Below are 71,656 nucleotides of genomic sequence, written 5' to 3' on the forward strand. Positions count from 1 at the left end.
CATCTGCGCCTCTCCTCCTGCAAAATCCCCTCATCACATGGTTTTGTTTACGCATAGCTGCTTTCAATATCCCAGCGATGTGAACAAAAGAAGAAAAAAAAAAACAAGGGGAACACACAAACTCTGTCCAAATGACACAAGGAAATACAGTCACAGGAAATGCATTCGCCACCAACTCTGCCCCAAGCCCACAGTGGCTTGTGCTGCATGCAAACCAGGATGGATGAGCCTGTTGCTCTGTCATATCACCAATTATGGCAGCGGCACGGAATCCTCACGGTATCTCATTGCTTCCCATTTTCCTCACATTGTCTGTGTCGAAGCAGTCACTGCGGTGTACCCAAACAGTATCTGGAATGTCTGCGGTAACAGAACTGGGAAGCACCGTCTCCTTTTTTTATTATTAACCTTTATTTAACCAGGAAAAGTCCCATTGAGATTAAAAACCTCTTTTGCAAGGGAGTCCTGGCCAAGAGGCGACAACACGTTGAAATTACAAAGTTACATACATATTATAAATAACAATTACATTTTAAAAACATTTTTCTCTGGCTCTCTCAATCTGGACTTAAAAGCATTTAATGAAATAAGATCTGCTATCTTCCAGTCTTTTTGCATCATGTTCCATGTGAAAGGGGCAGCATAAGTAAAAGCCCTCTTTCCCAGTTCAGTTCTGGCAAATGGAACATTGAGCAATAAAAGATCGCTTGAACGCAGGCTGTAAGAAACAGTACTTCTCCGTGTGAGCAGATCGCAAATGTAGGTGGGCATTTGTCCAAGCAGGTCTTTAGCAGGGAGGTAGATGCTAAGTCATGTGTGAGGCAGCAGGTCTGGTAAGAGTTTGGCTGTGAGCTAGTTGGCAACGTTTCTGGTTTGCGGGCTAGCGATCCAGGCTGGCCCCAGACATTTGTTGGCAGACCCGAGGCTGTAATGAAACCACCCAGAGTGTTTTGGCTCTCGCAGCCAGACTTCTGCTCTCAGTGTTCCTGCGACACTAGAGTCTCATCTTCAAACGTGTAGAGACCCTGTAATGCTCCACAGAGCTGTAACAGCCCACGACAAGTAACAATAATGTTTACCGTGTTTTATTTTTGATGTCCTGTATGCATCTGTTTTACAGATTTTCAGACGATTACACATTATGTTTAATTCTGTTTAAACTGATTACTTTTAATAATAAGTACACAATCCATATAATGACATCATTAAGTTAGAAACACATGTTTTAAAGAAGAATTGTCTTTACACAGCGATGCATGTACAAATTTTTCTAATTAAAACACTAGAAACAAGTGAGGCTTGGTTCAGGATAAATCTACTCTGGTCACTAAACTGTATCACCGGTGCTAAACAGTATTGACAAAGGCAAACCCCTGTAGTTTCAGTAATCCCCTGAATCTGGTGACCTATCATCTAATCTGAGACTTTATGTAAGGGATAATCTCAACTTTACTTTTGTTTGACTATGGCGTTACTTTATAGTTGCCAATATCTTAAATGTAGAATGTATAGAGTAAAAACAGGGATATTCTGCAGAATTCATTTACCCCTTTAAAGGCTTATACAAGTACCCGCCCTCCCAGTACGGTATCTTTGTGATCCATCACTCCAACTCCTTGTGAAGACACCACACCAGTGTCTGTCCCACACCTGTCATGGACACCACACGGAAGCCAATCTTCTCCAGCTTGTCCAGCACCAGGCGAGGCGGGTCATCCACGTGATACTCGGAACTGAAACAAGCATAAACAAAGCAATTCTGCTTTCCACAGATGTGGGGATTTCTGCATCTCTCAGTAAACTCCTCTTGGAAAATAGAGTGCTGTTAATTGTTCTAGTGCTTGTTCACTTCCTTCCACACCTTGTTTCATTTGAATCAGATTGCCAGTGGCAACACCTCCCTGATCTGTATTCCATCACCTTGAACGGTTTACTCCAAATCTGCAAGGCAGCAGCTTTCCTCCCCCCTCCCCAACCACACTGAAGCCTTTTCTTCTATACGACCCGATTTCAGCTCTGCTGTCAACATGTACATGTTAACTGCCAAAATGTACAAAGCATCAGTTTTAAGTGCCTAAATATGGATATGCTGCCCACTGTGAGCAAATTTACAGTAGACTTGGAAATAAAGTCTGCACGTCTGTGTGCAGCTAAAGATCAGAATGGAGGCAATGGTTAAATCTTACCCATTTACAATCACTGATAAAAATTGTTTCACAAAAATTATTGAATCAGGAGCAAAATCCTGTCAATCTTTGTAAGAGACATCAGCCTCATGGTGCTTAAAAGCTTGAGCTGAGATAGGCTTACAAAACTTAACCATTTATCCTTGGGTGTTTCACATGGTAGCTCTGAGGTCAAACAGTGCAATTTAAGAAAAATGAAAACAGAAAAACGCTGCAAAGACCCTCAACTAAAGTGTTTTTTGGGAGACAATAAGGTGAAGGATCAGCTACAGTAAATGGCTAATAGCAAACATCTATGGTTTATATAAATCATGTGATTAAATCACACAGTGCCTTGCGTCTTCCTCCTGCTATTCCATGGTGTTACCGTCACCCCAAAAACACTTCCGTTCTGATTTATTCAACTTCCGTTGTGTTTTAGCTGCAAAAGATTTCACCTCTCAGGGCCATCATAACACGCTTCCCACATTTGACCTATATAGCTCCCATGATTACTGACTTAGGTACTCACAAATTGTTCCCCAGCATAGTCGTTTTCGTCGCTCCCAGGTAATTCATGACCACTGGATCCGAAAATTCATCCCCCACATTTGTCGGACCGTTCTCCTGCAAGGCAGCATTAAGTGTATTACCCACAAAGCTTAGAACTTACTCTAGAAATATTGGGGGGAGACAGCATCCCTAAAAAAATGGTCTGTACAGCTCTCACTGATTGCACCTGCAGCCCTCTGGCAGGTGCACATGATAATCTCCAATATCTGAACATGCTAAAAATAGATGATCCAATATACTTAAAGGGTACTGGAGGAATTAGGCTGCTGGAGTCGTGGAGACATCAAAATGAACATGCGCAAACAAGAGGCCGACAACTGAGCAACATGTGTTTTTAATTGACGTGGCACACACAAAGGTCCCACGCACGCTTCTCGCGTCTTTTGTAACCATAACTTTCCCCCCCCCCAGCGTGCCGAATATTACCGGCCACTGCATAACCAACCTTGGCTGATCAGTAGGCTAGTGTGCGCGCTGTTTGCAGTCAAATAAACACATCTGCGAGTCAAACGCGCCTCCCCCGACAGGATGATGGGAGTCGTTTACGTATGCAAGATACACACCAGTCGAATCTGTGTGCTGACGAACATGTACGGCATCCCGCTCGCTAGCTTTGCTCCGGTATTCCCCCAGGAGTGACTGAAAGAGGTGTCCTCACAGATAAACGGTGCCCTCTTCAACTCGAGCTCCAGCTGACTGCGCTTAGCGGAATGCGGAAACACCCACCGCGACGAGCCAATCACAGAACCCCTCTCAGCATCTGTCAACAGCCCGCTCTGCACAGGGTCTTGTTCAACTGGGATCGCTGGTTTGTTGATATGAGAAACGCGGGGCAATGTGCATGTACGAGAAGGAAATGTAAATTTATAGTTTCATTTAACTAAGTCATTTTTTATTCTTCCAGTGCGAAAGTTGACTTTAAAATCTCATCATTCTTTGGATGGGAATTTATTTAATAAGCTACACATTTATTAAATTACATTTCAGCCACAACCAATTGTGCTACACATTTTCTTTCATTTTCAGGCAACTTACTGCAAGTGGAAAGAAATGCAATTTCAGTTTCCGTGGTCGCTGTCGTACAGTCTGCTCTATGTATTTGCATGTATTTGTTTAATGCATGTATTATATTAAACCTGCACTGTCTAGAATTCTCTCCTTCCCAGAGATTTATTAATTTCCTCCTGAGTTCGGTAATAATAACTCTGGATCACTCTTGTGACTGGGAGGGAAATGAAAGGCACAGACCAAAGGAAAGCAACAATGGTGGGAACTCCGATAAGATCAGTAATATGAATGTAATGTCCTGTGGATGCCAGAAAAGCCTGGTGGACTCTCAGTTAGGCTTTGCATGTCATGGTCAGTGGGAACAGTAATTTAAAGCCTGATCGTTGCTTAATAATATTGTGATGGTAGGCAGACGTGCATCCAGGCAAACCAGATTCAGAAATGTCCTGTGGTGCAATCAGTTTTGAAGGCATAAATCGAACCAAAGTGGTTTACCATCAAATCAAATATGTTTTTAAGATTGGGTCGTGTATTTGTCTTAAATTTAATACGTCGTTAGCAGTCTGAATTGACAGTGTTAAATGGCTTCTGACATTATACAGAGCCTTTAATGTGCATCTGCTTGATTCAGACTGGCATCTGTGAGTGGTGGGGACTGCTGAGAAGAGCTGACCTCTACTGGCTTCTGAGATCAGTGAAATTCATTTCCTATTTGTTTTATTTTCATTTTTTTTCATTAACAAGTTAATTGTTTTGTATTCAGTAAAATCAGCTTCAGTTTGGATCATCTGCACTACTCCTAGACATCAAAAAGAAACCAGCTGAGGTGGTTCAGCCCAGGGGACTCAGGGATCCCTCTTGGGTGTCTTCTGGGTGAGGTGTTCCAGGGATGTCCTACCGGGAGAAGGCCACTCTAAACAGATTATATCGCTCAGCCTGGCCTGGCAACACCTCAGCGTTCCCCTGGATTACCCAGAGGAGGTAGCTGGGAAGAGAGAGGTCTGAGATTCTCTGATTAGGCTGCTGCCCCAAAGCCTGACCTGAGATAAGTGCAAAAAGATGGATGGACGGATGTGATACAAAATGAAAGAAACAAGTCTTCACCATTAAACCAATGAGATCTGCTGCAGGAGAGAAAACAGGAAGGCAGCAGAGTTATTGCAGAGGCTCCAAAAACAAAGCAGAGACCCCCTTCTTGCCAAGAAGAACCCTCTCTCTGCAAGCATGTTCCTATGCACTGAGACACTTCCTGTGCTCCTGCAGCGTCTTCCTGCACTCGCTCATCTGCTGCTGGTTAATAGAGTCCAGGGTCAACTCCTCTCTGACCCTGTGGTGACAGTGGAGCACATCCCTGGTGGGTCCACGGGAAGCAGCGTGATCTTTTGATGAGGTCTCTGCCTTAGCCTCTCTCAGCTGAAGTGTGACTGCCTGCTGCCGGAACGCTTCCATCAAAGCTCCTTTTCTCTACACAACAGTCATAAAAATACAACCAAGAAACACAACTGTGCTCAAGTTGAGTCTCGGCCTGTTTACAACATATGATATTGAAAACAGAAACAGACATCAATTAAATTCAAATAAATAAGCTTCATGTCTTGTACGTCCAATCCGGCCGTTGTGTCGGACATCCCACTCGCAATATCAAGCTTCACATGATCAATGCGTTTGATGGATTTACTTGCTGTGAATAGGCGTGGGCGAGAAATTTGCCCTGAAAGGGTTGCGCTGCTAAAGCGATCGCTCTAAATCACTGAGTGGGAACTGAATAGGAATGAATTATACAGCAGACAGTGTATGCATTTCACCATTTACTGTAGGTGTGTGGTGCTGGGGTTATTATTCCACTATTCAGCTGAGAGATTTAAACTGTGGGAGATTGCAGACAACAGGCACCTCTGACAGACTGGGTGCTAGGCTTGAGCACAGCGTAGGTTTACATTTGTTTAATTGTGATGAATCACTGCATTGTGAGGCCATATACTTTTTTTCTTTAGAGCTTCATAATCGAGTGCCTGCAACTGCCTTGTGTAGCCTGTTTCTCCTCCAAGGAGCCTCGCGGTCCCTCTTTTGCAAGGAGATACATCACTGACCTCCTTTTTCTTTGCTTTTTTCCAGATTTCACCGTGCAGCTTACATAAAGCATCTCCGTGCTGCAGCGATATTACCCGACAGCAAGGTTCAGCTCTTTCCTCCTCCTCCTCTTCCACCACCTCCTCCTCTCTGTTTTCACCTCACCTCACCTCCTACTTTGAAATGCTGCGCTCACTGATAGATGACACAGCCGGCATAGCGTTATGAAACATGTGCGAGCGTGGTCACCGGGTTAACATTTTGCTGAGAAACACCAGGATGCGGTTTAGGCGGTTCTGCGTACTGAAAAGGAGGTTTTGTTTAGGGAGACTTTCTCCCAGTGATGAAGAAAAATGTCATCAAATATTTGGAGCAGCGTTTTCTCACACACTGTCTTTTCTCTCGTCACCTCAATTTAGGGCTTGATTTTGTGCGAGAGGCACGTCCCTTTGGGTTACCACAAATGGGATTGATTGGGCTACTAGTAACAGGAAACAACACGATGTGCAATAAACAGAGGGGAACAGAGAAGAACTTTACGAGGTCTTGAATGCATCTATCAAGCTATCAAGACTTTTTCTCTGGTCTATTCTGTGTTTCATTCTGAGGATTTGTAACCCCGACAGCCATCATTTAGCTGGAATATTTGTCTCTTTTTAATTTAGATTGTTGATGCTGTGAAAAAAGACAGAACAGTGATTTGCTTAAAATGACCTGGGACATGTCTCAGTTTATCTTAAATGTTCCAAGAACAGCAGTCTGAGATTGAAATCCTTTGGGATTTATAAGTAACTGAGCGGCTGCGCACCATTTACTGTTTGACAACATGATTAAAACACTTCCAAGCATGCCTCAGTCCTTAGTAAACCTCAGAGTTAAAGACTTACTGCAAATAAAGTCATAGTCGAGGGTTAAAGATGATTTCTCGGTCTCAAAATACTACTTTGACTACTCAGCCGGAATGTTGATGACATGTCTCCTTCTAAAGTCTGAAACTTAACAGGATTTATTGTTACAAGATGTTAATCTGTTTGGAAAGTGCCATATAAAGACAGGGTGAATGAAATGGTAAGTGTGATGGCTAATTGAACAGGGAGAGGAATGACAGCATGGATGTGTAGCAATAGGACTGATTCAAATCTCGATTCTCATCAGGCCTGTGGTCATTGGAATGTTTTGTATTATATGCCGCAGCATGTGGTTGCTGTTTATGCACAAGTCCGGCAGAAGTAATCTGCTCTGTGTATCTTACAGCTTCGGTACACAAGGGATGGCTTCTCTTAGAATAACTACCATGACAACAAGTTGGGCAAAAGCAAAGGGACAGCTTGGCTTTGTTTAATCCATAACGACGACAGAAAGACAGGATATTGTACCCTTCATTGTGCAAAGATTGCTGGTTTCCATTAAAATATGGTCGTAACAGCTGTGTAGTGTGATGTGTTATTATAATGACATGCCATGCTGGGCAGCAGCGACTACAGCTTTAGATCACATCAGTGATCAGAAGGCGATATGACGAGTTTATGACTTTTAAACATTTTTTAGTGACGCTTAACTTGTGCTTGTAATTTGTTAAAACTGTTGCACACAGTACCAGTGAATCTCAGCAGGATTTTCCTGTAATAAATCAGCAGGTCCTTACGATGAAGAGCACACACGTCTGTTATATATCACATTTGGTGATAGCTGTATGGATAAACACTTTGTATCTACAACCCCAATGCCACAAAAGTTAGGATGCTCTGTAAAATGTAAGTGCAAGGATTTGGAAATCTCATAAACCTATTTTGTTTTATTCGCAATGGAGCATAGAAACCATATCAAGTGTTTACACAAAATGAGGTCATTTTGGATTGGGTGGTAGCAAGATGTCTCAAAGAGGTTTAGACAGGGTTCATGTTTACCATTGTGCAGCATCCCCTCTTTTAACAACAGTCTATAAATGTCTGTGAAGTGAGGAGACCAGCTGCTGGACTTTTGGGAGACGAATGCCGTGTGATTCTTGTCTGATAAAGGATTCTAGATGTTCAGCTGTCCTGGTCTTCCTTGTTGCATTTTTTATGTAATGAAAAGTTAACTTGACTTCTTTAAGTTTGTGAAGATGTTTCACCTCTCATCCATGAGGCCTCTTAGACGTGAGCTCGATGCTCTCAGCAGGTGAAAGATCTGGACTACAGAAAGGCCGGTTAAGTACCCAGACTCTTGTAATAAATGCATGGTTAAGCATTATCTTGCTGAAATAAAGCCTGGCCTGAAAAGTATATCAACTGGATGGGAGCACATGTTGCTCTAAAACCTGTTTATACCGTTCACTTGCCTTTTCAGATATGTAAGTTGCCAGTTCCATAGGCACTAATGCGCCCCTATGCTATCAGGATCCTGTCATGTTTCGGCTGTGTGGCAGGCAGGGACTGGACCCAAACGCAAACTCACTGGAGACAGGATTGAACTCAAAAGGGCAGCTTTTATTGCTGAACACAAAAACGCTACAAAATCTAAACTGGGAAGACTAACAAAACACACAGCATGAGGGAGACTACAACACTGACAAAGCGCAACACAGGGCTTAAATACACAGAGGGATAACGAGGGAACGAGACACAGAAGGAGAGCACAGCTGGGAGTAATCAGGCTGGACGAGACAAGGGAAGCAAAACTAGAAACACTGACATGAGACACGGACCTTCAAAGTAAAACAGGAAACACACTGACTGAATTCTAAACATGCAAACTTAACAGCAACTGGGGAGACAGAACATAGGAACCTGAAACATGGTACAAAAACGTCACAGTGGACATAACATGGAACACAGGGAAGCCATATGACAAAGCCAAAGAACTAAACCTATGATAAGCATAACTGAGACCTAGGGAAACAAGAAACAGTACAACAAAGGACTCAAAACATAATCCATAATATAAAAACGAGATCTCTTCAAAATAAAATAGGAAACATAATGAGACGCAGACATGACAACCAGAACTTGACAACGTAAGACACAGACATGAAACACATGAAGAGCAGGGGAGACTTAACATGGGTTGGAAACACAAGGGGGAACTAATAAGCAAATGAACATAGGAGGCCTAATGAGCTTAAACATACTATAAACATCAAAATGAACTAAAACTCAAAACACTGTGTAACAGTAGCTATTGTAATGCAGTGTATCACCACATGGCGGCGCCTCCTGTCTCACGACTGGTGTCACCCCCTTTTTGTTCTTCTTCGCACTCCTCCTGTAATGGATGCTCCCGTGTGTACGCGGACTAGTGTGCTCTTCAGTAATGTGTGGTAGAGGTAGCACTTTTATTTTTGATATTGTAAATAAATGAGTACTTTTTGGAAAGTCAGAAGCTGTTGCTCATTCGCTATCCACCTGCACACCTCCGCGGCTGGCTTCATCTCCACCGCACGTTACAACTGGGTCATAAGACCCAGGATCGTGACAGATCCAAGCTTTTGAACTGCAACTTCTGACCACAGAACAGTTTTCTACTTTGCGTCAGCACATTTTAAATGAGCTTTGGCCCAGAGAAGACAGAAAGGCCTCTGGATTCAAATGTGGCTTTCTCTTTGCAATGATAAAACTTGCATTTGTGCATGGCATGGCAAATTGTGTTTACCATGCCATCGGAGCTCATACAGTAATTTCTGTGACAGACTCTTATCTGTTTTTAATGGAGTACCCCCTGAGGGCCCAAAGATCACGGGTATGCAATATTGATTTTTGGCCCATGCTCACAGACATTTCTCCAGGTTCTCCAAATATTTTGATCATATTATGTCCTTAAGAAACTTTTCTATTCTACAATGCTCTTTAGATACTTAATCGTCAATGTACTGACCTGTTACCATTTAACCAAAGTAGCTGAAAAATGTTTCTGCAACTGTTTCTTTTTGCTTCTTTTTGCTTATCCTACCTTTTGTTTTTCACCCTGCCCCAACTTTGCTAAGATGCGTTGGTGCAATTAATTTCAAAACAGGCAAAAACTTTCATGAAATGGTAAAATGTCTCTCTTTAAACATTTGATTGGTTTTCTTTGCTCTGCTGTGGTAGATACTAAAGTAGTCTTTAATATTATAGTCTGCGATCAACATTACAATAAGAGAACAACTTAAATAGATGTGTCCTCTACTTGCCCTGGCTACACAGGAAGAAAGACAACGCCAGACAATGAGAGAAGATGATGTGACAATGATGTCATGGTATTTCTCATTCTGATCAAGGCCAAACGTCTTAAGGGATTTTCTTGCTGTACGTGATGTCCATCATCCTTCACATGAGAAACAAAATTTTCAGATGTGGAGCTGCAGGTGTGGAATTCAAATCATGTAAAAAATAAAAACAAAAAACCCCACAAACGCAAACTCCACCAGCAACTAGCTATTACCAGGATCATTGCAAAACACCACTTTGCCACACAATGACAATAAATTACCATCTGGCACCATGATTTTATTGTCTTGTTTTGACAGATTACAAGTAAATTACCATCTCGGGTCTGAATCCATTGATAGATCACATCCTGGGTCCCATCATTTAACACGTTTACTGGGTTTGGGGTACTTTAAAGCTGATCTGACTATCGTGAGTAAGTCAGTGGGATTTCTTGGAAACAGACAGAATGTAGACACACACATACAGGCACACACACAGACTGTCATGGTTTTACAAGATGATAGATGAAGCTGAAGGCAGAAAGTCACATTCTTAAATGTAGTGTGGTTGTGATGGTTGCTGTGGTCCCAGACCAATAGCTCACTGACACTTATCTAATTCATAATTTGCTGCTTTATTGCAACCTTCAGCTGAAGCACAAAGTCACAAGGGAAACAGGGACAGCAAAAACACACACACACACTCACATGAAAAAATATACTGTGTGGCTCGTATGTTCTGTCTCCGTCTCTCACTTGATTAAACTGAGTGGGAGGTTGAGTAATGAGGCTTGACATGTAATCCAGGCCTCTTTTTCTTATCTTTGGTTGTTCCCTCATACTCCTTCATCCCACCTCTAACCACTTCAGGGAAAAGTCTGGTTTGTCTTCAGCACTCCTTTGTGCACTTTAAACCACACACTGCATTCCACAACAGTCAGCTCTTCCTCAAGTCTGACCAGCAGTGTCTGTCATTTTATCTTAGTGCTGAGATTGAGATTGAGAGAAAGCGTCTGCTACACAATGAAATTCCACAGTGGAACGGGAAATATAGTGCACATGGCAAAGGCAGTTTTTAAATACCTATTAAAATGGGAGCAGTGAGTGAACAAGAGGGGATTTGGCAAAACCACTGGTGTCGTAAACGTCTGATAGCTTCTATGCTGAGGAGCAAGTGAACATTTTGTACTTGAAGTTGATGTGTTAGAAGCAGAAAAAATGGGCACGCATGAGGATTTGAGCAAGTTTGACAAGGGCCAAACTGTGATGGCTAGATGACTGAGTCAGTGCACCTCCAAAACTGCAGCTCTTGTGGAGTGTTCCTGATCTGCAGTGGTCGAGATCTTTCAAAAGTGGTCCAAAGAAGGAACAGCCCATATAGCAACTGACTTCTGGCATGGTAAGTGGGATATCATCCAGATATGGCCCAGATCTGGCCCACACAATGTGCTTACACATGGTCCACATACCGCAAAGAATGACGGCCCTTTGGTGGCCCAGATCTGGTTTGCCAGAGGTGGCCCACACATGGGCCAGCACAAGGCCAGTTGCAGACACACTGCTGGCCCAGAACAGTTTCAGGTCTGGCCTCAGATGCCAGCCTAATGTGTACCTTAATCAAGCCATGTAACAACATTCTTTGTGCTCCGCGCGGACAGAACGGCAGAGTCGAACAAAACCAAAGGTGGGGGAGTGTGTTTCATGATAAACAGAAAGTGGTGTGATGCCAGGAGCATTTCTACTCTCTCCAGCGGCTGCTCGCCACATCTGGAGTTCCTGAGCATTAAGTGCCGCCCTTTCTATCTGCCCCGTGAGTTCACCTCAGTCATCGCCACGGCGGTCTACATCCCACCCCAAGCGGACACAGGTATGGCTTTGTCCGAATTACATGATGTGCTGAGCTCGCTTCAAAACAAGGACCCGGGCGCAGCCCTCATTGTAGCAGGAGACTTTAACAAAGCGAACCTCAGACAAGTCATGCCAAACTTTTACCAGCATGTCTCGTGTCCAACGAGAGGGGATCGGATTTTGGATCACTGCTACACGCCATACAAGCAGGGCTACAAAGCTGTCTCACACCCGGCTTTTGGGAAGTCTGACCACAACGCCATCTTCCTCATCCCCCAGTATAAACAAAGCATACGGAGGGAAGACGTGACCACGAGGGAAGTAAAACGGTGGACTGCCCAATCAGAAGCTACGCTACAGGACGCACTCAACGACGTAGACTGGGACATGTTCAGAGCATGCGCAGTCGACATCAACGAGTTTACGGAAGTAGCAGTATGCTTCGTCAACATGCTAGAGGAGGAGATTATCCCCACTGCGAGAGTCACCACATTCCCAAACCAGAAACCGTGGATGGACAGATCGATCCGCACTGCAGTAAACGCCAGGACCGCCTCCTACAACGCGGGTCTCGCCACTGGCGATATGAGCGCCTACAAAGTGGCCTCATACGGCGTGCGGCGCGCGGTGAGAGATGCCAAACGCAGGTACCGGGAACGTGTGGAGTCCCGCTTCCACCAGGGCGACACACGGAGTATGTGGCACGGACTACGCACCATTACGGACTACAAAGCCAGGGACACTGCGCCGATCAACGCCAACTCTGCATTCACCAACGAGCTGAATCGGTTCTACGCCCGTTTCGAGGTTAGCCAGGCGGCTAATGCTATCTACCGCCTGACTACCGAGGACAGTGACGTCATCAGCGAGAGACCGGTGACCAGCATCGCGGAGCGTGACGTCCGAGCGGCACTGAGGAGAGTGAACACAAGGAAAGCGGCGGGGCCAGACGGCATCACCGGCCGTCTGCTGCGCTGCTGTGCTGACCAGCTAGCAGGTGTGTTCACTTACATCTTCAACGAGTCCCTGGCGAAGTCTGTGGTCCCCACATGCTTCAAAAGATCCACCATCATCCCTGTGCCCAAGAACAGCAAACCCTCATCCCTGAACGATTACCGGCCAGTTGCACTGACCTCGGTAGTAATGAAGGTGTTTGAGAGGCTGCTGAAGAACATCATCTCCTCCTCCATCCCAGACACCACAGATCCACTGCAGTTCGCCTACAGATCCAACAGATCCACAGAGGATGCCATCGCCCACGTCCTACACACCACTCTCAGCCACGTGGACAAGAAACAGGGTAACTATGTGCGAATGCTGTTTGTTGATTACAGTTCAGCGTTTAACACAATAGTGCCCTGCAGACTGTTCACAAAGCTGAGGGATCTGGGACTTAACAGCCATCTGTGTGCATGGGTGTTGGACTTCCTCACTGGCAGAACTCAGGTGGTGAGGGTGGGCAGGTGCTTCTCCAACAGCATCACCATCAACACAGGAGCACCTCAGGGATGTGTCCTCTCGCCACTGCTCTACTCCCTCTACACTTCAGACTGTGTGGCCACCCATGGCTCCAACACCATTGTGAAGTTTGCTGACGACACAGTGGTGTTGGGTGCCATCTCCAACAACGATGAGGCGGCCTACATGGATGAAGTGAAGAATCTGGCATCGTGGTGCCAGGACAACCACCTCCAGCTGAACGTCAGCAAGACCAAGGAGCTGGTGGTGGACTTCAGAAGGGGTCAGCACAGAGACTACAAGCCCATCATCATCAATGGAGCTCCAGTGGAGAGGGTGCAGTCCTTCAAGTATCTTGGTGTCCACATCTCCTCAGACCTGACATGGGCTGCCCACATTCAGGTCCAGACCAAAAAGGCTAGGCAGCGCCTGTATCACCTACGACAACTGAGGAAGTTCAGGGTCTCTCCAAAGATCCTCAGGATTTTCTATACAGGCGCTGTGGAGAGCATCCTCACACAGAACATGACATCGTGGTTTGGGAACAGCTGTGTGAAGGACCAAAAAGCTCTCCAGAGAGTGATCCGTACAGCAGAACGCTGCTGCAGGATTGCTCTCCCCCCGCTTCAGGACACCTACACCAGGAGATGCCGGACTAGAGCAGCGCAGATACTGAAGGACCCGTCCCATCCTGGCAACAAACTGTTCCAACTTCTGCAATCTGGTAGAAGGTTCCGCATCTTCCGGGCAAGGACAGAGAGACTCAAGAGGAGCTTCTATCCCCAAGCCATCCGGGCCCTAAACACACACACCCGCCCTCTCACATCATCTATAATTGACTGAGACAGGACTCTTCCAGACACTAAACCAAGGCACAATGTACATTTCAATTCCTTTAATTTTAAATATGTTTATATTGTCTATCCTGTAAAATAGTCAGATGTCTATTCATATTAATGTACAGAATTCACCTGCTTGCTGCTACTACTGCACATTCACCCAGTGTATATACTACATATATATATATATATATAATGTTCTTCCTCTACCCCCCCAATTTTTGCACATGTCGAGGAGCGTGTCAGGCTACATTTCACTGTATGTTATACTTGTATAACTATGCATGTGACAAATAAAGAACCTTGAACATGTGCCGGAACAGGACGAAACTCTGTTGAGCCAGTGAAGGGACTGATTCTTATGCAGCACTTTTCTGCTCTCCCAAATCACTCTATACAACATTCGCCCAATCGCACAGTTTCTCTAAACTCAGCGCTTCCTAACTACATTCATACACTCTTGCAGACTGGAGGAGCCAGGGATCGAACCATTAACCGTCCGATCAGTAGGCGACCTGCTCTACCTCCTGTGCTACAGCCACCTGGTGGTAAATATGAGTAAACCCTCAAAAGGTTTTGGATAAAGTGTACACTCACAAACCTGTCAAGCCTGCATTTGAAACGTTGGCTACCATAGCAGTATAACTAAACTAAAGTAGAAAAATAGGAACATAAATAGTGCCATCACTGCCAGACCTGACATCGGGTTGACACACACCCTGTCATGACACCAGTCGGTCAGAAGTGCCAGCTTGATGCCGGATCTGGGCCAGACCTGTTTTCTGTGAGCTTGGGCCACATAAACCAAACCAAAACCGAGCCAGATATGGCATGCCATCACATAAACTGTACCATCCTTCAACAGGCCTGGCCCATATCTGGATGACATACCACTTAGCATGCCAGAAGTCAGCCAGCAGTGCCGGCTTGACAGCAGATCAGGGCAAGACCCGTCTGCTATGTGGGAGTGATGAACCATTGACAGAGTCATGGGCTGCCATTGTCACTGATGCCTCCTGTCCACTGTCGAAAGGACCAACAATGGGTGCGTGAGCATCAGAACTGGAACATGGAGCATTGTAGGCAATGGAAGAAGAACCTGCATGGATAGCCGGATGATTTGCCGAAAAGCAGAAATGGTTCAGGAACGGTTTGAGGAACTCCACAACGAGTTTGAGGTGGCCCAGCTCTCAATCCAATTAAGCATCTAAGAAAAGCTCTGGACAAACAAGATCAATCCATGGAGGACCTACCTTGCAACTTACAGGACTTTAAGGATCTATTGCTAACGTGCCAGATACCACAGGACATCTTCAGGGGTGTACGGGGGTCCATGCCTCGATGGGTTAGGGATGTTCTGGCAGCAGAAAGGGGACCAGCAAAAAATAAGGAGGGGCTCATAATGTGTAAATTAGCATATTTGATCCCAAACCAGATCGTCACCTTAAAGAAATACTTTTAAGTGCATAAAACTAATCAGTGGGATAAAGTGAAAGTAACAAAAACAAGTGCCACAGTTGGACGCTTGTGTGTATCTCTATGACAACAGAAACAGCATCTGATGGATAATCGGTATTTGACACCATGGGAGGACAGATTAAAGAATCATAGCGAGTCACTTGAGGTGGTTCATTGCTTTATTCATTTTTCCTATAATCAGAGAGTCATTTATTACACTTAGACAGCAACTTTGTTAGCACTCACAGCTGTGGACATCACATGGGTGTTCCTTCTACGCTGGGACACAGGGGATGACAGAGGTAGGAGGATAGAAAATCCGCCTAATTATTTCCAGTATCAGACTTTAAATGAGGCACATTGTGGTATCTGAGTTTCTGTTTAGCAACTCTAGTCATCTGGCCAAGATATAGACTTTTTGCAGTTTGCCAAGCTGAACATGTCATGCACTGTAAAGTAAAACCAGTCAAATTGTCCCGTTTAATCAGAGAAATTGGGAAAAATAATTCAACATATACCTGCTCTGTCATCTAACCACAGTCTGGGGATGTCTTTCTGCTTAGTCGAACCATGATTAACTCATCTGTATATATTGCTTTGGCATTGATTTCCCCAGTGCCTCAGTGCCAAGACAGGATACTAAAACAGTTGACAAAGATGTGTTCAAGATGACCTCAGAAAGATTAGTACACTGTGTTATTCTCTTTCGTGCTGAGTTTTCCTGTGGAGTTCCAGGAAAGAGGAGCTTGTCTGGGAGCAGTTGTACCGCTGACTCAAAGCCACAGAGGCTCCCCTTTCCCCTCTCTGCGTCCCTCCATCCCATTGCCTCCCTGCCTTCATTCAATCCTTCCTCTCCTTCTAACCCGACTCTCCATTTCTCTGCCTGCATCCATTCTTGCCATTTTTAATCCCCCTCCCTCACATCACTGCTTTCATGGGCTGCTTCCCATCTCCCCCCTTTTGTCTCAGTGCGCACTCCAAATGCACCAGCCTGGGGTGAGGAGCTGTTTCTTATTCCATGTCAGAGTGATTCCAACTGGGCCACAGCCTAATGAATCATTTCCTGAAAGATACAGTGAGAAAATCACTTTCAGAGTTTGGAGAGAGAGCAATCGATGCAACATGAATCTCATATGCCCCGCTCCTTTCTTTATCCCCATGACTCTGTGGTGGAACCAGGCACAGTCTGCACACACGTGTGCGCACAATGGGTCACACACGCACACAGCACACGCAGGGCCGCTGTGCGCCTCTTGCTTTATTCTTTATTTTACAGGCCGCTACTTAGGCTCCATGAAGCCACAAGCTTGATTAAAATGGTTTTAGCCAAATGAACATATGGATATCAGATGCTCTGCCCTCTGCGTCTCACTGCATCGTCTTTCCCATCCTTCCCCTGTTCCACAGGAACAAACTCATTCGCATAATTAATTCTCAATCCGCACTGCCACTCATCATATATTTGTATACCTTTATGCAAGCTTGCAGACCTTTTCAAGAGTGTTCACACGCACACACACTACGCATAAAATCTACTTTGGCTGCTCCAGTCTGATACACATTCGTACATAGCCTGCTCTCTGTCACGTACCATCTCCCTGTGGGTTTCTGGACCTCCTTGCTGCTCAAGCTGTGCGACTTGGCAGCAAATACCGCTGCACAGAAAATGGCACCCAGGAGGCTGAGTGTGTGTCTATAAGCGAGAAAGAGGAGAAAGGCAGCAACAGATGTAACGCATGCACTGCCGGACGCCGTGTATACAGTATGTTTTCACACAAGGGTGAATGCGGGAGCATGTTTTCTTCTTTCAAGAAGATGGTAAGCACCATTAAACAGGATGCTTAATATCCCTGTGCAACCAGACTCTGATCCCCTGCTCAAAGGAAACACTCCTACAACTCAAATGTTCCCTCTTGGCTTTTCAGATTTTCATTTCTGTGCTGCATGGCACGTCTCGCCTTGTCTCATCTACCTTCTACTTCATTTGACCCTCTTTCCCCTCTGCTACTATGGTTTCCCCTTTGCCCCCTTGGGTTGTTTGGCTTGGCCGCTCGCCCAGATTAGTACACATTCTGTCCCTCAGCCATCACAGTCATTTGGAAGGACTATTTTCCTTCATGCATGTTCAGCGTTCCCCTCTAAAGTTCCAGCGTTTACTCCCCCTTGTACTCCTTGTACCACTCCATTAAACAGAGGTCTCTGGCAGCTTGGAAAAGGAATGAGCCAAAAAAAGAACATGCCACATGGAAAGCTTTATCTGTATACTCCCAACACTTATCTGAGGGGGATGTCACAAGCTCATCCAGAAAACTGGGAAAGAGCGGCAGCTCCCTCCTTTCCCACATCAGTGACATTTAGGATAAAGCAGTGGTTCTGTTTTGTTTTGGCCCAAAATTCCTATTTTAAATGCTAATGTTGGATAATTGCACACAATATTTTCATTTTGAGCTATTTGACCACATCAGATGGCATGTGATAGCTAAGAGCGCCATCCAAGAGATCCTGAATCTCAGGCCAAATGCAAAGAAAATGCCAGAAAAAGAAAATCTTGTCGACTTCAGTGCCAGATTCTTGAAAACCATGCACATTTTTCTGCTGGTTTGTCATTTTAATTTTACCAAGGTGAGGAGATGCCAAACTGAAATATGCCTCACCATTTATCTTTTCTCGCTTCACCCGTTCCTGTGAGTTACTCCCGTGTCCTATTCCAGTGACTCCTGCCCACTCAATCAACATTTTTGGCTGCACATATTCTTGCACTGGCATCGAGCTGCTGTTGTGTTTAGCTGTTTCTACATACAGTGATGAATGTCCTTGGCCTTTGTGGAATTTCATCAGTCCAGCTTGGCCATTTCTTCTGTGTGAGAGTGCCATTTTCTCCATGTTATAGTTGGCGTACGGACCAACGTGGTCTGCTTACATCTAATTAGTGCTCTGACAAATTAACACTCCTTGTGCTAAACAAATGTCTGCTTTATTTCCAATCACAGCACGAATGAGCACAATTCCCCGAAATGCACTGTGCTCAGAACAGTGCTGGCACTCCCAACACGTATCCTCTCTTCGTTCTAGCTTTTTCTCTGGAAAAATGCACAGTCATAAAAGATTGCATTATCTCCACCAAATACATCCAGCTTTGACAGATGTGCTCTACAGATCCAAGTGTCCTGAAGCAAGCAGGCTGTTTGTAATCCAGCAGAGTGTTAGTAAAGACAGTTGATCCTGGTCATCAGCCAATTACATCTGATCTCAGTGCCATCCCAAGTCAGCTGATAGCTTGGGTGGTAAGCTTCTGTGGAGAGTGCACTATTGGAGTTTCTGCTACTCCTGAAAGCCACTTTGCAACCCTCCTGCACTCAAGCTCCACCTTTTTATGCTGTTCCTGACAGATCGGTGTCATGTCTGCTCTCTTTTGCTATCATTGCCTCAGGCTTTCAGTGTATTCTCGAGTGCTGGGAGTAGAGAGCAAATACAAAATTATACTCTGATTACTGTTTAGTAGTTAGAGAGTAACACAAATTCCCCAGAGTATGGTTTGAAAAACAGTGAATGTTTTTCCCATTTACACACTTATTATTTCTAAAGGCTTGACTGCATTTATATTTAAAAAAACAAACATTGATCAAGACCTTTATTTAGTTACATGATTACAGTTTGTTGCTGATTTAGTGCATTTGCATTAGACTATAGTGTAAGCATTTATGCAGTGCTTTAAGGGCATATTAACAATGTCTGAAAAAATGCTGAAGTTTATTATACTTATTATTATACTTATCCTGTTCTTAACGCATGTCTTTGACTACATAATAGAGTGTTTCACAAGAGCACTCTCAGCTTTAATGTCAGTGACCATTTATAAAGGCAAATCACCATAAAAATCGCCTCGAGACATTTTTTATTGCCAGGCAAAGATCTACAATAATACAGATTGAGAACTCCAACAATCAGATGAACCCTTGTAAGCAACTGCTTGGTGACAGTGGGAAGAAAAAACTCCAGCAGAACCAGGCTCAGCCATCTGCTATGACCAGTTGGGGATGAGTGGATCCCCAACTGGGTGAGGGTGTCTCTTCCGAATCCAAACTGGGAGCTGGTTCCACAGAAGAGGGGCCTGAAAGCTGAAGGCTCTGCCTCCCATTCTATGTTTGAATATAGAAACCACGAGTAAACCAGCAGTCTGAGAGTGAAGTGCTCTATTGGGATGATGCAATACTATGGGGTCTTCACAGGGCACCAGTGAAGAGAAGCCAATATGGGAGAAAAATGTTTTAGCCCTTGTTAGTATTCTCGCTGCTATCAGGTCTAGCTAATCCCCATTTGCTTTGCATCAACACTTCCCGTCCTGGAAACAGGGCTGATGAGAGCAGTGAGACTAAACCAAAAAGTACATTTGTGGGTGGGAAAGAAATGCTGTGCGCAGCTGAAGGGGGCCCGTGGAGCCAGGTGATAAGTCTCTACTCACCAAATGACTAAATTCATATTGAACATACTGTACACATGTCATCATAGTTATTGTAACTGCATTGATAGGTGCAGCTTTGTGTATTTAATATTTACTTATTCACTGTTGTTCAAAGTTAGCAGAGCATAAAATAATAACTTGGAGTGGTATAAGATCCAGCACACAAGTTTCTTCCGTCATGTTCTCCTGAGTTTTCAAAAGCTCATGCTTGTTGTACTTTATGTACACCAAAAAGCATTTCCCATGCTATCCATTTACATGATGGAATTAAATAGGACTGAGTTGTGCTAAGTATGCTTTTCCCTGTGAAATCGCCTGATAATCCATGTCTGTGATTGATTGATTGCTTTTTTTTCAAGTGCTGTGGAGTGTGTAGCGACAAGTGTTTTCTCAGCTGGTCCCCTCAGGAGGATGCAGTCAGCCATCCATTTGTACTCAAGTGTCGTCACGTTTGCACTGGACCTAAAATGCAGATGTGGCCATTATAGTCAGTGAACATTTGTGCTTCAGTACATTTAGGTTCATCTGCCCCAGTATTAGTGACCTATACCACAAGTACAAAGACAGATGTCATTTACTCGTACGTCTGTAAGCAAGCACCAGTTTGCTTTATGTCCTGACTTCATAGAAGCTGTCAAATACGTAGGAGCTTTTAGATCTTTTATTAGAAGCCCTCATGTAAAAGTTTTGCAGACATTTAAAGACATGATGTTGTGCTAATTATAGGTTAGGGCTAGATGATATAATGTTTTAAAAGCTAAAATGATGAACCGTTAGCATTGCAGGCCATCCAGCTTTTTCCTTACAGCAAATCCCGTGGACAGTAATGACATTACCGTGGTCAAAGGAGCTTGCAAAGAAAAGCGTCTGGACTTCTTTAAGTTACTTGAAGACGTTTCATCCGAGAAGCTTCTTCAGTTCTAAGGTCAAATGGTGGAGAGTCCCAGATATAAACCTAGTGGGAGTGACCCCCCACAGAGGGACAAAAGGACCCCCTGATGATCCTCTAATCGCCTGAGCCAAGGTTTAGAGGATCATCAGGGGGTCCTTTTGTGCTGTTTTTGTTCTTTTGAAACCCTTGTAATGATTCCTAAAAAGAGTAGAGCCAATACTGAAAAGAATTAGAAAATCCTGTTGTTATTTTAAAAAGAGGTGGCTTAGGGTTTGGGGGATTTGGAACAGTGTTAAAAATAGACTTGAGTTAAGATTAGGGTAAGGATTTCTGTAGAGTTTCTGAGTTTTATGGTTACGGTTTGCACCCGGGGTTGCAGCAAGAGCATCTGCCAAGAGAATAAGACTCGGAGTCCAAGTACTTTTTATGCAAATATTTTTGTTTGCTTTACTCTTTTTTTAATGAACTATGCCCCAGATATTGGCTGGTTCTCTTTTGAAAGTGCAATCCTGGGCTGGCTCTTAAACACGGACAAGTCCAGATGCTCTACAGACCATATAATCCTCAATTTCCAACCGAAGAACAATAAACGCAACAAGATGTTTGCTCCAGTTTGTACATAGAAACCTATCTGAGGCAGCAGACTTTACCTTTCTATCTGGCACGTCCATACTTCCATAAATTGCTCTGAGCAAGTTTCATTTAGAGCCACTGGGGGAAAAGGGGCCAAAGCAGAGTGTAGCTGTTGGCAGCAGCTCCAGGCGAGGAGACGGGATGGGGAGGTGGGATGAAGAGAAGACAAGAGGGAGAGAGCAGAATGTCTTATTTTTGCTGGCAGTTAGAGAAGTGCTACCTTGGAGGCGTTTCTCTGCAAAGGGCTATGCATCTTAGTTCCTGGCAGCTAGCAGGGGGTGGGAGTGCGCGTGGGAGGAGTAAAAGGAAGAGTTGATGTGGGTTATGTGTGGGGGGTGGTGGTAGAGTATGATGAGGGGGCCTGTGCTTCTGGGGAGTCATCCAAAGTCCAGACTTGTTTAATGGATTCTCCTCCATTATGTGATTGTAGTTCGGAGAATTGAAGCAGACACCCAGGCTCCTGCCTCCCTTTCTCTGCCTACTGCAGCGGGGCTTGACTGCAGATGGTGGTGGACGGGTGTTTGAGCTGAACGCTGGTGGATACTCATCTCGCTCTTAGTCACAGAAAAGGAACTGGTTGGCAAAACTGTGCCCTCCTGTGTGCGTGCACAATAATCTGAGTCACCGTCTGTCAGTCCTGCCACAAACCCCTCATTCCTCTGAGTCATCAAATGGCACTCTATAGATTTCATCTCAAGTCTGACTGCATTTCCAGCAAGACGAAAGTGCTTTTGATTCAGTTTTAGATCAGACATTTCATAGTTGGTTAAACAGATTCCTGTCTAAAAATGTATTACTGTAGATTTTTATTTTATAGGTCTTTATTTCCATAGCTTTCTACTTTTTCTTATATTTTGCTACTCCTTTGCTAGTTAACAATCGTTTACCACTAAAGTAAATAATATTTATTATCAAACTCTTCTCCAATCCCCAATTAAGACATAGGATGATAAAGTATTCATCCCCTGCCTGATTGTCTCCTCAAAGGGAAGGCGTATGCAGCCAGTTATGTTTGTTTGTTCATCTGTCAGTATTAACAGTCTAGCATCAAAAGTATTCACATTTTGTGTAATGATGTATCCTAGTAACAGCTCAAGCTGATTTAATTTTGGTGAGAATCAGGTCGGTAAAACTTCAAAATGTACAATATTAAACTAGGCCTTGGGGAACACGAGCACCTGGCTAAGTATTTGACCTTGGCATGGGGAGAGCTGTCATTGGTTTCATTTTGCAAAAGAATGACCTAGGATGTCCCAGTAACACACAAACATTGTGATAAAAAAGGGTAATTTTAGCATTTTGTAAGAAAAACATCATAAAACCTCAAAGTTTTCATATGACCCTTGTCCTTTTGGAGGGAGTTGCGCTCTATTAGTTCTTGTGTTTCCTATTTTTTGCATATTTGTCACACTGACATAGTTCAGCTCATCAAACACATTTTAATATTAATCAGAGATAACCTGTTTATGTCATGGTGAAGCTTATTTTTCTTTGTTTCTCTAACTTTTGTACTGTTAGTCTCAGGTGGAGATGCGGGCTGGGTCCTCTCGCTAAGACTGGCAAACATTAGGCCACCTTTGTTTCCCGTGTTTTGTGATTCCTTGCCATACAATTCCCATCTTTTTATTAAATGCTGTGTTAGTTTTATTCCAGATGTAAAGGGACTGAAACCTTTTGCCTCATTAGTCCACTGAATATTTTCCCCAAAGTTTTGAGAGTCATCCAGAAGTTTTTTTTTTTGGCAAATGCGAGAGGAAGCTTAGCGTTCTGTTTTTGGTTTTCACCTTGGAATTCTCCCATGGATGATATTTTTTGCTCATTTTCCCTCTGACCTTCTGGGGTCTTTTGTGACCTCCTGGATAAGTCTTTGATGCGATCTTGGAGTAATTTTAGTAAACTGGCCACTACTGGAAAGGTGTTCCAAGTTTTCTTCATTGTGGTTTGCTGGAATCCCAAAGCCCTAGAAATGGCTTTGCAACCATTTCCGGACTAATGTCTATGAGTTTTTTTTCAGCTGTCCATAAATATTTTTTTAGATCGTGGTATCATTTGTTGCTTTTTGAGATCTTTTAGCCTACTTAACTTTGTTCTGTTTAAGCGAACAATTCTGTGTTCAAGAAATTGAAGTCAGATTTCTAAAAATATGGATAATCGCAGTAAATTAATGATTATAAGGGGGTCAATAACTTTTTCTAATATTGCCTTGCCATTTGAAAAAAAAATCACGAGAAGCGAACAAATACTTTTTCACAGTACTGTACATTTTAAGATTTAAGTGTCAGTATCAGATATTTCTGAAGTTATATTTATCAAGTATAAATAATATAAACTGTTATACAACTTATTTATCAATGCTATTTATTTTCTTGGTTAAGGATTTGATTATTTCTATGGGGGTGAGGGATAGGATAAGTATAAGCCATAAGGCTTCAGCCTATTCCTTTTTCGGTTTCTGTTTGAGTACTTTTGTGTAAAATTAGAATCTGTTGTTGTTGACTGAAATAAAAATTTCAATTCCAAGTAAGACAGTGGGCACACTTGCATGGACCTCTTATTGTATCTGAAGTTGAACTGCAGGCCCGCACAGCCAGTAAAGTTCAAACAGAGTTACCTCACTGCATATGTATTAACTCCTTCTGCTCTCGATTTATGTAATGAACAGGAGCTGCTGTGACAATGCAGAAGTTTAATCTTTTAACCTGCTTACGTTTTGTTGTCCCATCAGCATAAAAAACTGCAAATATTTCAAAAACAGTTACTACCAGCCAGCCACTTTTAAAAGGCTTGGCTCGGGATTGTTCCCGGAGAAATCAACTTCAGCAAGTTCAACCAACTATTTCCAAGTATGGCAGGCAGAGTAGGGAGCTGCGTGCTCAGCTGCATGCACCTGAATCTCTCCTCTGCACTCTGCTTTGGGGTCTGGCACAGGCGCCGCCGTCTTACATAATGCTCTGAGATCACTCGCCAAACGTTTAATGGTGTAACACATATTTGTTGACAACAGTTTACTTTACTTTACTTTGCACGCCAGTTAGCTTAACAGCTTTCCCCAAATACCTATTCATGTGTGATTTAGTAATGATGCACTGGTATGCAGAATGTTATCGCATTTTTGCTAAAAATCTAAAATGCTGCCAAACCATGACACTGACATCTAGGCAGATTAATATCTCTCTGGAAATCAGCATTTACACAAACAGCCTGGACGCAGTTGGCTCCTGTGTTTCTTCTGGTTTTTCCTCTCTGTTAGATCAAACATGGCTGCTCACCCTGGAGACGGAGATGAACGGCTTGCCAAGTTGTCTAATGCTGGCAGGCTGAGTAAACGGTGTCTCCGGAACTTTGTGTTAGCCGCAGCATTTCAATAAGCGCCCATCATCCTCTCTCTTTTACTCTTCATAATTCAGACCTCCACTGCAGCTAAGCCAGTCTTCCGGGACCTCTCTTGCACCCATGCTGCCCGTATGACGCTTTGAATATGGGCCGCAGAGACAATTGCGCTCAAGCCTCCAGCAGATGCATTGTCCTGCACACTAGCATGATGAAAACCTCACGTAGTTAAAACATCAGCACTCACACATGTGACAGCCTGTGGACATCTGTCTTCTAGGAAATGTTGGACGCTCATCCAGCTGAATATCGGTGACGCTTGTTGTGCGTCCCTAAGAACTAGGCTTTAGACGGTCAGTGAAATTATCAAAATCTGTTTGGCTCTGATTAAAGTGTTATGCTTAATTTCCAGCTCCAGTTTTTTGCAGGAATAAATGCCCACCAACACTGACAGTGAGGAAGAGAGCAGCTTCAGGGAGAAAGGAAAAGATGTAGGTATGACACACAGATAGGCAGGAGATGAAAATTGTCCGCTGCAATCGTCCAGAAACTGTGCACAACACCTTGGTAGCTTGTGTGCTCTAGGAAAACTATTGAGTGATGAATAAAGCACCGGGCATGCCGCACATCTATGCACCGATATGAACTTCAGGTAGTTACTCCTATGGATTTGCCAGCTACATCATTTATTGTCATTTGCAGAAGTTTTCATCCAATTGTCCAATTCTGGGCTGAGCTTGGGCCCATCCCAGCTGTTGTAGGGCAAGATGCCTCCCTGGACAGATCATCAGTCAGGCCAACACACAGAAATAGCTCATGGGCAATTTTAGTATCACTAATTAACCTAACCCGTGTTTTTGGATCACAGGAGGAAGCATGCAAACTCCACACAGAAAGGCCCTCTGCTAGATTTGAACCCAGCACCTTAGGCATCTTAGGCAACAGTGCTAAACACCACACCACGGTGCTGATGAAAGGGCGCGAAACCAAAAAGTGAAAAAATACTGCTTGTCTAAGACCAAGTAGCATTCCTAAAAATGTCAAAATGTTGATTTAAAATAAGCTTTCTGTTGATTGTGCAGTGCACATTTTTCAGCCAATAATTACCATCGAAATTGGCACCGCACATAGGCTGTGTGAAATTGTCATTTAGGATAACAGGAACTGAAATATAACATCTCACACTGTTAACAAGCCTGCACGTTCCAAGCGCAGAGCGTTCCAAGTCTTATTAGAGCTATGTATTTCCAGTGTAGTGGTCGGCTCCAGGAAACCGTTTGCTCTTTCAGTGAGTGGGGAGACTCTGACAGGCAATCAAAGCCCACTACAAAAAAGGGAATGTAAAAACAACTGAAAATGAATCCCTATGAACACAAATAGCGTGTTGCTAAATTGTTTTGGTCTGGCATTAAGCATTGCCAAAAAGCAGGCTTGAAGTGGGATGGCATGAAAGCCGGGGATGGAGGGGGGGGGGGCTCCACAACAGCAGCAGCAGCAAAGAGATGAATTCTGGGTAGCTTGTTTGACACGGGACGATGTGACATGTTTTTATTTTTATTTTTTTTCAGTGGGATGGTTAAAATATTATTTCAACGAGTTAGACTTTCTCATGTAGACACCATAAAACCCCAGATCATGGTAAATGGACTGGTACTTACATAACACTTCTTAACACAAACTGAGCACTCAAAGCACCTTTTTACTACAAGCCTCACTCACCTAATCACACACACACATTTATACAAGGCGCTTGTCTAACACTGACACTCGGGGACACTCGGGGTTCAGTATCTTGACCTCCTTATCGGTTGATGACCCTTGCCCCAAAATGATGACAGCACAAGGCTCATTGCTCCTTCCTCATTCACCTTAAATCATAATTACAGAAATATTTTTTCTGATTCTTCCATTATATTCTAATCTATTCTCTCAGGTTTAGCATCATTATGTAATATTACACACTCACTCTGGATTCTGTAGCTACAGGACCTTTATGTTTGACAGATTAGTCCATCTTCGAACAGTAGGACCTGGAGTCCATTCTTTTCCACATTAAGTGCTGTGTAGAGAATGTGACAGTGACTAAAACCATCTGGGTTTTTCCTAAACGAAAACCTTGGATGACAAATAAAGTACAGGTGCTGATCAGAACTGAGTCATCAGGCTGAGGGACAGTTCTCAGCACTGCCATGGCCACCCTGAGGAGGGCCATCAAACAGGCCAAGTAGGCCTACAGGAGGAGGATATAGCCCTTTTCCATTAGTACCTACTTGGATCGACTCAACTTGGATAGAATGGTTTTCCATCACAAAACAGTACTGTGAGTGGCTGTCGTCATAGCAACACGTCCAAGCATCCCGTGATGTAATTAATATGTGATACGAACAACAAAGGTCGACTTCGAGGCAGGAATATGCCCGCTGCTCGCATTTTGTCAGACAGGGCGTTGTTTTGTAGCCATTTCTGTCATTTCCAGGTTTCAAAAATGGTGGTTTTGATCTTTGTGAACGAGACGCTCTCATGATTCATCAAGTGACACTACTGACCAGCCAATCTGCAGCCAATGCAGTCTGATGATGTCAAATCTTAGTACCTGTTTGGATTGCTTGGAACTGGTACCAGGTACGATGACCTAATGGAAACCGTGAAAACTGTGGCGAACCTTACCGAGTTGATCTGAGTAGGTACTAATGGAAAAGGGGCTATAGAGAGCTTACTGTCCACCCCCCTCCCTCGACCCGCGCCAGTTTGCTTACAGGGCAAATCGGTCCACGGTGGATGCCCTCAACATCACCCTTCACAGAGAGCTGAGCCATCTGGAGAACAGGAAGAGCTATATGAGGATGATGTTTGTGGACTACAGTTCAGCATTTAACACCATAATTCCAGAAATCCTCACCACCAAACTGGACCTCCATCACATCCCCCCTGCAGGGCTGCACTCTCAGACCCCTACTGTACAGCCTGCACACCTATGACTTCAGACCAACCCACCTAACCAAAGTCTCTGTGAAGTATTCTGCTGACATCACTGTTAAGACAGCGTACAGAGCAGAGGTAGAGAACTTGTCCTACTGATGCTCAGAAATTAACCTGAAGCTGAACATCCTGAACTTGAGGAGGTGTAGACAGAGCCAACCCTCACTCATTATAAATGGTGAACAGCTGGATTGTGTCTCCACCTCCAGGTTTCTGGCACCCACATTTCCACCAATCTCACCTGAACCCACAACAACAACGCCCTGGTAAAGGAGGGGACTTCCTCTGTGTCCTGAGGAAGAATAACCTGGACCAGAAGCTGCTGCTACATGCAGCAAGTCTTTTCTTTGCACTACTTCCAAGCACTTTACAACTTTTTCCAATTTTTTATTTTTTTCCTACACAGTTAGTGTGGAGCACCCACAACTTCATTGTATATGTACAATGACAATGAAGGGCTATTCTATTCTTATTCTATTCTATTGTATTCTATTCAGATGATTGCTGAGACATGCTGGCACAGGCTAATGATGTTGATTTTGTGTTACACAACATACAGCCAGCAGTCTCTGCCTACTTGTATTTATTCCTGCGTTGGGGCTGAAATAAATGGAAATCTTAACGCTATAACATGGAGGGATTTTAGAATTTGTGGCAATGGATTGGAGCCTTTTCTTTCCCCCGTTTTCCTTTCCAATATGACAAAGTAAGTCCTAAGTACATTTCTGAGTTTGATGTTGAAGAACTTGACGTTCGTGCACAGTGCCTCACACTCTGTCCAAAACCTTTGAGCCAAAGCTCTCTTTGCCAGGGTCCAAAGTCTTGTGAACAGCCTCTCTGTGGTGTGTAGGTGTCCGCATCAAATTTCCCCCTTTTCACTGCGGTTATTGCAATTGTGGGTGCCTGTCACAATCACGTCGTCCGTCATGAATTCAAGAAAAGGTTAAGTATGCTTCATATTATAATAAGTTCACTTAAAGAAAAATTTTGACATTTTAAGTGATTCATTTATTTGCTTTGTGGTGAAGATTTAAGTGGGGCAGCCTTTGCTCTCTGGAAACAGAAATTCAGCTAACTTTAGTTTTCTCATATGTTTTCAGCAGAACCAGGCATGGGGTCACCTTATCCAGCCATAACTCTGAGCTACATCATAAAGGAAAGTTTGAAGCCTAATCTTAAAAGTAGAGAGAGTGTTTTTCTCCCCATCAGAGTTTGGTGGATTTTGTTTGTTTCCTTTCCATTTTGATTGTCTGTCCCATCCATCTTTGGTTTGATTTCCATGTAGTTTCCAAGTTTGAACAGTTTTTCTGCTCGTCCACTTGTGGTTTTCTGTGTTTATGCCCTGTGTTTGCTGCCAGCTCCAGTGCCAAGGTTCCTCATCCCTACTTTGGTTGTCTTGTGGTACACCTCACTGAGTTCTGTGTTTTCTTGGACTCCTTGCCTCCCTGCCACTTTGCCCTGCATTTGGGTAATCCTTTGAACTCTAACATGTCACTTTTTTACAAATCTTCTGCATTTGCAGTAACACTCTGTGTCTCTCCGAGCACAGGCAAGAGTCTGATTGGTATCATATATGTTACTAGAAAGTGTTTTGATTGTAGATTAGACAGCATTTGGAGACCTGGAGATTTAACCTACCACTGGCTTATTATACCTCTGCTAATTAAAACTTTAAGGTTAAATATAATTTAAACAGGCAACCTTTATGAAAATCTAAACCCTACAAGGTTGTAATGAAAGGGGAAATTATGTTTAGAGAGCTAAAACATTTTTGTTCCATGCTGTAACACGTTCATTTCTTCTGTAAATTTGGGAGTTTTAATATTTACTTACTTGTGATGCGAGCTTTAAGTGGCCATTAAAAGAACTGCAGTTTTTTGGCACCTATGCACTGGTGCTTTGCCAAGATGTGGCGAAAATATGCCTCATCCCGGCTGCTTTATCTCTTTTCTTTACCCACAGACAACATTAAGCAACATAAAGATCTGTTTAAGAAAAAATCTTTATAGTAAAAAATCTTCAGAGTGAGTTTAAGCCAACAAAAGAAAGACAGTTCAAGTGAATAACAGTGATCAAGACACCAAAGTGCCGTAACAATAGCAGTCAATGTGGGTTCTGTTCTGGTGCCTAACTCAAGGAATAACCCAGTGTTGTGTCTACACATGACAGACAATTGAGCAAAGAACCAGTTTTAAATTAGATCCTTAGGTACATTTTACAGGCAGACGGTGACAAAAACTCCTAATTTGTTTCCCTTTCTTTAGTTGAATCTAAAAAAAAAAGGATTTTGACAGGCAAAAAATTGTATTTTTGCAACAAGAAGGTGATTCCCAAAAAACTGAAAACTTGGCAAATGTCAGCATCGTGTGCAAAAGACAGGAAAAGAAATACCCCCCAAAGACCTGACACAGGACCTGAGAGACGCATCTGGCTCTTCAGCGGACCATTTACTGTTAAAAAAGGGTCTCAGTGGAAGGGTGGCTGTCAAGAAGCCATTCTTAAGGAGGGGAAACGGGGAGAAAAGGCTGAGGTGTGCCAAATTACACAAGAACTGGACTGAAAATCAGTGAGAGAGCGATGCATGTTTTTGGTTCAAATCATCATCGGTTTGTACACAGAAGGTCAGGGCAGAGGTGCTGCAAATTACAAGAAATCTGCCCAAGAGAGTTCAGGCTGTGTTGAAGAATAAAGGTGGTCTGACCAAATATTGACGTTCAAGCTCATTAAACTGCACAAACTCTGTTCTTGCCTTATGTGCTGTATTTGTTTGCTCATGTTTAAAAAAACTGCAAGTATTTCCTATTTTCTTAACAAAATATAAAGAAATGGGGGGGGGGGCTTGAAGCTTTGCACAGTTCAGATATACAACAGTTACTTCCTGATCCCACCGTCCCTGTTGCCATGGTGTGAGAAAATACACTCCACACGCGAGAGAGTGAGACAGATTGTGTTTAGTTTTAGTTTCCTTTTCCTACATTAATTCCTACTAATCCCATCTATTCTGCTAAATTAATCAAAGTCATGTCTTTTTAAACTACTTTCGAGAAGCTCTCATGTGCACCCCTTTTTTATTTACTCTCAGTTCTTCCACCCACTCGTGTATGGGATATCTCTCTGCCGAGCGTTTCCAAAGCTTTTGTGTTACTTGAAAAAATACACAAAGCAATAATCTGATTTATTTCCTCCGTTTTCAAAAACAAATCAGATATGCGTGCTCCTCAGGGGGAGCTTTTTGTGCCTCTTGAAGAAGTTCCAGTCTGGGTTGCAAAACAGTTCTCCAGTGGTTTGTTATTGTAGAAGGAGACACCGCTATCTCTGACACTGCACAAGATTGATGGCCTCTTGAAGGCGCTGGACCTACAGGAAAGTACCAGAAACTTTCTCAGTGGGTCTGAGGAGAATGGCTTTATCGGGAGACAAATGAGGTCATGAGCTATTTGCAGGAGACATACTATAATGATCTAATATGCTTTCTAGCTTTGGCAAATGAAAAGGGAGTTTTTATTTTTGCTTGAGTGAAATCTTGCCACGTCCTGTTGTCATTCATAGAAAGTAAAGAGGTGCAGCTGTTTAGACGATGAGGAATGTGCATGGTGAAAATGGGGTCTCCTCTTATTTAAACCTTACTATGAACAATTTTCACAACATATATTTTTAAAACATCATGAGAAACCAACAATAACATGCACAAACATGAGATTATAATATAATGAAGGCAAATCTAGACAAAACATGCATTAATCAATATAGATGCACATAATTAGGATGCTATATGGTCTATGGTCTCCAAAGTGCGGTCTGCAGCCTCTTTGTGGTCCGTGAAGGTACTGCAAGTAAGTTTTCTTGTTATTTTTGAAATTTAATATTTACTATTAGTATTAATTTATTCGAGTTAAAGTGGTGCCCATCCAAGGAAAGCCATCCATTGTCTTCCGCTTATTCCTATCAGGGTCGCCTAACCCATCTGTCATAGGGCGAGATGTGGGGTATCACCCAGACAGACAACCATCTACACCTATGGGCATTTTAGTATCACGATTTAACCTAACCCCAATAACTGCATGTCTTTGGACTGTGGGAGGAAGCCGGAGGACCTGAACAAAATCCTCGCAGAAATCGGAAGAACATGCAAAGTCCACGCAGAGAGGCCCCGGCCAAAAGGTGGGGTTAAACCCAGTCGAATGGTCTTGCTGGTAATGTGATAAATATGTGATATAAAATGAAAGCTTTTATGAAAATCAACCTAAACAAAACAACAATCAGAAGAGCAAAAAGAGGTCAGTGACAACAAACAGATCCTAGTCTTGAGTGTATGAAACTTACTTCTGGAGCCTACATTGAGGAGCAAAACTTGAAGACTTGAGCATGAGCAACCAGAAGTTCTTCAGCATTCCTTCAGCAGCCTAGCAGAGTGCTAGTTTGTTCAGGCTTCTGTTTGGGAGCGATAAAAAAACACATCAGGTTTTCCAACAGAAGTCTCTCCAAATTTGTGAGCTAATGAGGACTGTATTTCCCAGGCATTAGGCCACATATTTGGAGTAATTTCCTCATCTGGTTTACCCAGCATCATAGTTCTCATTCAGTGATGCGATGCCATGTAAGAGTTCTGTTTAATATTACTCACCACCTTCCACCGTCACCTGGAGGAAGTTTTGCAACATCAGCCTCCAGGTCAGCATGTCTCGATGATGGAACACTGCAGACTACTTCTCCACCACACTCTCATCCACACCCACAGGGGTTTTTTGGCAGTCAGTTTAGCCATTTAACATAAAAACCTAAACCTTAGAAGGCAGCGTCGCTCAGTTTCCACACGTAACAAAACTGACCACTTAAATCCACTTAACGTGAGTGACCGTGTCAGAGCGTGATGTAAACTCCCATCCATGAACAAAAACCACATGCTTTGCTGTGTCTCACGCTCTTCCACTTCCTGAAAATAATAATTGTTTATTATATGAAAAGAAATGCGCCAAATGGAACTGCTCATTGTGTTATTTTATATCAAAGACCTTTCGCTTCGCCACTGTTCCAAAACATAATCCCAGCACAGAGAAAACAACAAGAACTAGCTGTTCCACCCTATAATAATGAGTTGGGTAATTGTTTATAGAAAGGGGGTCACTTGACATGTCTTTATGATGGTTGCATGAGGCTGTAGCCCAAAACATAGGGAAGGGTCGCTAGCTGTTAAACTCTGTCAGCAATGTGTTAAGATGCAGAGACTACAGCAGGATCCCAAAGTTTAAGGTGGCACGGCTTGATTATAATGTTAACCAGACCATAATTATAAGTCCTGCTCAGTGTTTATGCCTATGACATAATTCCAAAGAGCGTTCAAAGGAGAGGAAACGCTGAACATCAAACAAAAATCCTCTGGTGGATGTGACACTGGCTCGAAATGCAAATTGCAGCTCTTTTCTTGTTTTCAGGAGACAAATCGATTCACAATGAGAGTCGTTTAAAAGATGGAGCACCAGTTTAGAAAGAAATCAGGATTATTAATGTGGCAGGCGGCCTGTGCGCTTTCATGGAGTGGAGGAAATTTGGTGTAAATCTGTCACAAATACACCACGGTTAATAGAAATAGCACAGCTCAGTGTTTGAGCAGGGTCGTGAGTTTCTGGGACATCTTCAGAGGAGGTGGAGGTAGGACACATCAAAGTATTTAGTTTAGTTGGAAAGAAATGTGCATGCAAAAGCCAGGATGTTATATCACGTGATAGGATATGAATATGTGGGAAATGCCTTTGATTACTTTACTCCTTGGAAATGCTACCTTTGTCACTTTTGATTTATAGTTTGTAGTTGTTGTTTGTTTGTTTTTTATCCCAGAGACTTATTTGTTCTTGTTATTGAAAGAAAAATATTTGCTTGGTTACTTTATTCGATTTTTTTTTTGCCCTTGCTGCAGAATGATAAATGCTCTCTTCACATTTTTTAATACTTTGGGTTAGCTCCGACTACCACGCAGAGAATTACAGTCACAGTGCTTGTTTGCCACTTTTTGGATGCAGAGTGTATCTGTGGTCAGTGCGCTGGTGTTGAGGGCGGCTGAATAGGAAAGATTGGCTAAACAAGAACATGAGTCTTTTCCTAGTCAATGCTTAAACACAATGTTCCGCTGTGTTCCTGCGGATTTTTTTTTCTTCTGGAGAATGGGATATGGTCTATTCCAAGTAATACTACCTCACCATGTCATCTACCAAACAGTGACTGCACTTTGCATGTCAAAACCCTCGCAGTGTGGAGGGGCGTCTTTGGATGGAGCCCTGAGCTGTGGGAGGTCACTCTGTGGCTCTCTGTGTACGTGCAGAATGTGAATAACCTCAGAGCTGAACAACTATCCGCCTGTACGCGTTTTCTTTTTTTTTTTGTTTTCCTTCAAGGAGTGAAACTCGTCAGGTTCGAGGGCTGCGGGGTGTGCGCGGAGCGGGTGACTCAGGGTGAAAGGGAGGCTTTCAGCTGGACACATTTCATGGATGTTTTGGGAAGCAGTGATGGAAACAGGGGAGGTCAGGCAGCCCATTCCTTCCTCTGGGGTCCTTGCGGTGTCAGAGCAAAAAACAGAAGAAGGAGAGCTTGCAACAGTACAGAATGTCTTCAGCCTCGTCTGATTTTAACCCAAGTGGAAACAAGTTCAGCCACACTTCTTCTCCTGCAGGTAGACTCGAGACCATTGACTGAGGCCAGTGCTCCCATGAGACATCCCAAGGGAGATAAAAAAAAAGGAATGAAAATTATAAGCTGCTACCCACACTTAGACTAATATTTACAAACTATACTTACAGCAAGAGTAAATGTTGAACATGGGGGCGGTTCTGGTTTTCCCAAAAATAAGCCAGTCAGTCTGGAGGGAGGGAGGAATTCAGGAGGGGATGCTGAATGTGTTGGAACTGATACAAAACTTGCGTAGTTGCTGCTTTAAATCCCACGACAGTACAAGTGACATACAGGTGCTGATATAAACACAGGTGGGTCTGATCCTAAAGAACGGCAGTAAACAGTGCTCGCTGTTTATTTGATGAAAATAGGAAATAACTAATAATCAGCAAAAACAGATACTTTATTGGACACTTATATATGACACAACTCGGTTGGGAGCATTTTATCGTTGAAGATGGCTTGAAACGAGCAAATAAGAAACGAGCCTGTGTAGTTAGAGCACTATATATGCAGTGTAAGTACAGACTTCTTAGAAGGGATCGGGCTTGCTTCCACTAAACCAAAAGTGTCTTTTTTCACCTATGATGTCAGCCTAATAAATGAAAAGCATCTCAGTCTATTTGCTTAAAAAAAGAAGAAGAAGAAGAAGAAAGAAAAACTAGTCGCACACTAGTCAAAAGTACGGCGCGATCCAGGTTAAATATTGATGAGGGCAGCTTGTGGCTGCTTACTGTTGCCTGTACAAATTTACTGAGTCACTGCCTGCATGTTAAGTTTATACAACAAGGCACGCAGGGCCTGTAACCCATATTAATCTTTCACCACAACACTGAGCCTAGACATCAGCTTCTATTATTATCTCTTTGACCTCTCTGGCCCCTGTGATACCCAGCACTCCTCTCCGATACACCCCAAAGAATCAGAAATCAGTAGGAAATGTTTATTGTACATTAAAGGCACTGTAGAACACAGACTGGATCATGTTGATTATGACAGCATTATGTTGCAATTCAAAAGAGTCTGGCTTATTATTCAGACAGTAGCGTGGTATGCACACATGTGGTATATTGTGTGTACAGAAGAAAACAGCATGAGGAACAATGAAATCAATGGCTTTTATACATTACATGAGTACTTATCAGAATACATCAGCACTATATGTGATTTATGAGCGCACAAATGCACATGGCTTGCATTCTGGATTTGTAATAACTTCGATCATTCAGTACATACAAAGATAAATAGTTCTCTGGGTGAATAACTGTTCAAATGAGACCACACAACGGGCATGTCAGCGAAAAAAAAACAGTCTAGAGGGAAATTTCTTTTTCACCACCAGTTTATATTGCAATTCAGCGTGACTCCCACTAAATACCCTCATATAAATACCAATACGTACTTAAGATTTATTATGGTATGTGGTTTTTGAGGAGCCCACATCAAAGTTGTCATTATATCTTGTTCCATATTTAGGCCTTCTTGTCTAAGTCGCAGTTTTTCAGAACTGAAGGGCAAAACTGCATTTGAGTTCGCATTTTGCTCCCAATGCCAATTTCAGACTTCTCTTTAAAAAAGCACGTCAGCCGTTGCAAATATTTTTGCATTTGTGTGAACCGATAGCTTTTGCTTTAGTCACAAATATATTCTTTGTCATCTTAAAAGGGTGCACAATCTATTTGATGCAGACACAACTCCTCTTTAAGGGTGCATACTTTACATAGCAATGCTCCCTTTTATTTTCAGAACCCATTCTCACACATCTTTTCACTGGCCTTTCAGTGATTCTCCCCTGAGTTTGGCGGTGATCTTGTAATTTAAAGGCTTCAGTGTTAAGCCATAGGAAGAGTTTAAAGAGAAGTCCTCATTTGGGCATTTTTCAAAGCTGCACTGGTGCAGAAGAATCGCAAAGAACACAAATATCTCAACTTTGGCTATCTGGTCCCCAATGCATCTTCTCTTCCCTGCTGAGAAGATCATCACATTGTTTGTGAAGTCTTTGTTTAGGGAGCCGTTTTCATCAATGAAGCGCGAGGGGTCAAAGATGTGTGGGTCTTTCCACATCAGGGGGTCGTGATTGACGGACCACTGATTAATGAATACCACTGTGTCCTTGGGGATGGTGAGACCGCTGACAGTGACGTCTGAGGTTGTGGAGTGGGGGATGGTGACAGGAACAAAGCTGGTGTACCGCATGGTCTCATATATGAAGGCGTCCAGGTAAGCGAGGTGTTGTCTGTCCTCGACAGATGGCAGCCGGTTTCGCCCCACCACGTTGTCAATGAGTTCATGGAGTGTGGTTTGAATTTCAGGGTGTTTGGCCAACAGAAGGACAATCCAGTGAAGAGCAGTGGAGACGGTATCCAGACCTGCACCAATCAAGTCTGCCACAGTCGCCTCTGTGTAGCCTACAGTGAGCTCCTCGCCTTTCTCTGACTCATTAAGGACACCAATGATGGCATCGCTTATGTCCCTGGTCACCTCTGGATCAAAGGTCTCCCTATGCTTCTCCACTTTGTTCTTGATGAATGCAAAGAAGTCCTGATTCAAGCTTTTGAAATTTCTGAAGACAGTGCGGACTGGATTAGGGAAAGACTGAAGCCAGGGCATCACGTCAACCAAGCTGCCAGCCCCTACTGTCTGTCCAAACTTATCCACCTTGTGCAACAAGGCTCTAAACTCCATATCATCATGTCCGTAACGCTTCCCAAAGCACAAGGCACAAATCACATTAGCAGCAGCAACTGTCAACTCTTGAGCCGGGTTGAAATATTGGCCCTGAGCACTGAGCTTGAGGAAACTCTCAACTAGCTCTGTGGCTTCAGCCACAATCTGCTGCTCAAAGGCTTTCTTGGTCTGACTGTTGGCAGATGAGAAAGCTCTGATTGTAGATTGAGCAATTTTCCTGTGCATCTTCCACTGTTTGCTGTAATTTGTAAAAGTCATGCTTTTCCCCCCGGAAACGAATTGAAAAGATACAAAGTTGGGTCTACCTGCAAACTCTGTGCTGTGCTGTATCAGGGCCTGACGAATAACCTGGCCTCCATTCAGGACCACAACGTCACTGCAGCCCAGTCGTATCTGATACACTTCACCATACTTTTTCGCTAGTTTCGTGAAGGTGATGTGAGGCATCTGGCCCAGCTGCAAGGCATTGCCCACCACAGGCCATGCGAACGGTCCCGGCAGTCTTCTCCTGAGCTTGAGGTTCTTGACCCAGAGACAGGCTTCCAAACAGAAGAGGAAAACAAATGATACGACCAGAGCAGGCTGTACCTGTCCGCTCCATTCTCTGATGATGCTGCTGCTGCTCTTCACACCAAACTCTGCATCTGTTTGAGCCATTGCTGTTCTATCATCCACTGCATCTAATAAAGATTTCACTCAAAATTGAAAACAATTTCCTCTTTTTCTGGTCTTTAATATATTGAAATATTTGAGTGGAGAAAAAAAGTAGAGGGTTGCCTCTCAGGTGATTGAGAGTAGCTCGATCAGGTTGAGTAGTTAGCAGTGTAGCAGTGCGTCTTCAGACGACCACTTAAGAGGAATGCAGATTCAAGCCTTAACACTTCGCTTATATGTATCTCTACGGTGGGAGGGTTCAGCGGCTCAGGTTTTTTATTATCTCTCCCCTCCCATTTTGACCTTAGTCCTATTCCCACTCAGGACTGCTTCCAGCAGCGTCCCTTGTAGGATGATGTTGGAAAAGGAGAGCAGCTACTTAATTGACAATGTTGCCACAAAGCACAGAATTACTGTTTTTGCGGCCAAAATGTACAAGAGAATGGCACATAATTAAAAAATAAACAACTTTCACATACCATGTGTGGCCAAAAATGAATGACCACAAAATATCGAAAATGAATTTATCGTTGTGAGAGTTTATTCAAGGAGGTATGTATTGTAATATATAAGACGAGGAGTTCGATATTTTCAGTTTCCTTTGTTCTTTTCACTTTCCTACAACTTTCTGAGACCATTTTAAACATGACTTGGTTTTGGCTATTTACAGCAAAGCTGTTAATTACAACCATGCAGGGAAAAGGCCTCTGGGATACCATCATGAAAGCTAGAGGTTTCAAACTCCAAACACTGAACCAGCACAATTTATTATGCTCTATAAAATATATAGACAATGTTATTGTTGGCATAATAGACCTTTATGCAAAGCTCTCTGAGATAATGTCACTCTTAGGCTTGTGGTTGCATCAAAATAGTCTGAAACAGAATGCAAACAGCTGTAAATCTGCTTATGTGGGTGCTTGTGCAACAAGGAGATTCCAAAAAAAAGCATCAGTTTGGGTTTTATTGATATCCAACCACAATTCAAATATTCCATATTGCTCTATTTATGGAAAAAAAACAAAGCGTCATGCTGCTGATATCATTAACAGGGGCTAAAAATCCTGTGAAACTGAGATATACACCTTCATTAGTGAGCAGTGTTAAGATAAGTTATTTAGCATAACTTTCAAGACTAAATAAAAATACAGATTGAGCTTTGAAAATTCACTTTTATTCATTTCAGATACAGCTTATTTTTGCATTACATAGAGCCTCTGCAGGTCTTGAATGAAACATTATCACAAAAACAACACCTTAACAGCCTACTCGTGTTTATTTCATTTTTATCTTTGCCCCGATGCAGATAGAGAAACACATCCCTTGGGCATCGCAACATCGATTCCTGAATACAGTGGCTTTAAGAGAGTGCAGTGACATCCATGTAGCTTTGTAAAAGTTACTGTAAACAAACATGTCTATGCAAATTTGCTGCACATGTGTTTCATTGTACTGGGGAGACATGCATTTGGCATGGGTAGTGCTGGAGTGCTTGTACAGTAAAAAGTTAAATCTGGGTCCATGAAGTTTGTGAAGTTCATTCTCCACTGCAGCATCACTTCTTCATCCTTTGAAAAAGGGATGTTCGCTTCTTGATGAAAGACTCCGGCTCGGCTGCCCAGCTTCATAAACATGCCATTTTTGTCTCCTTTGATCAACACACTCTGTTTATTTTGTTCTTTCTGTGAGTACAGTAGATAGTCAAACAGCTTAAATTTAAATTCCTGAAAAAACAAAATTATATATACATATATATATATATATAAACATTTTTATGTGACTTTGTGTGGCAATGGTTAAATACATCTATTTTACATATTACAAGTTACAACAATAAGTCAGCTAGTGACTTGATGACATTCACAAGCATTCAATACAGTTATAATAGTTTAAACTGACTTTGAAAGGTTTAGCTAATTTTTCCACTCACATGCTTAATAGGCATAAGACAAACGCACGGCCCAGAAATATGTACAAAAATGATCAAGTATAGTGTGAAACAAACATCTATTACCTTTACACTGTATCACAAGAGTCCACAAGCATGCTTTTTGACCTTTTGCAGCTAACGATACATCTTTAAAATCATGTCCTCAGCCCTGCACTGACAATAATTCAAATACAGAACATGTTACAATATGAATTAAATATCACTGTTAAATATGATAATCATACAACCATACTATTTAGTGCAGGTATATGGATAGCCTACTCTCATCTAAATGTCACAGGTGGGAAAGTATTTGCTGGAGTCTCAGTATTTGGGGGCAAGCTGTTCATGCTGGGGAAACTAAGCCAAGCAGCTTTCCTCTCAGCTTGGTGCTGACACGGAATGGAAGGGGCTTCAGTGCGAGCCCATAAGAGCAGTCGAGAGTGACGGGCTCAGAGGGGTTGCTCTCAAAAGTGCACTGGTGTAGCAGGACTGCTGTAAATATAAATACCTCTACCTTTGCGACCTGGTTACCGATGCAGCGTCTTTTTCCTGTTGAAAAAATCATCACGCTGTTGGCTTTGTCTTTGTCGAGGGCCCCGCTTTCGTCGAGGAAGCGTGAGGGGTCGAACATGTGATGGTCCTTCCACTTCAGAGGGTCGTGGTTGACGGACCACTGATTGACGAACACCACCGTGTCTTTGGGGATGTGGAGCCCTTCGATGGTGACGTCTGAGGTTGTGGAGTGTGGGATGGTGAGGGGGACGAAGCTGATGAAGCGCATGGTCTCATAGATGAAGGCGTCCAGGTACGCCAGGCTGCTTCTGTCTTCAATCGATGGGAGTCTGTCTCGGCCGACTACTTTGTCTATGAGCTCCTGCAGTTTGGCTTGTATGTCTGGGTATTTGACCAGGAGGAGGACAATCCACTGCATGAAAGTTGAAACTGTGTCTTGACCTGCTCCAATCAGATCTGTGACTGTTGCCTCAACAAACTCTTTGGTCAGCCTGCTGTCTTCTCCGTGCTCAATCACACTGATGATGGCATCGCTCATGTCCCTCGTCACCTGAGGATTGAAGGACTCTCTGTGTTGCATCACTTTGTCTTTCACAAAACCAAAAAACTCTTCATTGATGTTCTTGAAGTTTTCATAGACACTACGGACTGGGTTAGGGAAGGACTGAAGCCAGGGCATGACATCTACCAAGCTACCAGCACCCACTGTCTCCCCAAACTTGTCCATTCTTTTTAGCAAGGTCCTGAACTCTAGGTCATCGTGTCCATACCTCCTCCCAAAGCAGAGAGCACACATGATGTTAGCAGAAGCTACTGTAAATTCATGAACAAGATCAGAATACCGTCCATCAGTGCTCTGACGCAATAATGCCTGCACCAGCTCCATGGCCTCGGCTGTAACGTGCTGCTCAAAGGCTTTTTTGGTCTGACTGTTTGCAGAGGAAAATGCTCTGAGGCTGGACTGTGCAACTTTCTTGTGTGCTTTCCACTGTTTGCTGTAATTAGTAAATGTCAAACTCCTGCCTCCCGAGATCATCTGGAAAGAGAGAAAGTTCGGTCTTCCTGCAAACTCGGTGCTGTGCTGTATCAGAGCCTGGCGGATTGCTCTCTCTCCATTCAAAACCACAACATCACTGCAGCCCAGCCGGATCTGGTACACGTTGCCATATTTTTTGGCCAGCCTGGCGAAGGTGATGTGAGGCATCTGGCCCAGCTGCATTGCATTGCCGACCACGGGCCAGGCGAAAGGTCCCGGCAGTCTTCTCTTCAGCCTGAGGTTCCTGACCCAGAGGCAGGCTTCCACACAGAAGAGGAAAACAAAGGTGGCAACCAGAGCAGGATGGACCTGTCCGCTCCATTCTCTGATGATGCTGCTGCTGCTCTTCACACCAAACTCAGGGTCCAGTGCCATTGTGACAAGCTTCCTGCACACTTGCTTCTCAAAAATGATTTAAAAAATAGTTTCAAAGTTAGTAGAGCTGCTGACTATGTGGGGAAAATATAAATCACTTATATATCCATAGCATCTAAAAAAAATAATATTTTAGATGTTACTGAAATGACAGTGAGGTTATTTTGATAATGAACAAAGTTTTTTTTCTCCCTCAGAGTCTTTTCATCAAGATCAGGCTTAAGTGCCTGATTTTTTGCTTCACTCCAGTGTCTTATATGTTTTGCAGTTGGTGGGCAGGGCTCGGGATAACTTTCATACTCCTCCCATTGTGGTAGCCCCGCAGACCCCGCTATATTTTCTCTCCGCTTGCCGGTCACTGTTGGAGGCGCGCACTTGAGAGAGTCGAGGGACACCGTGAGCGAGCATCGTGAACGACCGCCTACGGAGGAGAGGGGGAAAAAAGACGTAGCAACTGGTGACCGATTAACCTAGTTAGTGGGAGAACTTGCATAGTTTGCACATTTTGAAGTGCGTCTTTTGTGTGTGTGCGCTTTTTTCTTTCTTTCTTTCTTTTCTTCTTTTTTTTTTTACATTATTTCTTTTTTTAAGGCTCAGCGGGGAAAATTTGGCTTTTAAAAAGGTGTTTGCATTCGGTTTACGAATTATGCAAAAATATATTCGGGGGAAAATGATTTTCATACTTTCACGTGTATCTATTTTCATGCTTGAGAATTTGCGAGAAACAAGCGCAGCTTTTTGGGAAAGTTGCAGCTGCTGAGTTCAACCTGATGTAATCTCTGTGCACTAACTTGTATTTAATGTAAGGCTCAGCCTAACTGTAAGAACCAATGTTGTGACTTTAATAGTTTATTCTTTTTTCCGGGAAGTCCTTTGAGTTTTTTGTATAACAAAGAAACGTTGTGCACCACTCTGAAGCGCATCTTTCACAGCTTCTTTTTTTTCAAGTCTTTATACAGCTTTATTGCAGAAATGTGTGTCTGTTTTTTTTACAGTGACTCTTAACATTATAAAAACTTGCATTAAAATACTCATCATATATGTCATTTGCATTGTGTTAATTAGTGAGAAAGAAAGAAATATCACACAGGATATTAGATAAAACATTACAAGGTTTCTTATTTCTTCCATTATTCGTCTTAGCACCGCAAAGAGGTAGATTAGTTAGACTGAATCTTTACACAACAATCTTGCACAATAATTCAGCGTGGACAACGCCATGAAATATTCATACTTGGGTTTCCTACAACAGCTTGTTTTCTCCAACACACAAACTGCGCTTCTGCATGAGACAGCGGGTTACATCATAGCACAGGAAACTTCAGGTGCCCCCCCCCCCCCCAGTGATTGCAAAAGCAAATGCGAGGCTACTTCATTGTCGCAGTCCACCTTTATTCTCTTCTCTCCCTTTTAAGTAGGAAAGAGAAGCTCCGCACTTTCCCGTGGGTTTTCTCTTTAGATCGAGTTGCATTATTGGACAATCATATTCCCGTTAATTATTTTATTATAGCATCATGTGGTTATTTCCCAAAGCAAAACATTTTCCTCAAGCTGTGTGGAAGATAAAAAAAAAGTGTTTCTTGTTTTCCCACCAGCTGTTAAGTTTATTTTTGCAGGAGGTAATGACCCTCATTAAAGGTACTAAAACATTTCCAAAGTAAGTCACTAAGTGAGAGGGACAGAAACTTTGCTACCCCACAGGCGCACTCTGTCTTTATCAACAGGACAGGAGCAGAGGAGTGTGGGTGGTAGAGAATGACAGCAGATGCTGAAAATATTTTTTAAGAGGGAAAAGATAATATGTTACTCTACAGATAGATCATACAAGAAACATTTCTTATTGGTCAAATTTATTATTATTATTATTATTAAAAACATTTTTTAAAAAGTTCATTTCACCACAAAGTTTATCTCACAGATTATGTGACAGCACCTACAAAGTAAACCAGTCACTGCTCTGACCCATACACATTATTTTTATTGTCACCCATTTCCATACTAACCATATCTCCACAGACTGTAGTGCATAACACTCTGATTACATAAACACATAAAAACAGAAGTTCTTATGTGCACAGCATATTTAAATTATGAGTGCAAACACAAAGGTAACAATAAAAGTCAGTGAAGTGTTTCATGCGTCGTTCTTTCATGATAATGGACCTTTGAGAGCCTTTTGCAGATGTCGAGCGTTTTTGGAGCTCTGCCTGAGAGCTGTTTGTCTTGAGAAATGTGGTGTGGCTGAGCACCAAATCCTCTAGAATGATTTCTTGGTTAACCAGAGACATTGCAATGTCTTCAAAATACTGCCTGCATTGGGGGATGACTGTTTCTTCTCTGTTCCTATAAGGGCGGAATCCCCCCTCACCTCCACCAACACCACCGACACCCCTACCTCCTCCTCCTCCTCCACCTCCCTGAGCCTGGTCCTCATATGTGGCCACTCGCATCCCCATAATGCTAATTAGAGCCAGGTTTGTGGCTGACGAAGGGGAGGGGGTGCTTGGGTGGCAGGATGGTGGAGGGGGGTCTAGTTTGCGTGCATGTGTACGGGAGGTGCAGATGACTGGGTCTGCGGGAGAGGGGTGTCATGTGTGCATTTTGCGTGTGGTTGCCGTGTTTGCTTGTGATTGCTCCTTGTAACCTGGCTGTGAAAGGTTGGCCCTGACCCTGTGTTGACTCTGGCTGAGGGGGTGGATTAGTCGGAGGGAGGTTTGGGGTGGAGGCAGGGATGGGGTCTATGTGCCGCTGCATGTCATGTGCTGGCGGGTGGGTGCTTTCTGTGTGGAGACAGGACCAATGGTAGGCCAGGCTGCCTCGTCTCTGGAGCTAATCATTGTTTACTAGTCTCATTTCCACTTCTCAGTGAGCTACTGTCACGCACAGCACCGACAGGGAGGAAGGAAGAGGGAAGGGGGTAGGGGGCTTGGTGAGGTGGTGAGGCAGGGAGGAGAGGAAAGTCAGCGGTCCAACAGGCAGTTGGGGAGCTGGTGGAACTTAGGAAAAGGGAAGGGGAGAGTGAATACAGCACTTGAGAGAACAAAAGTGAGCCAAGACTAAAAAAAAAAGTGGTTAGAAGCAACCAAGACAAATCAGCAAACAAACCAACAAAAACATCTTCTGGGCTAGCTCCATCTCCGGGAGCCGCGAGGTAACCACCGGACGTTGCTAGTTGGGATGGTGAAGTTTGAAATGACAGTGTTTTCTGCTGCCAGACCACAATATGAGGAAAGAGACACTGGGAAAAATTGTCACTGTCTGACCCAATTGCTGTCTTAGTGAAAAGACCTGACGAATGACAAGCACCCCTTTTTTGTCCATACCAGACAAACAGAGATAGCCTGTTTCAGACTCATTTTCTCTTCTGGAAAGACTGTTTGGATCAGATGAAGGTGCTGTTTGTTCAGAGTGTCTAGGGAGCAGGAGACAATTACCTGTGGTATTCTCGCATGGGTAAAAAATATCATTATTTGAACTCTGTTCCAGACAGCTGACGGGGTAAAGACTGTTTAATGGCTTATTGTGTTGTCACATATCTCCACTGGGTAGTGTGTATTTATTGATTCTCAGTGCTACCCAATTCTTGTTCATGTATACCAGTCAGGCATAATATTATGACCACCTGCCTAACATTATGTTGGTCCCTCTTTTGCTGCCAGTCCTGACTCACTGAGGCATGGACTCCACTAGACCCCTGAAGGTGTGCTGTGGTATCTGGCACCAAGATGTTTGCAAAAGATCCTTTAAATCCTGTAATGTGCAAGGTGGAGCCACTGTGGATTGGATTTGTTTTTACACCACATCCCACAGATGCTCAATTGTATTGAGATCTGGGGATTTGGTGGTCAAATCAACACCTCAAACTTGTTGTGCCCTTCAAACCTTTCCTGAACCCGTTTTGTTTTGTGGCGGGGTGCATTATCCCGCCGAAAGAGGCCACAGCCATCAGGAAATATCATTTCCATCAAAGAGTGTTCATGGTCTGCAATAATGCTTAGCAACAAAGCATCACACTGCCACCACTGGCTGGCCTTCTTCCTATAGTACATCCTGGTGCCAGGTGTTCCACAGGTAAGCGATGCACGTCCATCCGGACATCCACATGATGTGAAAGAAAAGGAGAATCATCCGACCAGGTCACCTGCTTCCATTACCCCATGGTTCAGTTCTGATGGTCACATGCACATTGTTGGCACCTTTGGCAGTGGACAGGGCATGGGCACCCTGACTAGCCTTTGCCTATGCAGCCCCATAAGAAAATAAATTGCGATGCAATGTGTATTCTAAAAATGTTCTGTTGGGACCAGCATCAACTTTTCCATTAACTTTTTCTGAGCTACAGTAGCTGGTCAGTTTGATTAGACCAGCCTTCACTCCCTATGTGTCTCTGGTTCACAACAATCCCTTCCTTGGATCCTTTTGATAGATGCTCGTCTAGCCATCTCAGTTTGGTCCTTGCCAAACTCGCTCAGATCCTCACACTTACCCATTTCTTCTGCTTCTAACACTTCCTGCTTCTTTGAGAACAAAATGTTCACTTGCTCCCTAATCTATCCCACCCACCACACTGATTTGCACTTTCACTTCATATATATTGTACATTACTAATTTATGTTTCTTATGTAAAAAATAATTGTCTTTTTTACTTTTCACATTTCTGAAACAATGAATGAAACAAAGGTGTTGTCACCAGAAGCCCCGCCCCCTGGGAAGGGATGCTGGAGGGATGCTATTTTTTCCCTCTGGAAAGTTTATATAGGATGGTTGTCCAGCTGGTTATGTAAGGCAAATGTAAGGCTTCAGTTAGCTAACATTAACTGTCTGCAAATGATAAGACAACAAAATCAGCAGTAATGAAGTATAGTGTGAGCTAAGTTTGATTTAATGTTTTATTTTTCTGTGTATCACTGTCTGTAGTAAGCGGAGTAGTAAGATTTAGTTCACATGTTTTTTTGTTGCAAATCTTTACTGTTGGTTTGGCTGCTCTGTTAGAAGTGTGTGACCAGTTACATTACCAGCACAAAGCCATAGCCACTGTAAAAGTGCATACTAACACATTGATGTAGCTACTATAATATGCCATGTACACACTGAGCTGCAGTGATTAAGAAAGTCATCGTGGTTTGGTGCATGGATTTAACCTTCCTTTTATTTTGTGGGCTTGTAAAAGACACATAACAAAAACATTTGGAAAGCTGTTATACTAAAATTTTGACCTGTTCAAATGGCAGGCAGTTCACAGGGGCTGTGGCTATGTGCTGGAAACGTTACTTCTCTCACAAGAGAAAGTCACTCACTTCTTACAAAAATGTGATAGTAACTATGCTGTAAGTCAGTTTCACAAATACAAATATGTAACATATGCATGTGTTTAATTGAAAATTTAGTTAACCATTATTTTAAGAGAAATCTGTGTAAATATAAGTACCATTAAAAGGTCAAAGGTTTGATGAGTGCTTTCCTTTGACTGATCTGCGTAGGATCTTCGTATTTGGTGAGTATACCTCAGACGTCTTCACACTTTTCTTTAAAGTCATTTGCATTTACATTAAAACATTTTGATGAGCTGCCTGAATAAAAGAATTTTGGTCAAAAACTGAATTTTATGCAAACGCTTAATCTATTAATTCATAACTATCTGTAGTTCTAGTATCTGTATTAGTTCCCTTTGCTGATGCTTTTTTTTTTTTAATGTAATACCATCTATACACGTGCATAAGTGTGCACGTGAGCCTGAAAGTCACATCCAAGTATGCCAGTGTATTTAATTCTAATGAAGAATTCAGCTCTAAACTACACCAATAAGCATTTTCGACTCCACCCCCCCCCCCCCCCCCCCCCTAAAAATTTAATACAAGAAAAAGGAAAATAATGCGTCAAAGGAAAGTTCAAGAAAGTTTTCTAGCGTGTTGCCAAAAGTCCCAGAGTTGATCTATTATTAATAAAATAACTTATTAGGATAACGGGCATGTTGTAATTCACCTTACTTCTATTTTTTGTTCTATAAATCTCCTCTCTTAACTGTGAGCAGGCTGCGTGATAGATTTTCTCCTAATGTGGCACCCACCGACAGGAGCCATGTATTATGTACAGTATAAGGATTTTTGTTTCTAATCCTGTTGAGTTTTTGCGTGCTAGGAGAGCGGAGCGGGGATGAGCTTGCGTGCCATGCCGACCTGGCATGCGCGGAGCTAGTTCACTGAACTACGGCTTCCCCGGGGAGCGGGGAGAGGAGGGGAGGGTGATGCGAGGCTGCGCTGGGAGATTAAAATGAGACGAGGGAGAAAGCACCGGTAGAAATGGCTTCCAGATGACCCCGACTCGGCGTAGATAGCCAGCAGACAGTTTGTTATGCAAGTCTTAAAGAAAGGGGCATGCCACTGTCCAGAAATAATTTTTTTCGAATAGTATAGACTACAGAAAGATTAAATGGAACAAGAAAATTGGAATGTGGCAAGGTAGGGATATTAGTCCAATTTGGCCTATACAGCTTAAAATAATTGCCAGTCGGAAGCTGTGGTACTGTCTTTTGCACCTTTGTCTCAGTCATCAGTTTAGCTTTGTACAGTGAAAATTAAGGGAGACATAATTGTTAAGCTCAAGAAAACTTTTGCAAAATCTTGCTCAACTACAATTTAATTTTATACTAAGATCCCATCCCTTAGGCCAGCGGTCCCCAACCTTTTTTGCGCCACGGACCGGTTTTGTGTCCGACAATATTTTCACGGACCGGCCTTTTACGGTGTCGCGGATTAATATAACAAAACAAAACCAGTACCAAAAAAGAAGATTTATTGATAACACACAGGAAAAGACCAACGGGAACCGAGTTAATGATAAAAACGATAAAAAACCCCGAAAAATAATTTTCACACCCGAGCCTCAACTGTCTCGGCCCGGTACCAAACGACTCACGGCAAGGGTGTTTAGGACGCTGCCTTAGGCTATGTGCTGACTTTATAGTTATGGTATTTATCACAGGATTTAAATTTAAATCTAAAATGAAGGATTTCCATGTATTTTAAAAAATGACTTTAATCATAAGATAAGATAACCGGGTTTTATCTGTCATCCAGGAAACATTAAAATTAATCTCAACATGAATAAAAGATGAAGAAGATGGGCGGCATTACTATTAATACAAAAATCTGACATTTTATTCACTGGGACTGTACCAGTGAAACACCCCCTCCCCTTCTCCCCTTTATATTTTATATATTTTTAATATAAAATCTAAGATTTTATATACACTTAAGATTATTTATCATGTTTTAAGTGCTGGGATAATACCCAAAGCATTAGTATAACACATAACAGAACTGCCTTTACCACAGCTTCAGTGAAATACTGCTCATTGAATGACAATCATTACTTGCCAGAATTTTATTTAATTTTTTTCACATTTTTGTTCTTTTTACTGACTCTGCAGCACATGGAAGGCTTTAAAATATCATCTTTGGGGTCCTTCCAAAGACAGTCTGAGCAGAAATCCACCTTGAAAAATAAATTACTTGCACATGGAGAAATTCCTTGAAACGCTTGAAAACTACAAGACAACACCTGCTGATTGTTTTCTAAAGATGGCTCAGGGATGTGAGGAGAATCCTGCTGAAGTTAATTTGGCAGAGTAAATATTTATTTTAAAAAAAAGAATCAGAAGTATGTTTTCCTTTTTTATTTCGTAATTAGGCGGAAAACAAAAGAAGATGTTCTTAACAAAGACGGACAGATTTTGGCATTCCTCGGACGTATATAGAACTTACCAGAGGTTTGGACAAATTGGCTGATGGGTTAAAAGTAGCAGGAGACAGACTGAGACCTCAAGCTTCAGCTCGTGTAGGTGTGATTATGTTTTCCCAGGTTGAAAATCCAAGCCAACATATTTGGAAGCTACTGGGTTTATTTTTCCAGATCTTTTACAGTCTCCTAAAGACAAAGAACTCCAATTGATTTTCCAGAGTTTTGGTTAGCTTCACTCTCCTTTCACATTGTTCTAGCTGACATTCCTCATTCAGAATTGTTTGAACTTCAGTAATGATCATGCAACTTTTACCAACTGGATTATTACAGCATTTTACTAACAAAACCCAGTGTATATTGTATCTATGTTATACTGTATATTCTCTGTACAAAGTACTTATTGTTGTTTGTCTAGAGAGGTTCTTATGAAAATTATTGGCATGTTCTCTTCTTTCACCGTTAGATGCCAAAACATTTCACCATGACAGCATTTTGTCTTTTGAAATAATCTCTGCTCTGTTTTGCAGTTTAATAAAAAAAGTAACTTTTTTCTCTTAGGATATGAAACAGAATGTTCCTGGGTTTTTTCTCTATTCTTTTTACTGGCTCACATATTTATGAGCTGCTTTGTCTCTGGCTCTCTTTGAGACAGCCTGTCCCAGGCTGGGATCACTGCAGGTGGGGAGGTTGAACTGGTCAGATTGCGGCTGAGGCAGCCAATGGCTCATCCACAGGCTCACTGAACATTATGTGCAGTATGGATCTTACCAGTGAGTTGCTCTTCTCATTGTGTAATTGGGCGGATAATGTTCCGTGATTCCCTCTTTTTTGCACCTCATATGTTCCGCCTGAGTAGCTCGGTTCATTTTAGTATCCTGAAAATGGAGCCGGGTCAGCAAGCGGTCAGGTTACCCCCTTCAGTGCTCCAGTTCTGCTGATGAGCCGGTCGGTATTACTGCAGCAGTGGGACAGATTCCTCTGAGGTTATTATTCATCAACTGTTTTAGACCCAGAAGAGCCCGGCTGTAGTGACGCTGGTGCACATGCAACTTACTCTCTGTCAAATTTTGCTTATACTCCAATTGTTTAGCATTAGGAGAGTGAGAATGTAACTATGAAACTAATCTTTGCAATGAAATCAGATATATATTAGAAGCAAATCAAGTCTTTTTATTGTGCTGAAGTGGGAACAAACGCAGCTCTGGTAGAACAAAATAGGTTTGTGTGGATGGGCTTTTGTGCTTTATGTACCACATGCCCACTTGCATGCCATTGCTTTGTGTTTCTGGAGCTGTAAACTGTGACGCAATTACCATGGAGAAACTTTACTATGACTTTACTTGACTTAATTTTAATTATGTTCCACTTTGGTCACTTACCTGTGAAAACCTCTCTCTCTTCACTGTTGGGGTGCATGGTGTATTAACGTTTTGTATGAAGCCTTAAAAAGCTTCTTTTTTGGGTATTTTTTCATATTTTTGAATACTGGTTGGGATGGGTTTAGTAAGGAAAGTCGTTTTGACTTTTAATGCGTATCTTTAAATTATTAGCAACTCAATGATAAGAGGTCAGGGACAATAGTTTGGGATTTTTTTTGCCCACTTACTGAAAAGAATAGGGAAAATAGGGAACTTGTGAGGCTGAATTGTTTATAATAGTGTTGATGAGCACAGACAGAGTGATTACAGCTCTTAGTGCAAACTGATCAAAAGCAAAACTGTGATAATTGGAGATGATAAAACTTCAGCTGGCTCTTACCCTGTGGTGTCCCTCAGAAAGGAGAGTCGTCATATTGGGTGACAGATGGCTCATGGCTGCGTTTCATTTCTAGGGGCTTAGCTCTAGTCTGTGTCAGAGAATGTCTTTATGCTTCAGAGAAAATAATAGTGCGGTTACCAGATGAATGAATGACATTTATCAGCAGTTTAAACCCTCTGTTCTGACAACATCCTCTAATTTACACGTAGCAAATTAATCCCAGATATTTAATGTGTTCTGACTTTTCTGTGTGATGTCGTTAATGTTGTTACTTCTCTCTCTTGACTTCTCTGCCTTTTCTCTACTTGAGAAAAATAACCCAGAATTAAAGCTGACATCGCAGCTTCAGTCTCAATGACCCAGCACAGACATTTTTATACCTCTTAGTCTGATAATATTTTGGAATTCATGCAAATTTGAGATACTCGAAGAGTGAGCCAGCAGCTCCATTTACTTACTAAATGCAGTGCTGCTAACAGGTGGATCCTGTAGCATAGTTTCATGTAAATCACCTCACAGCTTCTCGGATTTAGCTCATTCTGGCACGTTCGGCAGTCCCAGCTGCAATCGTCCTCTCTGTCAAGACTGCAGCACGCTGGAACTGCTGACCTGCTCAGCTGTTTGACTGAAACAAGCTGCACAGACATGCATGTTCACTGTTTTTGCAATCTGTTTGCATAAGGAACATTTACCAGATTCACCTATGTGTTTGTGTAGCAAGATCTGCTGTCATGATCAAGCACATTTTGAATTTTATAATTCCGTTCTGCGCATATATATATATATATATATATATATATATATATATATATATATATATATATATATGCACTGCTTTTATCTTGGTGGTATTTAGGATTGAGACAAGATCAAATGGATTTTGTCTATATAGGGCATGATCTTTTCAGTGCTGCAGTCATTTGTGGGGGAATGTAAACACATAGCTGTCAGCAGGGTAATGACCATTAGCAGTGATATCGTTCAGAGAGAGTGTTTAAATGGTGTCCATCGTTGGGTTTGATAGAGTAATGCTGATTTTTGCACCAGATGAATAGAAGCACTGTTGGTTTATTCTCATATTTGGTCTACAGGTAAAAAAAAATAAAAGCCAATTTATCATTTTACTCTTTTTTTATTGGAGTAGTCAAGCTTAGAGTGTTTTTTAGCCTTTTAAAACTGTTGTTGTGAGAAGCTTTTGCAGCCATGCACAGCGACACTGACCTCGTGTTTTATGTTGGATGATATGTCTTTTCCTCCCATTCGACATGCTTTGTCAATTCATTATTATGTAGAGCTCAGTGAGAAACAATGCTTGAGTCAGATGTGAGGATATCACATGTCACATTATTCTTGAGCAATGCAGTTCCTTTAGCTCTTGGCTACACGCAAGATACGTTTTCTTTCTTTAAGTAGCACTCCTCACATGACTTTATGAATGGTGTAATTTGAGACACGAGCTCTACCAGGCTTCCCATGGTGGCTGACTTAGACACAAACAGTGGCACGTTTCTCAATCACGCAGTTTCTGCAGGGGGGAAAAAAGCTAAGGTTGCCTCACAAACTAATGAGCTCAAGAGAGAACAGTGTCAAAGTAGTCCCTTATGGACGATATATTCCATATGCTTACTCGGAGGCCAAGAGGCACCCTATACCTCACATCTGGCACAGACCACCAATAGCTGACATATTCTTCCTCTGACCATCGAACCTCTAAGACAGAGGCTGCTCCTTTCTTTTTTTCCCTTAATGTTTCTAATCTTGTTCTGCACTATCTATAATCTGGGACACGGATGTGATTATTTTATTACCAAAGCCATTAGCTCGATCATTTAATATAAATACATGGAAATTGTGGATTTCTTGTTCCTGCCAAATATGAGTATCACGGTCTTTGACTACCTGCAATTCTGTGTAGGGCAGGCTGTATTTAACAGCGTTTTAAACTTGAACCTTTATCTGACAACATAGAAAGACAGCTTTTAGTATTTTTTTGTGTTTGGGCAAACCTGAATATTAGAATCAGAGCTGCTAAAATTCTTCCTTTCCGCAGTAACTTTTGGTAAAATCAATGGGAAGAGATGCTGCCATATTTCTCAATATGTCTTTCATGGAAGGTTAACTGAGGACATGTGTGTGTGGCTGACTGCAGACAGCCTTTCCACTGTGGGGTGTAGTGAGGCTACCAGAGTTGTTTTGTAAGACTTTTCTAAAAGGTGAGCAATATATCCTCCCTCTCACTTTTATACACTCTGAGGACAAGGAGGGGATTGCTTCGCTCCTCTCATTCTCCTTCTCTGCTCCTTCGCTTTATTACTTCCGTCAGCCCTAATTTGGGTTGATGGGGTGGCTGTTGCATGACAAGACACATGTCTGGGCCCCTGCGTGAGAAGGCTGGCTGGCTCTTGCTGAGCTTGTTTTCTTTGCGTGACCATGTCCCTCCCTCTGTCACTCCTGGAACCTCCCAGCAAGGCCCCCCCTGACCCTGTTCATGCCCTCGTTAGCTGGCATGTGGCTGGTTTATTTGCTTTGGCCAGCTGCCCGTGTGAAAGGCAAATTTTGACTATGCTCCGGGAGGGGCTATCTTTAGAACGGAGCAATGGTAGAGGTGTTTGGTGGAGGTGGTGTGTGTATGTGTGTGCAGATAATGCAGGTGGGGTGTCAGGATGAGCAGCAGGAAGAACTCAGCGCTTTGTTTGTGCATAGCAATGTGCAGTTGGTATATTTTAATGTGTGACCTGCGTGCCTGGTCAAAGAGAAATTTGCCCCACTGTAACTGCTTTTGAAGAATGACATGCAAAGACAGGTCACCCAGAGTTTACCGTCCCAGTTGCAGTCCACAGAGGGTGCTGGAGAAAAAAGGAGCATGAGGATCAGGGCAGTGTATGCAAAGTTCACTTGTTCGCACTGATGTAATGTATCGAAATGCTCACGCTAACATGCATGTTTCTGCATATACTCTCTCCTGCCAAACTTCCCCTATAGTTTTCTAACTGGGTGTACAGATTTACATATTGAGCCAGAGAGACAGAAGGATGCAATGAAACCCTTTCAAAGGGTTTCCAAAGCACCGTGTGATCATACAGCTGGGAGTAAAACTTGTGTGAACACTAAAAACAACTTTAACTTTGAGGTCACTTCATCACACTGCAAACACCTGCAAAAGTGGGTCATTTTGGGTATGCTGCTATGAGCAGAACAGCAGCTTTACTTTGAACATCAGCCAGATACAAAACTTTTGTTTTAGAAAGTCTTGTATCATGCAGTCTTTTTGTTGTTTCCTTCTTCCACTTTCAACACGAGGGTAGTGAAATTAATCAAACAAAGCTGAATAATTTGAAATAGTTGGTGTCCGATCTATTTGGAAGTGAGAGAAAAATGACACTGAACCAAACAGTTTTTTGGCTTCTACTAATCTATCTTATTGTGGATTAATTAAATTAGGTTAATTTTATCTTTAGTCATATAGTGCCAAATTACAACAACAGTTGTGTCAAAACACTTGTAGGGTAAAAACCCCTATAAGAATACAGAGGAAACCCCAACAAAGCAAAGTAAAAGTACATCAAAAAATTTGACTTCAACCACTTGTTACGCTACCAAAACCCACCCAGCCTCCAAATGCAAGCTTCCACACCTCCAAATTTAAGCAGTTAAGCTACAGTAGCCAAAGAATGACTAGTGTGTACCTTTGTGACCTTTGAATTTTGCACTATCTATAGATAAAGATAAGATCCTCGCTGCCTGAATGCATTTCCACTGGTTGTGTTGATTGTACCATTTGTCTATTATAATTTGACAGAGGTTACAGGTTAAAGCACATGTACCCCTATGCAGCTGACATCACTTCCTCCTAATCCTGTAATTCAGTGAAGTGATAGAGTGAACAGCAGCAAGATGACGGACCGTAAATCAGAATACAATGTCAGAAAAGCAGGATAGTACAACCCCACAGAGTCACAAGTATGTTCCAGATTAACCTCTGCCGCCCCGTCACTCAATACCTCTGCTGGGATGGAATCACTTGAAGCCGTCTAGGTCTGCACGCTGGAAGTTATGCTTTGGCTGTAAACACAATACAATAGGAAGGAGACATCACAGCTCCCTATAACTTGCAGAGAGTTGTGAAATTTTCATTTGAAGATTTTTAAACATGTTATTAGTAATTACTGCATCAAATATATTTAATAGACAAAATCAAAGTGGTGTGGGAAGAAAATTTATTTGCTCCAAATGAACGTTCATCAAGCCTACATTTTGTGGTTTGTCCAATACCATTTTGTGCAAGAGCTGGACCACATACTGGGGCAATACACAAATTACTTTGAAGACCCACATCCTTATGTTCTGAGACTCATAAATGACAAACAAGACACATTAAGAATGCGCCATGGAGAAAATGAAGAAAAAAAAGCTTCCACTGCTGTTCCAGGAAACAAACTTTTCTGGTGGTCCTTCACATTAAACTGCCACTAACCCAAATGCAAACACACAGATACAAACAACATTTGATTAGGACTGGCACAAAAGTGGATGCTTTCCGAATTTGTCTCCTCATGTGATCTTAGCTCATTTATTTACACAGAAGAATATATACTTACTCTTGGATGTCTTGTGGGTAAGATGATTAGGAGCTCCCTACGGAATTAGACACAGGAAGTAGAATTTATAATGCTAAAGCAAGAATGTGGCTAAGCTAAAATCAGATCCACATTTACCAAGATACATATGTACATATTGATAGCAAAAGTATTTATTGCATGCTGTGTAATACTAGAGGGCAGTACATAGGAAGTACATGCAAATCTGTGAACTTTGAAAGAAGGTAGAATTTCCAGCTTTAAGCATGATTTAGAGTTCTTTGGGAAAGCTGTCTTAAGTTATGATGTAATCTTTAACTCTATGCCGTAACTTTCCACTTAACCTGATGTGTACTAAGGTTGGGCGATTTGTAAACATTTTCCAACCAACAATCATCAGTACAATAACCGATGATGGCGATATATTTGCACATGTGCAGACTTTTTGATGGGCGGAGCAATGTAATCATGCACGGATTGATTTGCGCGTTTACAACACAGAAGTCCGAACATGGATGAACTAGTTGCCAAAAAAATATAAAGTCGCCAATTTGGGATTTCTTTGGCTTTAAACCGGATGAAAAAGGTAAACCTAAGGATGTAACCAAAGCAGTGTGCCGCTTGTGCAGACGTAGAAGTGCGAGCAAAAGACTCAAACATGACTAACTTGCATGAGCATCCAAATGTCTTTTCCTGAACATAAGCTACTGGCTTTCTTTCTTTCTTTCTGTCATGAGTTTGAGTAAATGAATCGCTGCATTTGGGCACACACTGAGGAGGTGCATTTGTTCACAGATGAAAGAGGGTGTTGTTAAAACTGCTAAGACTGCTTCTATTCGCTGCATCATTATTAACAAACTTACTCATAGGCTGAGCCTGTTGTCTATTCGCCCAACCCTAATGTGTACTACATGTCAGGTCAACACAGCCTGGAACAGTTGCGTTGAGTCCACTTGGAGGATGTGTCCACACTTGGTGCATTGCATTGTACAGGGAGTGCAGAATTATTAGGCAAATGAGTATTTTGTCCACATCATCCTCTTCATGCATGTTGTCTTATTCCAAGCTGTATAGGCTCGAAAGCCTACTACCAATTAAGCATATTAGGTGATGTGCATCTCTGTAATGAGAAGGGGTGTGGTCTAATGACATCAACACCCTATATCAGGTGTGCATAATTATTAGGCAACGTCCTTTCCTTTGGCAAAATGGGTCAAAAGAAGGACTTGACAGGCTCAGAAAAGTCAAAAATAGTGAGATATCTTGCAGAGGGATGCAGCAGTCTCAAAATTGCAAAGCTTCTGAAGCGTGATCATCGAACAATCGAGCGTTTCATTCAAAATAGTCAACAGGGTCGCAAGAAGCGTGTGGAAAAACCAAGGCGCCAAATAACTGCCCATGAACTGAGAAAAGTCAAGCGTACATCTGCCAAGATGCCACTTGCCACCAGTTTGGCCATATTTCAGAGCTGCAACATCACTGGAGTGCCCAAAAGCACAAGGTGTGCAATACTCAGAGACATGGCCAAGGTAAGAAAGGCTGAAAGACGACCACCACTGAACAAGACACACAAGCTGAAACGTCAAGACTGGGCCAAGAAATATCTCAAGACTGGTTTTTCTAAGGTTTTATGGACTGATGAAATGAGAGTGAGTCTTGATGGGCCAGATGGATGGGCCCGTGGCTGGATTGGTAAAGGGCAGAGAGCTCCAGTCTCACTCAGACGCCAGCAAGGTGGAGGTGGAGTACTGGTTTGGGCTGGTATCATCAAAGATGAGCTTGTGGGGCCTTTTCGGGTTGAGGATGGAGTCAAGCTCAACTCCCAGTCCTACTGCCAGTTTCTGGAAGACACCTTCTTCAAGCAGTGGTACAGGAAGAAGTCTGCATCCTTCAAGAAAAACATGATTTTCATGCAGGACAATGCTCCATCACACGCGTCCAAGTACTCCACAGCGTGGCTGCAAGAAAGGGTCTAAAAGAAGGAAAACTAATGACATGGCCTCCTTGTTCACCTGATCTGAACCCCATTGAGAACCTGTGGTCCATCATCAAATGTGAGATTTACAAGGAGGGAAAACAGTACACCTCTCTGAACAGTGTCTGGGAGGCTGTGATTGCTGCTGCACGCAATGTTGATGGTGAACAGATCAAAACACTGACAGAACCCATGGATGGCAGGCTTTTGAGTGTCCTTGCAAAGAAAGGTGGCTATATTGGTCGCTGATTTGTTTTTGTTTTGTTTTTGAATGTCAGAAATGTATATTTGTTGTGTATTTTGGGTTATAACAGGATCCGTAGTGGGCATGCTCCGATGCATTATGGGAAATGATGCTTTTCGGCTGTTGCTCGGGCTAGCTCCATGTTAAGTTGCTCCGTTATAATAAATACCGCAAGTTACGTTGTGGTCCGAGTATCATTGTTATACTAGTAACCCGGAGTGAAGATATAACAAAAGTGGCGACGAGGACGTCTGGACCGACGCTGCAGTCCGCTTTGGAGTTTTACATTTTTTTTTCCTGCTGATGCCTCGCGCTAACCTGGTGTTAGACAGCGCCGGAGGTAGGACGACGCTACCGGTGTGCGAAGGTGGATGCCGTTTTTTTTTTCTCAGCAAAACGGGGAGGAATGTACAGCGGACAGGACGACGAAGGCAGACTCCGTAAGTGACGTTAACCAAAACATAAACGGATAAAAGAGACGTTACGAAAAGGAACAGTTGTGAGGGGAAGAGTGCCATTCAACCAGGAGCCGAGTAATGGCTGGAGTTACTGGCCCTATCGGTCCCTTCGACGAAAGCACGGAGCAATGGAGCTCATATACGGAGCGTTTTGGATATTTCGTTGCGGCTAACGACATACAGGATGCTAAACTGGTGCCCATTTTTTTGAGTGTGATAGGCCCAAAGACTTTTACCCTGCTAAGGAGCCTGCTACAGCCAGCAAAGCCAGGCAGTAAAAGTTTCACAGAGATCGTGGACACACTGACCAAACACTTCTCGCCCAAGCCCCTCGTGATCGCTGAACGGTTCAAGTTTCACAAGCGAAACCAAGAAGAGGGTGAGTCTGTCACAATGTTCGTTGCATCGTTACGCAAATTAGCTGAACACTGTGAGTTTAAAGATGTTTTAAATGACACATTAAGAGACAGACTCGTGTGTGGTTTAAGAAATGAAGCTGCACAGAAGAAATTGCTCACGGAAAGTGATTTGACTCTTGAGAAGGCAATTAATATCAGTGTGACCATGGAAATGGCATCAAAAGAAGCCCATGCGCTACATGCTACAGACAGAGTACACAAACTAGACAATGGTAAAGCAAATGCACAGGGACCATGCTTCCGCTGTGGCAAGTTAGGACACCTTGCTAGTGATTGCTGGTGCAAAGAAATGGATTGCAACAACTGAGGAAAAAAAGGTCATGTAGCACGGGCATGCAGGAACAAAAGGTGCAAGGATAAGGGCTCAAAGCCTGGGAATAAAAGAGGCACTGCAAGATTCAAAAAAGAAAGACATGTTCACACAGTTAAGCTTCATGAGGATAGAGCAAATGACTCCTCAGATGAAGAAGTGTTGTCTGCAATAAATACTGTGCGAATACTGAAGGTGGACGAAACCTCAGACGGCTTTTGGGTCACGCCCAAACTGGAGGGACATGTTGTAAAAATGCAGATTGACACTGGGTCAAAAGCATCACTAGTGTCATATAATGTCTATAGGACATGTCTGAAGCACCTTCCACTCAAACCCTCCGACACAGTATTTAAAGGATATACTGGACATCGAGTGCCTATGAAAGGAATGGCAGAGGTGACTGTTCAATACAATGGCCAAACTGCTAAGCTGCCTGTGTATGTTACGCAGAAGAACTGCCCTGCTATAATGGGACGTGTGTGGCTCAAAACAATCAGACTCAACTGGCAAGAGGTGAGAAAGCTGTCGCATGGTTCCTCTCAGCTACAGGCCATACTGGGAAAACACCAGGAGGTTTTTCGTGAGGAGCTGGGCAGCATGAAAAAAATTACAGTGAAGCTGCATCTCAAGCCTGACTCCAAGCCAGTCTTTATGAAGGCTAGACCTGTGCCGTACGCCATTCGGCCCAAGGTGGAGTCTAATTTAGACGCATTGGTCAAGAATGGTGTTCTGGAGCCGGTTACGACCAGCGAGTGGGCCACGCCCATCGTTCCAGTTCCCAAAAAGGACGGCGGAATCCGGATCTGCGGAGACTTCAAGGTATCCGTGAATCCTGTATTAACAGCAGAGCAGTATCCCCTTCCACTGATTGATGACTTATTTGCTGGTCTGAGTGGAGGACAAAAGTTCAGCAAAATAGATCTCAACCAAGCTTACCTGCAAATGCACGTTGAAGAGCAGTCACGTGACATGTTGACTATTAACACACAAAAGGGACTTTTCAGATTTTGCAGGTTGCCTTTTGGCATCACATCAGCTCCAGCATTGTTTCAACGAGCGGATTACCTGGTGTGCAATGCTATCTGGATGATATCCTGTGTACAGGAGCAGATGATGAAGAGCATCTGCGCAACTTGGATGCGACCCTTCAGAGGCTGAAGGAATACGGATTGAGAGTCCGTAAGGAGAAATGTGACTTTTTCCAGTCATCTGTGCAATATCTAGGGCACGTGATTGATGCAAATGGACTTCACACTGCACCTTCGAAGATCACAGCAATCGTGGATGCACCCCCACCACGAAATGTCAGTCAGTTAAAGTCTTTCTTAGGGCTGTTGAACTACTACGGACGGTTCATACCCAACTTGGCATCACTCCTGAAACCACTGCACAACCTGCTACGCAAGGAAGAAGCATGGGAGTGGACAGCAAGCTGCCAAGACGCCTTTCAAAAGGCAAAGGATTCACTGACTGCATCTGAGGTGCTAACCCACTTCAATCCCAAGTTCCCAATTCAGCTTGCTTGTGATGCTTCTCCCTATGGGGTGGGGGCAGTGATTTCCCACATTCTCCCAAATGGCGAAGAAAGGCCAATTGCATTCGCATCAAGGACATTAAACACAGCAGAGTCCAACTATGCTCAGCTGGAACGAGAGGCGCTGAGCATTGTATTCGGTGTTCGGAAATTCCACCAGTACCTGTACGGTAGGAAGTTTACACTGTTTACTGACCATAGGCCTCTCACAACCATCCTGGGACCCTATACAGGGATTCCATCTCTTGCTGCTTCACGTCTCCAGAGGTGGGCGTTGATATTGTCAGGACATTCTTATGACATCAAGTATCGCAAATCGGAGTCTCATTGCAATGCAGATGGGTTGTCCAGGTTACCCCTTCCTGTTAAAAACCCCGTCTCTGACACAGTTGAGATCCTCTACTTCAGGGAGGTAGAGACAGCACCTGTTTCGGCTGTGCAGGTGAAAAAGGCGTCCAGAAATGACCCTGTGTTGGCAGCAGTGCTGGACTGGATCATTAAGGGTCTGCCTGCAAGTAAGGGTGTAGACCTGAAGGCTTTCCTGGGAAAGCGGGCGGAGCTTTCTGTTCAGGCGGGATGTTTGCTGTGGGGGAGGAGAGTCATCATTCCCATGTCACTGCGACCAAAACTGTTGAAGCAACTGCATGCAGGACATAGTGGAATAGTGAGAATGAAGGAAATAGCGAGAAGCTATTTTTGGTGGCCAAATATGGACAAACAGATCGAGGAGATTGCTAAGAACTGCTCTTCGTGTCAGATGGTCCGGAACAACCCACCACTTGCTCCTCTTCATCCCTGGGAGTTCCCACAGGAGCCATGGCATCGGGTACACATTGACTTTGCAGGTCCATACGAGGACAAAATGTTTCTTGTAGCTGTTGATGCACACAGTAAATGGCCTGAAGTGACCATCATGAAATCAGCCACCACTGAAAAGACCATAGAAGCTCTAGGAGAAATGTGCAGTAGGTTTGGATCTCCTACTCAGATAGTCTCTGACAATGGACCTCAACTGGTTTCACAGGAAATGGAGGCTTTCCTACAGGCTAATGGAGTGCAGCACATTACGTCAGCTCCATACCATCCTGCAACGAATGGTCTTGCAGAAAGGTTTGTTCAGACAATGAAACATGCACTGAAAACATCACAAGGCCAAGGAACACTGCATCAGAGACTGCACAAGTTTCTGCTTAACTACCGGAATAGTCCACATGCGACCACAAGGACATCTCCTGCCAACGCAATGTTCAAAAGAGATCTGCGCACTACCTTTGATCTTTTGAAACCCTCAACTGTGAAGGACACTGTACAAAAACAACAAGAGAAACAAATCATGTACAGGGGTCAAAAGGTCAAGGGCAGAGTCTTCAGCACCGGCGAGTCAGTGCAGGCCAGGAACTACCGAGGAGTACACAAGTGGGTTCCTGCAACTGTCATTGCTCAAACTGGTCCAGTTTCATATACAGTTCAGGTGGCCGATGGAGTCTGGAGAAGACACGTGGATCAGCTACTCCGGTCCGCACCAGTGTCTGCAGAAGGGTCTTGCGGAGATCTTGAAAATGCACTCATCGACTCGTCAGCCCCTTCACACACACAAGTAGAGAACTCCACCACATCAGGAACAGTGGTTCCACCTGTAAAGGAGACTGTAAGAGAGACTGAGACATCTTCGGTGTCAGGAACAAAGGCTCCACAAGAGAGCACACAGACTGACGTTACCACAGACCGCCGATACCCCAATAGAGAGCGGCGGCCTCCTGTTCGTCTGAGTTATTAGATGGCACCTGACCCAAATGAACGGGGCAGAATAATCCCCATGGGTCATGGGGGAGGTTGAGGTAGTCCACCCTCACTCCCCAAGATAGCAATTAAAAGAGTTGGTGTTGTAACCTTACAGTTAATAAGAGGTGAAATGTTTGTGAGGCTATTACTGTCATGTGCCAGTGAAGACTGAAGTTTGTGAGTAGATCACCTGTTTATTTCATAGTACATCCTTTGTAAGAGGGGAGGAGATGTTGTGTATTTTGGGTTATAACAGGATCCGTAGTGGGCATGCCCCGATGCATTATGGGAAATGATGCTTTTCCGCTGTTGCTCGGGCTAGCTCCATGTTAAGTTGCTCCGTTATAATAAATACCGCAAGTTACGTCGTGGTCCGAGTATCATTGTTATACTAGTAACCCGGAGTGAAGATATAACAATATTTGTGAATGTGGAGATGTTATATTGGTTTCACTGGTAAAAATAAATAATTGAAATGGGTATATATTTGTTTTTTGTTAAGTTGCCTAATAATTATGCACAGTAATAGTCACCTGCACACACAGATATCCCCCTAAAATAGCTAAAACTACAAACAAACTAAAAACTACTTCCAAAAACATTCAGCTTTGATATTAATGAGTTTTTTGGGTTCATTGAGAACATGGTTGTTGTTCAATAATAACATTATTCCTCAAAAATACAACTTGCCTAATAATTCTGCACTCCCTGTATGTCTTTTTGGTGAATAAGAAGAAAGGCTGCTCAGTACTTAACACTGTGTGGTAAGGTTTTACTCCACTAGCCCCATTGAGCTCAAGCCTTTCTTCTTCTTTATGAAAAAATAAATAAAATCTTGTCCCTCCCAAGTTGAAGGAAGTTGTTTTTTGTAAAAAGAAGTGGTGTCATCTGCATAGACGTTTATAACTAAGTTTGCATGAACTTGTGCAAATAAGCTGAAACCAAAACATTTTTACCCCCAACTTTGCAAAACATTACTCATTTGCATTCACAGCATTATCATGGGGTCATTTTTCTGTGTTCATCTGGCAGCAGGGTTTTTTTGTTTGTTTGTGGGTACAGTAAGTGTGTACATAATATGCTATAAAGCTTAGTGATGCAGGGAAATACTTGTTTGGTGAGAATCCTATGCAAATTCTTTTCTATTTGTAATACAAGCATACTGGGGAACTCAGCTAAAAAGTAATTTCTTATCTGCAGCTGCAATAGTCTGCAATAGTGTCCTTAAAAACGTAGAACCTGTTTAGCAACTAAAGTCTGCCTTTTATAAAGGTTTTTAAGTGTGCAGCATTAAACCAGGAAGTTAGTCCCTGTAGTAAAGGATTTGTGTGAAGCAAAATACCACAACTTCAACAAGTGTGAATTTTAAAGGCCCAAGCAGCAGCCAAGTCAATAGCAAGCAAACCAGGCATGAGCGAACCCAGAAGACTTTAGAGTCTTAACCATAGTTTTTTATGTTGGTAAAATGTGGTACCCAACTGGTGCTTATGAGGTCTGTTAAAACCCTGGTTTAATGAGGGAATTCTTCAGAGTGAGATGCTGGAAGCTGCTTTTAATGAAGGATGGTAAGGGTCAAAAAGTGGAAATCTAATGCAAGAATTATTATGGAATTATTATTGATTAATCGCATTTTCTATGCTGTTCCCCGTTATTTAACCTGCTTTAAAGTTTCTACAAGAACTGAAACACAACTTTTACAGCTGCCACTTTAACTTCCTTTGCTTGGAGTTTCACTCAAACATTCTATGTACGGTAGTAAGAAACAATACATTTCCACCTGTTTTCAGTTATTATTTGTCTGCTTTCATAGCTCACAAAAACATATCACAAAATTCCTTTTGCACTTTTTCATGCAAAATGTGCACAAAAAAACCTCAGACTTCAAGTGTCAACTGAATGATTGAGTAGTTTTGATGAAGAGTGACATTTGATAGACAGATCAGAACATTCGAGGGTTTTTCAGTTCTCCAACTTTTCAGGCCTTGTGCATCACTAAGCTGTGAGTGATTGAAGAGACTGATGAGGAGTTGCTAAGGTCGTGGGGGGATAGGGGGAACCACGTTACGTGACATTAAAGGCAATGAACCTTCCTAGTGTTGCACATAACGTGAGAAGAGTGGACAGGAAAATATAGGGAGGAGAACCTTCAAATTTAGAGGTCAAGCATTCAATCTGAATGTTTCAAAAGGTTGCGCCCCTTAGACACCCCCTCCCTTTTTTCTTCTCCTCTTTCATGACCCCTCCACTTTCTCCATTCTCCCCGCAGCTGATGAAAGACGCTGATGAACAGCAAAGACAGCACTTAAACTGATTTCCAGGACTCGGGAAAGGCAGTTCATCTCAGTCAAATCCTCTGTGTGTGCGTGCGTCTGAAGCCATCTGGCCACCCCACCTGAATTATGGAAGGCAGTGTTCTATTTGGAAAGTTTTCCAAGTCATGGTCCGTAACCTGAAAGCACCTTTAATATTCCCCCTGCTCTCTCCCTGTTTTCCTGTAGGAAGAGGCCTCATTTTGTGCTCCCTGCAAAAAGTAACACAAATTCTCTGACACACCCATAATAAATCTGTACACTTAACTATGGGCATAAGTGCTTAGAGTCACACAGAAGTGGGGGTGCTCACAGGTGCCCCTCCACTAAGACTTATGGCTAGTCCTCCCCCACTCTGCAGTCACGCAAGCGCTGCCCTGCTCCTGGACCTCAGCCTGATTTTATTGCAGCCTGCGGAGAAACCAGACACTACAAAGGCCCTGGGTCCACATCAATTTCATGAGCAAAGTTACCAGGAAATAAATCATTTTCAGGATTCTTTTAAAAAGCAAGGAAAGGAGAAAGGGTCCTAGCTAGCGCGCTACCCAGACCCATTGAAAACAACATAGCAGGGTATGGGGCGCCGTTTGTAAAGTGAAACATGCTGAAATTAACAGCAACATTTTTCCACATTTAGCTCAAAACCTTACAAAAACATGTTTTTTCGAGTAATTTTTTACAACATTTAGTAAAATATTTGTAACTTTTCATCAAATGTTAAATATTAAATCTAAATGTTAAATCTAAATGTTAAATATTAAATCTAAATGTTAAATGTTAAATATTAAACCAAAATAAAAGCTTCCCGAAAACCTCCGGTGCAAAATTGTGTCTGTTCTCCTCACTTCTCCCCGCCATGTGCTGCTTCACTTCTTGCCTACGAGCGTGCTGCAGCGATTGTGAAGTGGAGACTGCAGCTGCTAAGAGTGCACTACTGCTGAACCTTTGGATGGCCGACAAAACGGATCTTCTGATGTTTTCAGCTAAATCTCCTAAAACAGTCAGTGATCACTGTTGACCTGCCTCGGCTTTTATTACCGCTAATCATTTATTTAAGCTCAGTTTTTAAAACCATAGGATGTAACTACAGCCCAGCCCATGCAGCAATATATGAATGACTAACCTCGTATTGTGGATGGATCAGTTGTTCTCCTGGCTGAAGTTTGGTCCTTTTACAGCATCCTGCCATGCGATTACATTTGTTCCTGACCACCGAGAACACTCACGGTAACTTTTATCGAGTGGAAAAAAGTTAGCTTGTTTATATTATGCTAACATAGCTGTGTCGCTAGCGGTCACGTAGCACATCATTATATAGCAGCTAGCCCAACTTCAGTAACCCTACAAACGTCACTGCTGTTTAGTTTTCTGTCTTCATTTATGCTGGAAGTGATAACAGAGCTGTACGTTTGAATTTGTTTCCAAAACCCCGCAGTCAGGACATGCTATATTGTATTTAGATAGAAACTAGCGAGCTAACTCCCTGCTAACTTCTAACTCCGTTAAATGTCATAAATTCCGTTTTCATGGATGCCTGGATGTTAAACTCAATTGTTACACCTGGTAGAGCAGAACGCTGATCATTTTATTAAAGATGAAAGACTTTAGAAAGTTTTTCAACTCTCAGTAATGCCATAGCGATCGTTTGATATATGGACTTGCAGCGGCGTTTAGGCCCAGACACGGCTAGTGACGTCAGACTGAACAATCGGATAGACGTTCCAGCCCTAAACCTAACCTTATCCCTAACTATAACCTTATTCTTAACCTTTACTAGCAGTTAAATGACGTAAAACAGTGTTTTCCAAAGTAGAAAATGAACGAACATGTGTAGATTGAGTCCAAACGGTTCTCATGTGCTCTCCTTTTCCCGATGCCGTCATTTATTTATTTATTTATTTTGTGCCTGTCCCGTTTGGCTCTTTTGCATCAGAATTGTTGTCTAAAGGCGAAGAAAGATGCCCAACGGATTTACTTTACCAAACTGACCATACCAGCCTTGCCGTAATGGTCCATTTGATTCACCTTTTATTGTTTATTTTATTTTCACTTACTGAATACGGGACAGACTTGACTGGAGGAAAGAAGGGGAGAAAGAAAGAGGGAAAGAGAAACAGCTGAGAGGAGGGACGGGGGAGAAGGGCAAAAGACAAAAACCAACAGAACGGGCAGAGAAAAAAAAACATCTATCGATCACCTGGATCACCTGTTGAGAAAGAAAAAAGAAAACAAGCAGAAGAGAACAAGAGTAATAGAATAAACAACATCACAATGATATATGGGAATATAACAGTAAATACTAAATATTAAACATTATTGTGCAGCACATAAGATCAACAGAACACAGTGTGCTTTGAGGTAGGAGCCAAAAAGGGTGTAGTTTGTGGGTGTGATCACCCGTGTGTACACCTGTGAGCATGGACGCGCTTGTTTTTAAAAGGTTCCTTCATGTAATGATCTGTTAGAGGGTGTGGGGGGGCCACAGCCCCATCCTCCAGGGCATGAAGGTATGGAGGACATCAAAACTCCAGACATCCAGAGGCCCCCAGAACACAAGAGACCAAGGAAGACCAACAGAGGGGCAGCCGCGCCACTGTCCCGGAAAGAGCTGAGGAGAGTCCCAGATGAGGGCTCACTCAGCAGCCGCGGAGCAGAAGCCAGGGGGAGTTGCAGTGACGCGCCCGTGAGCTCCGCCGGCAGCCAGCCGTGCCTGAGTGACCGAGCCCCAGGCCGAGAGGCCGGGGGCACCCCACCTCCGAAGTGGCCCGAGCGAGCCCCAGGCTCCAGGCCCCGATAAGCGGCCGCCAAGGAGTGAGCCGGTGTGTACCTGGACGCCCATCCCCGGACACAAAGAACCTCCAACGCACCGATGTCTGAGGGAGTCCGCCACTGGCAGGGGAAGTGGTGGTGCCGTCATTTAGGAACGTGTTGGGTACCCAAAAGCATAAAATGTTGACAATTTGTCACCTAGTGAAAATTATTACGCTTAGGGAGTGAGAACGTGTCTGACCACTACTGGCACACTTTTGCACCGGAGGTTTTCGGAAAGCTTTTATTTTGGTATTTCCGCTGATCCGTGCAATAAATTTGCATGTTAGCCTAAACATTTAGATTTAACATTTAGATTTAACATTTAGATTTAGATTTAAATATAATATTTAGATTTAACATTTAAAATTCTGTTTTAAATATCAAAAGTTACAAATATTTTACTAAATGTTGTAAAAAATGACTTGTTTTGAGCTAAATGTGGAAAAATGTTGCCGTTAATTTCAGCACGTTTCACTTTACAAACGGCGCCCCATAGCAGGGGAGCAGAAAATGAAGTCGACCGTACGTTTCTAAGAGTCAACTTTGCTTTGTCACACATTTGCTAGCAAATAGAATTGATGTTGTGTCATCTCAAATTTGATAAAAGCCAGTGTTAACCAGTAACCGGGCAAATAAAAGATAATAATTTTTCCCTCTTTACACGCAAGTCTCCGGGAACAAGACCTCGGGTTTTATAGGTCATTTGAGATCGAAAATTTTGCTTTTACAGGCCAGGATTCAGTCTAGACTCCCTATAATAAAATGCATAAAAGCTCCTGCACACAGATTGTGGTAATAATGCATCCAGTCAGTCTGGTGATTGGAAACTTTAACTATTCTTATTCCACAGAAACTGAGGTTAGGACGACCTTTCTGGAGCAGATTTTGTATTTTATGCACTTTTTTCTGCCTATATTTCGATATAGAACCAAAATGTTTTCCAACTTTAACGTGCATGTTGATGCTAATGTCTTTCTCTGAGCCACTACTGTACATGTGGTATGACACTGAGAGCAATTAAAAAGCACTTTCTTAGTTCCCATCTACTAAGTGAAACACATTAACACGTGTTAAAATTTTATTTGGTTTTTCACTCTGGTAAGGGTTTTGTTGAATAGCGTGAAAATGTAACATTCCCTGTCATTTTCATTATGAAATCATCTAGACTGACGCACAAAACAACAATCTTCCCAGAACATTTCTCAGAGATGCCTTGATTTATGTTTTTAGGAAAGCAGTAAAACTCTGCTCCAAATCTGTGCGGGGACTTTTACATACTTTTGATTTAGTAAGTTAATGAATCAAAAGCAGTTGTTTTTTTCACCCTCACATTCTGGCCTATCAAATCTTTTGCTATTGAGATTAATGTTCACAACTGCTTACCACAGAGCTATGAGTTGTGATCCTGCATCTTAGCCTCTGCTTTTTAATTTTGCATGTTCTAACATAAGGACACACACAGGTATACCACAGAAGCCTGCTGTGCTTTGCGTAAAAGCCCTTCTTTTGGAGCAACACAAATCAGACATGCATGGCAGTAATTACCCCAGTTTTTGTCTGGCACGCTGTGGTCATTTAGGAGATTAATCAGTCGTAGATAAATAAACAGTCCTTCCTTTCTCAATGTCACTCATCGAGGCTCAAGTTCTGAATAAGGAAAAACTTTATTATTCATTTAAACAGCTCAGACTTTTATTTCAAGACTATGTTGTGTACATACAACAGTTTCTTTCACAAGACAATTTGCTTCTATGTATGAAAATCATATTTTGTCCTGATAAAATACAAAAAAAGTTATTACGACATTTTAGTCAAATCATTTATTTTGTCAAATAAAAGCTTGACAAACTTCATATGATATAGAGTACATGCAAAGATTTGACTTTAAGGCTACTTTAATAAAACTGAGAAAAGCAAATCAGGTTCCCTCTAAATGAAAAAATTATATTTTTATTATACTACCTTAAAAAATATCATAAGTACTAACGAAATCCACAATTCCCAAAAACCACTAAACAAACAAAACAGTTTGCCAAGATACACTGCACTTATATATATGCTAGTGAAATACAGTAAACTTTAGAGAATAGTTTCAACATTCAAATACCCTCAGGGAGCTTATCACTATAGGTAGTCATGAGCTCATTTCTTGTTTGCCAGTTAAGCTTCCCGCACAGTGGATACTGGTCTCTCTGGACTCAGAGTAATTATCTGAAGGCACGCAACACACTAACTGGCGAGTTCAGCCCCGACACTGTGTAGGATATGTGAGACAAGCCTTCCTTTCACCTTGATTCTGCTATTTTTAATCACATTGAGAAGCACATCAGTCAAAAAAAATAAATGTTTAATTTCTTAAACGTTTAAACTCTGCATTCCACTCTATGACTGATTCAAGAGGTCTGTAATACAACCTTAGTCAATGATTTACAAAACCCATATTTTATTTACAATAGACCACAGAAAACATTTTTAAGTTTACTGGTAAACGTGAAAAATCTGCTTTTTAGCAACAAACTAAACAAATGACAGATTTGTCATAGAACCATTTAATGTGACAGTTACAGTGTCAGGATTGTTTTTGCTATGGGAGAAGCATGAAGCAAATTTCAATGGATAATATATACATATTTTTAAATGTTTAAATTCAGACTTTCTACTGTTTCATGAAAAATAACACTCGTTTTGAATTTGATGGCAGCAACATTGCTCAAAAGAAGTTGGAGGCGAGAAAAGGCTAGAGAAGTAAGTAGTACTGAAAAGAAACAGCTGGGGGAACATTTTTTAAATAGTTAGGTTAACTAGCAACAGTTCAATAACGGGACTGGATATTAAAGATAGGCAGAGGTTCACCAATCTGTCATTGTGTTCACACAGTTCACAGTGCCATCCAAAAATGGAGGTTAATGCTTTATCATGCAAAGAAGAAGCCATATGTGAGAATTATCTAGAAAAGTTGCTGTCTTCTATGGACCAAAGCCCATTTAAAATGAACACAGCCAAAGGGGAAACTGTTATTTGGTCAGACAATTCAAAATTTTAAGATTCTGCTTGGAAAAAATGGATGAGGATGGAAGAGAAGGAAAATCCAGCTTACCAAAATTCAATGACTATACATCTCTGATGGTATTGGGCTGTGGAATTGGAAGCCTGGGCATCTGGAAAGGCACCATCATTGCTCAGAGGTATATGCAGGTTTTGGATCAACATATTTTCCCATGCAGATAAAGTCTTGTTCAAGGAGTTGCTTGGATTTTTCAACAAGAGAATGCTGAACTGCACAGTGCATTCATTACAGCAGCTTGGCTTAATAGTGGAAGAGTCAGGTGCTGAAATGGCCAACCATATCACCAAATAAAAACGTTTGATGCATCATGATAATAACTCGGAAGACAACCCAGCTAGGATCCTATATCCAACAAGATGGAATGTTCTTCTACCAAACGTCCAGCAGCTCATCCCAGCAGATGTTTATGGATTTCTGTTTAAAGGAAGACAGGTGCTACACAGTTGTCAACATGTCCCTGTCCCAACTTTTTGAGAGGTGTTACTGCCATCAAATTGAAAATGTCCTTATGTCTTTGACATGTTTCACTTTCCCACTTTAACATTTTACACCTTAACATCCTGACATGTTTACAATTGTGGTTGCGTATTCTGACTGAATCACAGCCTTCTATGAATTATTTGGCGTGAGTAAGACAAGTTTGTCTGTTAAAATATAAAAGCATGGGAACAAACATAGAGTCGTGCTCTGAAATGACTTCCAGAGTACTGACTCGAGCTCTAGTCCACATGAGTATTTGCGTCAAAGAAGGTGATCTGGGTTAGTGCTTTCATGTCAGAAAAGCCATTCAGCGGAGAGCACATGGGAAGAATGACCAAGTTGTTTCTACACAGAGCAACCTGCTGGAACTATATGAAATAAAATGCTGCCCTCTTGTGTCAAAATATGGTAAAACAGCAAGCCTTATGCATAAGGAGACGTTACAGC

The 71,656-nt window shown here is 42.6% G+C and overlaps 5 protein-coding genes and 1 long non-coding RNA gene across 6 annotated transcripts in view; 1 reads left to right on the forward strand and 5 right to left on the reverse strand.

Moving 5' to 3' along the window:
- The window catches only part of gchfr (GTP cyclohydrolase I feedback regulator), a 6,108-nt gene extending 2,613 nt beyond the window's left edge, over positions 1–3,495 (reverse strand). The window contains exons 1-3 of the mRNA XM_082516041.1: positions 3,302–3,495; positions 2,698–2,792; positions 1–1,733 (exon numbers count right to left, since the gene is read on the reverse strand). The exon at positions 1–1,733 is cut by the window's left edge and continues 2,613 nt beyond it. Of these exons, the coding sequence (XP_082372167.1) occupies positions 1,604–1,733; positions 2,698–2,792; positions 3,302–3,337 (261 nt within the window). The 5' untranslated portion in view covers positions 3,338–3,495 and the 3' untranslated portion in view covers positions 1–1,603. The remainder of the gene's footprint in view (positions 1,734–2,697; positions 2,793–3,301) is intronic.
- A 9,613-nt stretch (positions 3,496–13,108) lies between these two features.
- LOC309695027 (uncharacterized protein) lies at positions 13,109–14,275 on the forward strand. Its single transcript, XM_082515386.1, has 2 exons — positions 13,109–13,129; positions 13,269–14,275. Exon 2 carries the CDS (start codon positions 13,474–13,476, stop codon positions 14,128–14,130), a length of 657 nt encoding a protein of 218 aa, XP_082371512.1. The 5' UTR covers positions 13,109–13,129; positions 13,269–13,473; the 3' UTR covers positions 14,131–14,275.
- Positions 14,276–31,193: 16,918 nt separating this feature from the next.
- LOC309696238 lies at positions 31,194–32,595 on the reverse strand. Its single transcript, XR_014273392.1, has 3 exons — positions 32,505–32,595; positions 32,204–32,311; positions 31,194–31,237 (listed from the first exon to the last, which is right to left on the reverse strand). It is a non-coding gene; the product is annotated as an uncharacterized lncRNA (long non-coding RNA).
- Positions 32,596–35,472: 2,877 nt separating this feature from the next.
- Positions 35,473–38,098, reverse strand: LOC309695714 (cytochrome P450 1B1-like). The gene has a single exon (XM_082516554.1). It carries the CDS (start codon positions 37,886–37,888, stop codon positions 36,311–36,313), a length of 1,578 nt encoding a protein of 525 aa, XP_082372680.1. The 5' UTR covers positions 37,889–38,098; the 3' UTR covers positions 35,473–36,310.
- A 939-nt stretch (positions 38,099–39,037) lies between these two features.
- cyp1c1 (cytochrome P450, family 1, subfamily C, polypeptide 1) lies at positions 39,038–41,985 on the reverse strand. Its single transcript, XM_082516553.1, has one exon. It carries the CDS (start codon positions 41,740–41,742, stop codon positions 40,162–40,164), a length of 1,581 nt encoding a protein of 526 aa, XP_082372679.1. The 5' UTR covers positions 41,743–41,985; the 3' UTR covers positions 39,038–40,161.
- Positions 41,986–69,643: 27,658 nt separating this feature from the next.
- Positions 69,644–71,656, reverse strand: part of LOC309696231 (adhesion G-protein coupled receptor G5-like) — a 6,906-nt gene continuing 4,893 nt past the window's right edge. The window contains exon 18 of the mRNA XM_082517383.1: positions 69,644–71,656. This exon is cut by the window's right edge and continues 95 nt beyond it. Coding sequence (XP_082373509.1) covers positions 71,633–71,656 — 24 coding nt within the window. The 3' untranslated portion in view covers positions 69,644–71,632.

The sequence above is a fragment of the Aulonocara stuartgranti genome (assembly GCF_965226115.1).
Source record: "Aulonocara stuartgranti genome assembly, chromosome: 19".
NCBI lineage: Eukaryota > Metazoa > Chordata > Actinopteri > Cichliformes > Cichlidae > Aulonocara > Aulonocara stuartgranti.

Excerpts from the sequence above, each read along its gene's own strand:
- LOC309695027 (XM_082515386.1), top strand. The coding sequence starts at position 13,474 with ATGGATGAAGTGAAGAATCTGGCATCGTGGTGCCAGGACAACCACCTC.
- cyp1c1 (XM_082516553.1), bottom strand. The coding sequence starts at position 41,742 with ATGGCACTGGACCCTGAGTTTGGTGTGAAGAGCAGCAGCAGCATCATC.
- LOC309695714 (XM_082516554.1), bottom strand. The coding sequence starts at position 37,888 with ATGGCTCAAACAGATGCAGAGTTTGGTGTGAAGAGCAGCAGCAGCATC.